Source organism: Lathamus discolor, unplaced genomic scaffold, assembly GCF_037157495.1.
Source record: "Lathamus discolor isolate bLatDis1 unplaced genomic scaffold, bLatDis1.hap1 Scaffold_127, whole genome shotgun sequence".
Classification (NCBI taxonomy): Eukaryota; Metazoa; Chordata; class Aves; order Psittaciformes; family Psittacidae; genus Lathamus; species Lathamus discolor.
Genome location: NW_027069156.1, coordinates 9183 through 79386, shown reverse-complemented (window position 1 = coordinate 79386; position 70204 = coordinate 9183). Strand labels below are relative to the sequence as shown.

Here is a 70204-nt window from a genome sequence, read left to right as displayed (position 1 = left end):
GGGTGCAGCGGAGTCTTCAGAGCTGCTGGTCTGCCTCTTGCGAGTGCAGCGGGGCCCGCGCTTGGAGCGGGCCCTGCCCCGGCGGGGAGCAGAGGGCCCGGGCACAGCCTGCCCTGGCTCCTGCTGCGCATCTTCCTGCTCCGCTGGGGTGGGAGCGGGGCCGCAGGCAGGACCCCCCTGCACGGCAGCGCTCGAGGTGCTCGGGAGCGCGTCTGCGTCCGCAGCGTCCGCGCTGCTGGAGGGGGCTGCTCTGGGCACGGGGGTCCCCAGCGTGCAGGCAGCGGGGCTGGGGCTGGGCTCGGGGCTCAGCTCCCAGCCCCCGGGGCGGTCAGAGCAGGTCACTCTGGTCGTGACGATCCACTCGCCTCTGTGCTGGCTGCCAGAGGAGGTGGCTCTCACCACCAGCTTGCCCTTGCATCGCTCCTGGCAGGCCTTCCAGCTGGTGCTGGCCACAGGGCTGCCCTCCCGCCACCAGCTGAACTCAGCCCAGCACTCTCTGGCTCCGTGGCTCTTCCCCAAGCCGCCGGCAGCACGGGAGTCCTCTCGGATCAGGAGTTTCAGCGCTTGGGCCGCGCACTCCTTCTCTGTGGCCTCGAGGAGCCTTCGCACGAACTCCGACGTGTGGTCCCGCAGGTCGGGGCGCAGCACCTCAACCAGGATGCTTTCATCCAGGCCGTAGACGGGCAGCGCGTCCAGGATCATGTGTGTCAGCATGTACGCCTTCAGGCCCTTCACCCCAAAGAGCCGCTGCATCTCCCGACACACCCAGGGCTTCAGCAAGAGCAGCAGCCGAGGGTACTTCTGGAAAAGGGACGCCCAGGCAGAGTCCGCGAAGCCCCCCACAGACCGTGGATCCATAGCGCAGGGTTGGTGCACCGCGGGTGCTGCTGGCACTGGCAGTCCAGAAAGACCTTCCTCTCGGGCACTGAGTGATGCTGCTGCGCGTGCTCCTCCGGGAACTCCTCAGAGTCGTCTCCCACAGCAAGTGCCCTCTGGAAGTCACTGGGTGCAATATAAGCAGTGCGAGCAGCGACGTCACAGTGCGTGGCTGGTGGACGTCACAGGGTGCGGCTGGGGGCTGTCGCCATGGGCTCTCCACCGTATTTGCCGCTGCTTCATCCTCAGCTGGAAACTTGGACAACAACGCCAGACGCTTTCTGGGACGTTCAAGTGTTTAATAAGAGATAGAGGAAGCTTTCTGGGTGATGAATGGAGCCTCCTGGTCCCGCAGGGTCAGCGAGTGGCCCTGCTGCTGGCCCAGCTCCTTTGGCCAGCGCTGGTTCCGGCTTTGAGCATTCCTGGTGGTGCGATTTCTTTGCGGGTGCAGAGGAGTTCTTGGGGCTGACGGTCTTCCTCTTGTGAGGGCACTGGGTTTGGTATATTCCACCCAGGATAGCATTCGACTTCTTGGTAGCAAGGGCATATTGCCATCTTCCTTTCAATTTTGTGGCCACCAGGACCCTCACATCCTATTCTGCAAAGCTGCTTTCCAAACAGTTACTACCCAACATTTCCTGGTTCGTGGAGCTTTCGATTCCCAGGTAGAGCTCCTTGCACTTGCTCTTGTTGAACCTTTGCAGTTCTTGTCAGCCTATTTCTCCAGCCTGTCGAGAAGGAGATGTAAGAGAAGGGCAGCAGGAGTATTGACAAAGAAGCAGGAGTTACCCGTTTCTTTGGCCTCCACTTCGCTCTTTAGGGTTGGGGAAGAAACTATCTTTGGCGGAAAGACTGAGAGAGCAGCCTGCGTGCTGGTAAGTGGCGCAGAGGCTCCAGCTCTGGTGATGGATAAGGCATGCTAGTGGAGCCCGAGGGCAGGCTAAGCGCGGGTGTAAGGCTTGTCAGTGGCAAGGACAGCTTGAAGGATGGAGGAAAATGTACGGGGCTTCCAGTCGACTATTCCATCGTCACTCAGGTGAAGCACCTCTTGTCTCAGAAGGGAGTTATGAGCGGTGACGGGTGCAGGAGCCAGCCCTTGGCATGTGCGTTTAACACTATTTTGGGCATCGTATTGCGACCACTCGAGCTCACCTGCAGCTGCACACTCTGTGCCCCTTGGGTTGCTCCCAGGAGAGGAGCCGTGATTCTGAGGAGAGAGAATGCAGGGTTAACCATCCTAAATGGAGAGGGTAATGCCACACAAGGAGGTGTGAACCTCTTCTGTCAACAGCTCTCACCTCCATAGAGCATCCCAGGGTTATGTGCAGCTGCCCCGCCTGTGGCTCCAGCATCCTTCCTGGCTCTGGGGCATTAAGGAATTAAAGGCAACCGTGCCATTGCCATTGCCATTCCGCTCCCATGCTTCCTGCCACCGCATCCCCACAGCTCATGAATCCCCATGCACAGGGGAGAGTCAGGAACGGGGCTTTTTTGTCACGGCAGCTTAGGTATTTGCTTTTCCTGTGGAGAAAAACATAACAATACTCCTTGAAATAACATTTTGAGGCTCTTCTAAACGTTACACGCCGGGCGACCTTTCAGAGCCAGGCTTAGGGGTTTACTGTTCATGCCTAGGCCGGGACCCTCAGCAGCTGCAGGCCAGTCTTGCTCCCCAAAGGCTGGAGCCAAAAAGCACTGAAACATCCATCTTCAGCTCTGCAACAGTCAGGGATGGAGCTCCAGGATTTCCACCCTTGCTGGAATGATACGCCCTCGGCTGTGTATCCTGTACACGCTGCCCTGTGCACCATGAGGTGGTGTGAGGAGCGTGGCTGCCACCAGGATTTGGCTTCTCAGAGCACAAACGCAGCCAGCGAAGGTGTCAGGGAAGCACCAGCCATGCCATACCTCCCACTGGGATGCAGGGGATGACGTGGATTTGCACAGAGTCACAGCAGTCCTGGCTCTGCAGAGTCCAGCTGGTGCCACGGATGCAGACACCCTGGGCATTCCTGACGGGCACAGGATTCTGAGGAAGGCAGGGGTTATGGCGAGGGGATACAAAGAGCAATGGTCCGTGCAGACAAGGCTTTTCTGTTGGGTGGCGATGGAGGCACAGGGCACTTGCCCTGTTTTCCAGCTCTGCTCCCACTACAGATGGCTACGAGGAATAGGATTCCCAGTGTCAGGCAATATTTCCAGGGGCAGCTATAAAGCCTGTGTGTTGAGATTGCCTTTCCTTCCACGGCTCTGTCTATAATTAAGCTGGGAATGGGGGTTCCTAAATGCAGTGCCTCAACTGGGCCATTTCTGGAGTGATTGCCGGCTGGATTTGAGCAAGAATTCCATGACATTTCCCCACTCCCTGGCATCCTTCCCCCAGCCAGCAGCAGCAGCACACTTAGGAGCCTCTCTTGATGAATCCAGACCTCCACTGGGCAATTATTAAATCTGTTAAAGCTGTATTCCAATCCCTTTCAAAGGCAGGACGATACATGAATATCCATTGAAGGGGGAACACCGTGACACCCACTCTGACACTCCAGTGGGTTTTTCCCTGATACAAAATACCTCCTGGAAAAATGATGCCTTTCTGGCGTGTCATTCGTGGGGTTTTTACTGGAGTTCGGGAGACCCTGAAAGCAAGTAACACAACCGGAGGCTCCAAGGCGGTGCTGAGCAAGCTGCGAGGCCTGCACATAGCCGGGGCTGGGCCGATGTTTGAGGTGGTTACTTCAGCCCTCTCACTATGGGCAAAAATTTCACTCCACATTTCCCTCCACAAACCGAAACCGCAAAAACGTCTGGTTTCAAGTAGGCAGAATGTGCGATTCCAGCTCTCCATAGAGATGCACCGTTCACCACGGGAAGGCTGGACCAGCTGCACTGGGGTGTTGCCTCTTTCCTTCACACCTGCTTCGCCTTTTCTTCCTCCTACCAAGCAGGACTCACACAGTATCACAGTGCCAGGAACTGGTCCCCTCCAGCCAATTCACCAAAGCTGGGTTTTTACAGTGCGATTTCTTTTTAAGGCTGATTCCTAGGTCTGGAGGGTGGGAAGTGGGGAAAACCGGGGGTCTGTGACTGCACCGAGTCCTTCCCATAGTTTCCTAGGAGACTGGCGGCCCGCGCTGAGTGATGACGAATGCAGGACTGGATCTGGTCCCCCGCCCTGCACCATCTCCCCCTGCAAGCCACCAAGGCCATGCTGCTGAGCCCTGGCCCTTGTCTCAGACAGCAGCTGAGCTTTGTAGAGAAAAATAAATGAGAAAAGAAACGAAATGAGAATTTCAAATGAAGAATGAGAATGAAAAGCTTTGTGGGCGCCAGGCGCCAGGCACCGGCCAGCGAGACGCCCTCCTCACAGTGAAGGAAGGAACTGGGACATGCCATCTTCAGCTCTTCAGCTGTACGAATCCCACCATGGCCATCACACCCCGAGGAGAGGGCTGTGGACATGGTTCACTAGAAAGGCAAATGAAACCCCTTGTGCAGCCCGCAGCTGCGCTTTGCAGGGCAGTGAGCATCCCGTCTTGCTCCGGACTCTGCTGCCTCCAAAGCATCAGAAACGGTGCCAAGGGAAGGCCCTGTGTTGAAGCACCCTCAGGAAGGATGAAGTGTGTGAGAAGGGGGGCTGTAGGGTAGGATGGTGCTTCATCCTCAGCTGGAAACTTGGACAACAACGCCGGACGCTTTCTGGGACGTTCAAGCGTTTAATAAGAGACAGAGGAAGGTTTCTGGGTGAAAGATGGAGCCTCCTGGTCCGGCAGGGTCAGCGAGTGGCCCTGCTGCTGGCCCGGCTCCTTTGGCCAGTGCTGGTGTCGCCTTGGAGCCTCACTGACGGGGCAGCTTCTTGGCGGGTGCAGCGGAGTCTTCAGAGCTGCTGGTCTGCCTCTTGCGAGTGCAGCGGGGCCCGCGCTTGGAGCGGGCCCTGCCCCGGCGGGGAGCAGAGGGCCCGGGCACAGCCTGCCCTGGCTCCTGCTGCGCATCTTCCTGCTCCGCTGGGGTGGGAGCGGGGCCGCAGGCAGGACCCCCCTGCACGGCAGCGCTCGAGGTGCTCGGGAGCGCGTCTGCGTCCGCCGTGTCCGCGCTGCTGGAGGGGGCTGCTCTGGGCACGGGGGTCCCCAGCGTGCAGGCAGCGGGGCTGGGGCTGGGCTCGGGGCTCAGCTCCCAGCCCCCGGGGCGGTCAGAGCAGGTCACTCTGGTCGTGACGATCCACTCGCCTCTGTGCTGGCTGCCAGAGGAGGTGGCTCTCACCACCAGCTTGCCCTTGCATCGCTCCTGGCAGGCCTTCCAGCTGGTGCTGGCCACAGGGCTGCCCTCCCGCCACCAGCTGAACTCAGCCCAGCACTCTCTGGCTCCGTGGCTCTTCCCCAAGCCGCCGGCAGCACGGGAGTCCTCTCGGATCAGGAGTTTCAGCGCTTGGGCCGCGCACTCCTTCTCTGTGGCCTCGAGGAGCCTTCGCACGAACTCCGACGTGTGGTCCCGCAGGTCGGGGCGCAGCACCTCAACCAGGATGCTTTCATCCAGGCCGTAGACGGGCAGCGCGTCCAGGATCATGTGTGTCAGCATGTACGCCTTCAGGCCCTTCACCCCAAAGAGCCGCTGCATCTCCCGACACACCCAGGGCTTCAGCAAGAGCAGCAGCCGAGGGTACTTCTGGAAAAGGGACGCCCAGGCAGAGTCCGCGAAGCCCCCCACAGACCGTGGATCCATAGCGCAGGGTTGGTGCACCGCGGGTGCTGCTGGCACTGGCAGTCCAGAAAGACCTTCCTCTCGGGCACTGAGTGATGCTGCTGCGCGTGCTCCTCCGGGAACTCCTCAGAGTCGTCTCCCACAGCAAGTGCCCTCTGGAAGTCACTGGGTGCAATATAAGCAGTGCGAGCAGCGACGTCACAGTGCGTGGCTGGTGGACGTCACAGGGTGCGGCTGGGGGCTGTCGCCATGGGCTCTCCACCGTATTTGCCGCTGCTTCATCCTCAGCTGGAAACTTGGACAACAACGCCAGACGCTTTCTGGGACGTTCAAGTGTTTAATAAGAGATAGAGGAAGCTTTCTGGGTGATGAATGGAGCCTCCTGGTCCCGCAGGGTCAGCGAGTGGCCCTGCTGCTGGCCCAGCTCCTTTGGCCAGCGCTGGTTCCGGCTTTGAGCATTCCTGGTGGTGCGATTTCTTTGCGGGTGCAGAGGAGTTCTTGGGGCTGACGGTCTTCCTCTTGTGAGGGCACTGGGTTTGGTATATTCCACCCAGGATAGCATTTGACTTCTTGGTAGCAAGGGCATATTGCCATCTTCCTTTCAATTTTGTGGCCACCAGGACCCTCACATCCTATTCTGCAAAGCTGCTTTCCAAACAGTTACTACCCAACATTTCCTGGTTCGTGGAGCTTTCGATTCCCAGGTAGAGCTCCTTGCACTTGCTCTTGTTGAACCTTTGCAGTTCTTGTCAGCCTATTTCTCCAGCCTGTCGAGAAGGAGATGTAAGAGAAGGGCAGCAGGAGTATTGACAAAGAAGCAGGAGTTACCCGTTTCTTTGGCCTCCACTTCGCTCTTTAGGGTTGGGGAAGAAACTATCTTTGGCGGAAAGACTGAGAGAGCAGCCTGCGTGCTGGTAAGTGGCGCAGAGGCTCCAGCTCTGGTGATGGATAAGGCATGCTAGTGGAGCCCGAGGGCAGGCTAAGCGCGGGTGTAAGGCTTGTCAGTGGCAAGGACAGCTTGAAGGATGGAGGAAAATGTACGGGGCTTCCAGTCGACTATTCCATCGTCACTCAGGTGAAGCACCTCTTGTCTCAGAAGGGAGTTATGAGCGGTGACGGGTGCAGGAGCCAGCCCTTGGCATGTGCGTTTAACACTATTTTGGGCATCGTATTGCGACCACTCGAGCTCACCTGCAGCTGCACACTCTGTGCCCCTTGGGTTGCTCCCAGGAGAGGAGCCGTGATTCTGAGGAGAGAGAATGCAGGGTTAACCATCCTAAATGGAGAGGGTAATGCCACACAAGGAGGTGTGAACCTCTTCTGTCAACAGCTCTCACCTCCATAGAGCATCCCAGGGTTATGTGCAGCTGCCCCGCCTGTGGCTCCAGCATCCTTCCTGGCTCTGGGGCATTAAGGAATTAAAGGCAACCGTGCCATTGCCATTGCCATTCCGCTCCCATGCTTCCTGCCACCGCATCCCCACAGCTCATGAATCCCCATGCACAGGGGAGAGTCAGGAACGGGGCTTTTTTGTCACGGCAGCTTAGGTATTTGCTTTTCCTGTGGAGAAAAACATAACAATACTCCTTGAAATAACATTTTGAGGCTCTTCTAAACGTTACACGCCGGGCGACCTTTCAGAGCCAGGCTTAGGGGTTTACTGTTCATGCCTAGGCCGGGACCCTCAGCAGCTGCAGGCCAGTCTTGCTCCCCAAAGGCTGGAGCCAAAAAGCACTGAAACATCCATCTTCAGCTCTGCAACAGTCAGGGATGGAGCTCCAGGATTTCCACCCTTGCTGGAATGATACGCCCTCGGCTGTGTATCCTGTACACGCTGCCCTGTGCACCATGAGGTGGTGTGAGGAGCGTGGCTGCCACCAGGATTTGGCTTCTCAGAGCACAAACGCAGCCAGCGAAGGTGTCAGGGAAGCACCAGCCATGCCATACCTCCCACTGGGATGCAGGGGATGACGTGGATTTGCACAGAGTCACAGCAGTCCTGGCTCTGCAGAGTCCAGCTGGTGCCACGGATGCAGACACCCTGGGCATTCCTGACGGGCACAGGATTCTGAGGAAGGCAGGGGTTATGGCGAGGGGATACAAAGAGCAATGGTCCGTGCAGACAAGGCTTTTCTGTTGGGTGGCGATGGAGGCACAGGGCACTTGCCCTGTTTTCCAGCTCTGCTCCCACTACAGATGGCTACGAGGAATAGGATTCCCAGTGTCAGGCAATATTTCCAGGGGCAGCTATAAAGCCTGTGTGTTGAGATTGCCTTTCCTTCCACGGCTCTGTCTATAATTAAGCTGGGAATGGGGGTTCCTAAATGCAGTGCCTCAACTGGGCCATTTCTGGAGTGATTGCCGGCTGGATTTGAGCAAGAATTCCATGACATTTCACCCCTCCCTGGCATCCTTCCCCCAGCCAGCAGCAGCAGCACACTTAGGAGCCTCTCTTGATGAATCCAGACCTCCACTGGGCAATTATTAAATCTGTTAAAGCTGTATTCCAATCCCTTTCAAAGGCAGGACGATACATGAATATCCATTGAAGGGGGAACACCGTGACACCCACTCTGACACTCCAGTGGGTTTTTCCCTGATACAAAATACCTCCTGGAAAAATGATGCCTTTCTGGCGTGTCATTCGTGGGGTTTTTACTGGAGTTCGGGAGACCCTGAAAGCAAGTAACACAACCGGAGGCTCCAAGGCGGTGCTGAGCAAGCTGCGAGGCCTGCACATAGCCGGGGCTGGGCCGATGTTTGAGGTGGTTACTTCAGCCCTCTCACTATGGGCAAAAATTTCACTCCACATTTCCCTCCACAAACCGAAACCGCAAAAACGTCTGGTTTCAAGTAGGCAGAATGTGCGATTCCAGCTCTCCATAGAGATGCACCGTTCACCACGGGAAGGCTGGACCAGCTGCACTGGGGTGTTGCCTCTTTCCTTCACACCTGCTTCGCCTTTTCTTCCTCCTACCAAGCAGGACTCATACAGTATCACAGTGCCAGGAACTGGTCCCCTCCAGCCAATTCACCAAAGCTGGGTTTTTACAGTGCGATTTCTTTTTAAGGCTGATTCCTAGGTCTGGAGGGTGGGAAGTGGGGAAAACCGGGGGTCTGTGACTGCACCGAGTCCTTCCCATAGTTTCCTAGGAGACTGGCGGCCCGCGCTGAGTGATGACGAATGCAGGACTGGATCTGGTCCCCCGCCCTGCACCATCTCCCCCTGCAAGCCACCAAGGCCATGCTGCTGAGCCCTGGCCCTTGTCTCAGACAGCAGCTGAGCTTTGTAGAGAAAAATAAATGAGAAAAGAAACGAAATGAGAATTTCAAATGAAGAATGAGAATGAAAAGCTTTGTGGGCGCCAGGCGCCAGGCACCGGCCAGCGAGACGCCCTCCTCACAGTGAAGGAAGGAACTGGGACATGCCGTCTTCAGCTCTTCAGCTGTACGAATCCCACCATGGCCATCACACCCCGAGGAGAGGGCTGTGGACATGGTTCACTAGAAAGGCAAATGAAACCCCTTGTGCAGCCCGCAGCTGCGCTTTGCAGGGCAGTGAGCATCCCGTATTGCTCCGGACTCTGCTGCCTCCAAAGCATCAGAAACGGTGCCAAGGGAAGGCCCTGTGTTGAAGCACCCTCAGGAAGGATGAAGTGTGTGAGAAGGGGGGCTGTAGGGTAGGATGGTGCTTCATCCTCAGCTGGAAACTTGGACAACAACGCCGGACGCTTTCTGGGACGTTCAAGCGTTTAATAAGAGACAGAGGAAGGTTTCTGGGTGAAAGATGGAGCCTCCTGGTCCGGCAGGGTCAGCGAGTGGCCCTGCTGCTGGCCCGGCTCCTTTGGCCAGTGCTGGTGTCGCCTTGGAGCCTCACTGACGGGGCAGCTTCTTGGCGGGTGCAGCGGAGTCTTCAGAGCTGCTGGTCTGCCTCTTGCGAGTGCAGCGGTGCCCGCGCTTGGAGCGGGCCCTGCCCCGGCGGGGAGCAGAGGGCCCGGGCACAGCCTGCCCTGGCTCCTGCTGCGCATCTTCCTGCTCCGCTGGGGTGGGAGCGGGGCCGCAGGCAGGACCCCCCTGCACGGCAGCGCTCGAGGTGCTCGGGAGCGCGTCTGCGTCCGCCGTGTCCGCGCTGCTGGAGGGGGCTGCTCTGGGCACGGGGGTCCCCAGCGTGCAGGCAGCGGGGCTGGGGCTGGGCTCGGGGCTCAGCTCCCAGCCCCCGGGGCGGTCAGAGCAGGTCACTCTGGTCGTGACGATCCACTCGCCTCTGTGCTGGCTGCCAGAGGAGGTGGCTCTCACCACCAGCTTGCCCTTGCATCGCTCCTGGCAGGCCTTCCAGCTGGTGCTGGCCACAGGGCTGCCCTCCCGCCACCAGCTGAACTCAGCCCAGCACTCTCTGGCTCCGTGGCTCTTCCCCAAGCCGCCGGCAGCACGGGAGTCCTCTCGGATCAGGAGTTTCAGCGCTTGGGCCGCGCACTCCTTCTCTGTGGCCTCGAGGAGCCTTCGCACGAACTCCGACGTGTGGTCCCGCAGGTCGGGGCGCAGCACCTCAACCAGGATGCTTTCATCCAGGCCGTAGACGGGCAGCGCGTCCAGGATCATGTGTGTCAGCATGTACGCCTTCAGGCCCTTCACCCCAAAGAGCCGCTGCATCTCCCGACACACCCAGGGCTTCAGCAAGAGCAGCAGCCGAGGGTACTTCTGGAAAAGGGACGCCCAGGCAGAGTCCGCGAAGCCCCCCACAGACCGTGGATCCATAGCGCAGGGTTGGTGCACCGCGGGTGCTGCTGGCACTGGCAGTCCAGAAAGACCTTCCTCTCGGGCACTGAGTGATGCTGCTGCGCGTGCTCCTCCGGGAACTCCTCAGAGTCGTCTCCCACAGCAAGTGCCCTCTGGAAGTCACTGGGTGCAATATAAGCAGTGCGAGCAGCGACGTCACAGTGCGTGGCTGGTGGACGTCACAGGGTGCGGCTGGGGGCTGTCGCCATGGGCTCTCCACCGTATTTGCCGCTGCTTCATCCTCAGCTGGAAACTTGGACAACAACGCCAGACGCTTTCTGGGACGTTCAAGTGTTTAATAAGAGATAGAGGAAGCTTTCTGGGTGATGAATGGAGCCTCCTGGTCCCGCAGGGTCAGCGAGTGGCCCTGCTGCTGGCCCAGCTCCTTTGGCCAGCGCTGGTTCCGGCTTTGAGCATTCCTGGTGGTGCGATTTCTTTGCGGGTGCAGAGGAGTTCTTGGGGCTGACGGTCTTCCTCTTGTGAGGGCACTGGGTTTGGTATATTCCACCCAGGATAGCATTTGACTTCTTGGTAGCAAGGGCATATTGCCATCTTCCTTTCAATTTTGTGGCCACCAGGACCCTCACATCCTATTCTGCAAAGCTGCTTTCCAAACAGTTACTACCCAACATTTCCTGGTTCGTGGAGCTTTCGATTCCCAGGTAGAGCTCCTTGCACTTGCTCTTGTTGAACCTTTGCAGTTCTTGTCAGCCTATTTCTCCAGCCTGTCGAGAAGGAGATGTAAGAGAAGGGCAGCAGGAGTATTGACAAAGAAGCAGGAGTTACCCGTTTCTTTGGCCTCCACTTCGCTCTTTAGGGTTGGGGAAGAAACTATCTTTGGCGGAAAGACTGAGAGAGCAGCCTGCGTGCTGGTAAGTGGCGCAGAGGCTCCAGCTCTGGTGATGGATAAGGCATGCTAGTGGAGCCCGAGGGCAGGCTAACCCAGGCAGGGCCAGGCACCGGCCAGCAGGACGCCCTCCTCACAGTGAAGGAAGGAACTGGGACATGACTCTGAGGAGTTCCCGGAGGAGCACGCGCAGCAGCATCACTCAGTGCCCAAGAGGAAGGTCTTTCTGGACTGCCAGTGCCAGCAGCACCCGCGGTGCACCAACCCTGCACTATGGATCCACGGTCTGTGGGGGGCTTCGCGGACTCTGCCTGGGCGTCCCTTTTCCAGAAGTACCCTCGGCTGCTGCTCTTGCTGAAGCCCTGGGTGTGTCGGGAGATGCAGCGGCTCTTTGGGGTGAAGGGCCTGAAGGCGTACATGCTGACACACATGATCCTGGACGCGCTGCCCGTCTACGGCCTGGATGAAAGCATCCTGGTTGAGGTGCTGCGCCCCGACCTGCGGGACCACACGTCGGAGTTCGTGCGAAGGCTCCTCGAGGCCACAGAGAAGGAGTGCGCGGCCCAAGCGCTGAAACTCCTGATCCGAGAGGACTCCCGTGATGCCGGCAGCTTGGGGAAGAGCCACAGAGCCAGAGAGTGCTGGGCTGAGTTCAGCTGGTGGCGGGAGGGCAGCCCTGTGGCCAGCACCAGCTGGAAGGCCTGCCAGGAGCGATGCAAGGGCAAGCTGGTGGTGAGAGCCACCTCCTCTGGCAGCCAGCACAGAGGCGAATGGATCGTCACGACCAGAGTGACCTGCTCTGACCGCCCCGGGGGCTGGGAGCTGAGCCCCGAGCCCAGCCCCAGCCCCGCTGCCTGCACGCTGGGGACCCCCGTGCCCAGAGCAGCCCCCTCCAGCAGCGCGGACGCGGCGGACGCAGACGCGCTCCCGAGCACCTCGAGCACTGCCGTGCAGGGGGGTCCTGCCTGCGGCCCCGCTCCCACCCCAGCGGAGCAGGAAGATGCGCAGCAGGAGCCAGGGCAGGCTGTGCCCGGGCCCTCTGCTCCCCGCCGGGGCAGGGCCCGCTCCAAGCGCGGGCCCCGCTGCACTCGCAAGAGGCAGACCAGCAGCTCTGAAGACTCCGCTGCACCCGCCAAGAAGCTGCCCCGTCAGTGATGCTCCAAGGCGACACCAGCACTGGCCAAAGGAGCCGGGCCAGCAGCAGGGCCACTTGCTGACCCTGCCGGACCAGGAGGCTCCATCTTTCACCCAGAAACCTTCCTCTGTCTCTTATTAAATGCTTGAGCGTCACAGAAAGCGTCCGGCGTTGTTGTCCAAGTTTCCAGCTGAGGATGAAGCATCATCCTACCCTACAGCCCCCGCTTCTCACACACCTCATCCTTCCTGAGGGTGCTTTAACACAGGGCCTTCTCTTGGATGGTGCCTCTGTTGGTGCCTCAGTTCGAGACATAGCAGCTGGAAGGACTTCTGTGTCCTTTAAGAGAGGAAATAAGAAAGAAAATAAAATGAAGCTGCTCCTTTCACAGGGGAGAGGAAGCTGTGACTTGTGCAGTTGCAATCTTGCCCCAGGAAGTTTTTTCCTCTCTCTGTGACTTTTCCCACCTGGAGTTGATTTAATCAGTTCTGCTTGTCCCAAGGACTTGCAGCAGTGGTGTTATGCTGTTTGCATTTTGCAGAAGGGGAGAGCTCTGTCTGGACACTGTCTTCAAGGAAGCCATGCCGTTAGAGTATCTTCTATGTAGCCCAATTCAGAGACCCACAAGATCAGGGCTTTTCAGGAACAAATGGCACACAGAGTATTAACAGACCGCCCCTATGTCATGTGGTGCTGTTCAGCCTCCCTCAGTGTGGGAAGCATCACTGCCAGCAGCTCACAGAGCCTGGGCAGGTTGTGGGTGCCCAAGAGCCAGCAGTTCCTGGCTTCCTTCCCTCCTCCTTCACAGCCTCCTCTCAGGCCCCCAGGGGCAGGCATTATGTCCCCTCCCGTGTCTGGAGAGGACTTTCAGAAGTGTCCCTGTGTCCCCTCAGCTCCCCCCTGCCATTCTGACCAGCAAGTGTTGAACAAAAAGCTCAGGAACCTGAGCAGAGCTTTGGCAGAACCAAGCTACCCAACCGAAAAGCTGCCTCCCATAGCTTCCCTCTGCCCAGGCACGCTTCCTGCCTAGGGTTTCATTGTCCCTGCTCGGTGCACCTCTGACACAGCTGGCCTCCAGGTACAGGGCCCTGGCTCTTCAAGCCTCTGGGTGCTGCCCTGGCAGCTGTGTTGCCCAGCGTGCCCAGCACTGTGCTTCCTTCTCCTCTTCCCTCCTCTCCTCTCCACCCTCCACAACAGAGCTGTGCAGCCATGGCAGGGCACACTGCCAGAGACCAGAAGGGGCAGGGACCATCAAGAGCAGGGCTGCTGCCGAGCTGCTATAGCAAAGTCTTGGGACAGGGCTGCCCTTCAGTAGGACTGAAGCTCCTCTGTCCTGCAGTGGCCCTGCCCTGCCCCACCAAAGCTCACCCACCGCTGAGTGCGTATTTCACAGCCACCAAGGAAAGACCCACAGTGTCAGACACAGTGCTTTGCATAGAGGTCTTTACTGATCAGAAGGAAGCATTGCTGGTAACAGCCTGGCTGGATGGCGCTGCTGCTTGTGATCCTGGAGGAGGCTTTTCTGGACATCAATCTTGGGAGCCTCTGTGCCTCAGAGGCTTTCCTGGATCCCACCGTTGTGCACCGGATCTGCTCCCCAGAGCTGAGGAACTAAATAGAAAGCTCTGTAGCCTTGCGTGCAGAGAGAGGTTAGGGTGCAGAGCAACACTACAGTTCTAGTCAGGACACATGCGGTGAGATCTGCTTCTGGCTGGAGACATCAGAGCCATGGTGCCTGGGATGCGATCCCAGCCTGCAGTGCTCCACACCATGAGAGCTGTCAGGAGAAGCCCCCCTTGGCCCAGGAGTTGCAAGAAGTCGAAGGAAGAAAGGGCAATGCTAGGCAAGGGATATGTTTGGAGATCTTTACATGAGGGACTCCTCCTCACCACCACAGAAACTGGCTGTTCCACTACTTTCCTGAGGAGGCGGGTTGCTGTTCCTTGCAAAGCCCACTGGGTCCCTGGGGAAAGTCTCCTACCAAAATGAGGAGCAAGTCCCACATCTTGACCGAGACCATCCTCTGGATGGCAACCCTTCCCTCTAGCGTATCAACTGGATCACACAGCTTGGTGTCATTGGCAAACTTGCTGAGGGCGCACTCAATCTCACTGCCCATGTCAGTGATGAAGATGTTAAACAAGACCGGTCCCAACACCGATCCCTGAGGGACACCACTCGTTACTGGTCTCCAGCCGGACACTGAGCCATTGACCACAACTCTTTGTGTGTGGCCATCTAGCCAGTCCTTTATCCACCGAGTGGTCCATCCATCAAATTGATATCTCTCCAATTTAGAGAGAAGGATGTTGTGTAGGACAGTGTCAAACGCTTTGCACAAGTCCAGGTAGATGACATCAGCTGCTTTACCCTTGTCCATCAGTTCTGTAGCCCCATCATAGAAGGCCACCAAATTGGTCAGTCAGGATTTCCCCCTAGTGAAGCCATGCTGGCTGTCAACAAGCACCTTGTTGTTTTTCATGTGCCTTAGCATGCCTTGCAGGAGAATGTGCTCGAAGATTTTGCCAGGCACACAGGTGAGACTGTCTGGTCTGTGATTCCCCGGGTCTTCCATTTTCCCCTTCTTGAAAATGGGGGTTATATTTCCCTTTTTCCAGTTGTCGGGAACTTCACCTGACTGCCATGATTTTTCAAATATGATGGCCAGTGGCTTAGCAACTTCATTCGTCAGCTCCTTCAGGACCCGTAGATGGATTTCATGAGGTCCCACGGACTTGTGCGCGTTCAGATTTTTAAGATGGTCTCGAACCAGATCCTCTCCTACAGTGGGCCCAAGGTCTTCATTCTCACAGTCCCTGAGTCTACCTTCTAAGACCTGGGTGGTGCAGTCAGAGCCTTTGCCAGTGAAGACCGAGGCAAAGAAGTCATTCAGAACCTAAGCCATCTCCAAATCCTGTGCAGCCAGTTCTCCCGAGAGCTTCCTCAGGGGGGGCTGTGTTGTCGCTAGTCTGGTTTTTGTTTGCTATGTACCTGTAGAATCCCTTCCTGTTATCCTTAACATCCCTAGCCAAGTTTAATTCTAGGTGCATGCAGGCACCTTGGTAAAGCTACTCAGCATTTGCAGGAGAAAGTGTCCCACGATTACACAGAGCCTCCCGGCTCTGCTAATGTGAATTTGGCAGAAAATGGTCTACCACTGTCCTCTCAGAAGGCAGAAAATCTCATTATTCAAATGAAGCAGTCTCTCTTGTCTGTTTGTCTCAGCAGGTAGCGTGTCACCTTCTGCCAAATCAGTAAATAGAAGTACTTGCTTCCATCAGAGCACAGTATCAGTAAGACAGACACGGAAGACATCTTCATGAAGCACTTGGCAAATAATGTGATGTTGGGACCACGAGTGCTTCATTAATTACTACAAAGCTTGTTAAATGGTAGACTCTGTTCAGAGCTGACAGCAGCAGCCATGATCCCATGGGCCTTCAGGTCACTGCTCAGCTGTGACTGAAAACTTTCATCAGAGATCATGAAAATGTTTGGAGTGTTGTAGCTCAAATGCACCCAAGAGGGAGGTTAAAAACTACTGATCCCACTTTGGCAGAAGAGTACATGCTTTTCACCTTTTCTTATCCTGCACTCCAGGTTCTGCTGGAGATAGATCTTTGGCTTGAGCTGTTGCAGCTGGTCTTAAAATTATAGAATGGTTTGGGCTGGAAGGGACCTTAAAGCTCAGCCAGCTCCAACCCCCTGCCATCGGCAGGGACACTTTTCACTAAAACACCAGGTTGCTACAAGCCCCATCCAAACTGTCTTCTGGAGTTAGAACAAAGATCAGACTGCAAGAGAAGCTCACAAATGAAAAAGGCAATTTACAAGCTCAGTCTCCTGCTGTCAGAAACATTTGCACTAGTTATCGCCCGTGTCCCCAACACACAGCTCTTCTTCCGCTGCACGTGCAAGAGGTTCTGTATTATATCCTCTTCCTTTTCAGAAGTAATCCCACTCTAAGAGATACAGAAAAATTGAACTGTAGAAAAAGAGATGAGAAAGAGCATGGGGAGATGACGGTTAAAATCAAATGGAAGTCGAGTGGGCTTTTTCATTGTCAGCACAGAGCTGATCAATGAGCGATAAAACGCAATTAAAACACAAGTCTGCACTCAAATGTTTTACTAGGGAGGTATTTTGTCCAACTCTTACCTAATCTCATCTGGGAACTGTGCATTTGTAACCAGGAAAGTAGAGATGCTGTGCTGGTGCAGGAGCCTCTCAAACCGGTTGATCTTCAGGTATCTGATGGGCTCTCCCATCAGTGACAGTGCTCAGTGCTTTGCAGTCATTGCTTCGTCAAAGCGAGCTGCTTGTACTTCTGAGAAGCCTGCAAATACAGGGAAAACCAGGCTTAAATCAAGAACAAAGGGAAAACACCAGGAGCTCAACTGCAGCATCCGTGTGAAAATGCTGTCTGCAGGTTTAACCGACCTGAGCCACATGTGTTGCACCCATCAGAGGGCAGGGGAGAGGCAACTACTCCTCCTGGAGTCCTCAGTACAGGAAAGACATGAACCTGTTGGAGAGGGTCCAGAAGAGAGCCACAAAAATTATCGGAGGGCTGAAGCAGCTCTGCTCCGGAGACAGGATGAGAGAGTTGGGCTTGTTCAACCTGGAGAAGGCTCCAGGGAGACCTTATTGCAGCCTTTCAGTTCTTAAAAGGGGCCTGTAAGTAAGATGGGCAGAGACTTTTTAGCAGGGCCTGCTGCCACAGGATGAGGGGTGATGGGTTCAAGCTAAATGAGGGAGATTCAGGCTGGATGAGAGGAGGAAATTTTGTACAATGAGGGTGTGAAAACCCTGGCACAGGTTGCCCAGAGAGGTGCCGGACGCACCCATCAGAATGGTGGCATTCAAGGCTAGGTGGGATGTGGTTCTGCCAAGCCAATCTAGTTGAAGATGTTCCTGCTCATTGCAGGGCGATTGGACAAGATGTGTTTTGAAGGTCACTTCAAACCCAAACCATTTTGTGATTCTATACCAGGCCACATGTTCAGATACGAAATCAGCTGACTACAGGAAAGCTTTTGTTCCAAATATGTCCCTGCGCATTTCTTTGACATGCCTCGATGTACTCACATAATATCAGGGGGCTTAGATTGGGGATTGGTCTGTTTTAAAGAAACCAAAGCCTTGATTTTGAAGACAGGTCCTCAGCTCACCTTGTATTGCCTAGAAGCTGGAGCTCAGGCAGTACAGAAAATTACAGGCTATGCTGCAAAGCCGAGATAAAAAGAGGTGTTGGCAGATATTGCTTCAGCCTCACGTAGAAGAGCTGCTTTATGATCAGAGCAGAGCTCGGTGCACGATAACGCAGCCAGACTCAGCCCTGAAGAAGTGACAGGACTAATGCTTAATGCTGCAGAAACCTGACAGTACTAAATGAGAACTTCATTTGGAAAGAAAGCAGCATCTCAACCACACACCGAGATTAAAGGATAACTTTCCTTTTCCTGAAGCTACTCCGAGCTGGCTTTGAATTTAATTAATTTCTCTCCCTTAGCATCTTGCCACTGGACGATGACAATCACCATGTGCCAGCTTTCGAAGCAGACAGAAAGTAATTCCAACAGCATGTAGAGTTTGAGGGTCACTTTCTCAAAGCAGTTGACTTCAAATGTAGCATACGGGACATACACACACTGCAGAGAGGGCAGAGGTTTTGTAGGAGTCATTTGACTACACAAATCGGAAGATGGACAGATAAGCTCAGATCTCAGAGCATGCAGCCAAGCCTCCTTTGATCAGCACAGCTCCTCTGCAGAGCTGATTCCACCTGCTCTCCTACTTCTGTGTTTTCATTTGGGGAAAAGAAAGCAGCATCTGGCACATCTGCCTAGAGAGGCTGGTGGGTGACTTTGGGTACCAGCCATCACAAGTGCCTGGATGACTGGGGAGACAAGAAACTGGTTTTACCCTCTCTTACAGCAACAACACACAGGTAGCCTTAGGATTTCCTAGGTCAGGTCACGCATTTTTGTTTGGGGTTTCGCTTTTCCCAAGTGGAACCAGGGCTGTATTATCACACACTGCCCATCTCATAACTTTGAATTATGTTTCCACTCTGTGTGTGCCCTTCACGAGGGCACAGAGATTCACCAGCCACTACCTACAAAATGCATCCATCAAATAAGCTACTTCCCACCCTTCCACCCTAGCACCCTATCAGCACCATTTCTGATGCTTTGGAGGCAGCAGAGTCCGGAGCAAGGCGGGATGCTCACTGCCCTGCAAAGCGCAGCTGCGGGCTGCACAAGGGGTTTCATTTGCCATTCTAGTGAACCATGTCCACAGCCCTCTCCTTGGGGTGTGATGGCCATGGTGGGATTCGTGCAGCTGAAGAGTTGAAGAGCATGAAGAAGCATGTCCCAGTTCCTTCCTTCACTGTGAGGAGGGCGTCTCGCTGGCCGGTGCCTGGCGCCTGGCGCCCACAAAGCTTTTCATTCTCATTCTTCATTTGAAATTCTCATTTCGTTTCTTTTCTCATTTATTTTTCTCTACAAAGCTCAGCTGCTGTCTGAGACAAGGGCCAGGGCTCAGCAGCATGGCCTTGGTGGCTTGCAGGGGGAGATGGTGCAGGGCGGGGGACCAGATCCAGTCCTGCATTCGTCATCACTCAGCGCGGGCCGCCAGTCTCCTAGGAAACTATGGGAAGGACTCGGTGCAGTCACAGACTCCATGTTTTCCCCATTTTCCACTCTCCAGACCTGGGGCTGTTGGGGGTGGGGTGTCAGGGTTCCTCTGAAGATGATAAAATGACAATCTGTGAACTTCTGCAGGGAATTTTCAGTGATGATTACAATGAGATAAATTCAGACATAGCCTAGGTGTGTAGCTGTTTCTCTACCTGCTCTCCTGGAAGGATGCAATCAGGATTTAGTGTTTCTGAAGACACAAATACAGCCTGAAACTCAGGTGAGATAATAACATGTATATTCAACTTCTGGGTGGGGTTTTGTTGGTGGTTTGTTTGTTTGTTTTTGTTTTAAACAAAATGACTTGTTTTAATAGATTGTTCTCTTTCACAGGCTAATTGACAGTGCTGAAAGGGCAGCTTTAAGACTTGACCAAAGAGTCTGGTTCACCCTAAAGTAGAGGCATAGCTTATAAACTGGTACCATGCAAATGGGTGGTGAATACAGAGCATGAGGGTGAACTGAAGAGCTTCACTCAAGAGAACTGTGGGGACAAAACCTGTCATCTGAAAGGGTTCCCACAGCATCTCTCTGCTATCCCAATGAATGAGATAGGCTAGTGAAAGGCACAGACCAAAGAGCGAACTGAGATCAAATAAGAGGTGCTTGCAAATGATAAGTCTGTGTGCTGCTGATACCTTGAAATCAAGTGATGATAGCCTTTTAAGTAATGTAAGGAAAAAAAACACTTGCATTATGAAGAGGTGGCTGCTAATGCCATGAGGCCTGGAACAGGCACTGGCACAGTGATACTGGGATGCCCTACCCATCTATCTGTGTGTACCCTTAATGGAGAGGGACACCACCTACCCTGTGCTCATCCCAGACCCATGGACTGCAGTCATTAGTTCAGTCCTTGCTTCAGGGTCAGATGAGAGGGTTTTGTTCCTTATCCTGCTCCAGCTGCCCTGAGCAAAAACAGAGCTTCTGGTAGGCACCCCCATACACTGTCCTCACAGCATTTCCATACCTTAGCATTCTTTTCCCCTTTCTTAGCCTTCTTTTTTCCACCATCTTTGTATCAACCTTTCTCCCCCCAATTTCCCCCCATGTAAACAACTCAAACCATAACTTTTTTCCCACCTGCTCCTAGTTTTGCTTCATCCATTCCCAAATATGTGATTTCTGATCCTCTTACCTAAGCAATTTTGCCATTATATGGTATTACAGATGGTTACCTGGGTGTTGTTCGCCTTACAATATTCTACTCCCCCAAAGGTTCACAATACTCCCCTCCAATTATCTGTGGAGTCTGATGTTTTCTCAAACACCTCCCGCTTAACCACCTGTGAGATTCAACCACCCCTCACAACTATAATTTTTGCTGGCTTCCCACACAGCTACTTGTTATGTTCAGAAGTTTCTGGTGTCTTGTTCAGCAGATTTCCACCTCCTGCTCAACCACTTACCCTGAGCCAGGGCCTCCTCAGCAGCCATAACAATATGCCCACAGCAACTGATGTGAGCTGTTCTGGTCTAGTCCATTTCCCACTGCTTGAAGAAGGCTCACAGTTCGGATGAGCTGTGATGGTGGCTGGCTGAAATCCTGAAGAACTTTTCTTCTATTCAGCTCTCAGGTTAAGCATGTATCCTTGCAAGTTGGCTGATAATGGGAAAGCCATCTCATCGCCTCCTTAGTTTACAGAAGTAATTGTAAGACATATTTTGATATCAGTGATCTTGTTAGTCGTTGACTTGTCTGGTGGTTGGTTGTGATGGGTTTGTAACCTTCAGTTCTCTGGAGAGATGGACCATTTGTTTCCTTGTGGTTGAGGTTTTGAATTTCTTCTATTCTCTGCAGGCATACATAGACCGCAATGTCTTCCACATATTTATGATGAGCCTTTGTAACATCACAAACCATCCTATCTGGCTGCACAGCAAACAAAACAACATGCACTTGTGAAATACACTTGGTTTAGTTCTATCCCTAATTTACAGCAATAACGAAAAAAGGCAAAACACATGTATTTATGACTGATATCATAGCAGTTACCAGAAGAGGGTATATTTTTCTGAATTTATAAATCCCCGAACACTGCCCACTCATTGCTTCTGCTTGCACAGTCCTCCTGTGGATTATAGTTAAACAACACTTCTCACTCAGGCTGATATCCATGGTGAATGCCTTTCAGTAACACGTTCTTGAAACAAACTTTTCCCTAACAATCTAGAAAACAGAGGTAGCCAAGTGAACAGTACATTCTGATTAACAGTGAGAAAAAGCCAACACAGAGAAATCAAACTTATGAGGTGATAAATGCTATGCTTAATTGTGAAAGAGATTCTCTCAGATCTTTGGTATGGCCTCCTGCTGCTGTGCAGCAGGTAAATGGCATGGACATCCACTCTGATTTCCCTTTACTAATATAGCTCTGTTTCTGATATATTGTCATAATTTTCTTTCTTCCTCAGTAGTTTTACTTTTTAAGGAAGGACAGCTAAACAAGCATTGCTGCATCCCTTATTCTCAGGCTTTTCTATTTCTAGCTTCGCTCACTGCACTCCTTTGTGCCTTAGATAAATATTCCAGCCTCTCGTGTGTCCTAGTTAGACATAATAAAAGCACCAAGTAAAGATATCTTCAAATCTGGCACTAAGATGACTCATTCAAGAAGCGTATCGCTAAGTCAAATCATGCAATCTGGTGTTGTGTTAAAGGGGCTCATGATAATCGTGTGAGGAAAAATCCACCATCTATGCTAAAATTATCTAACCCAAAGACACATTTTTACACACACACAAAAAAAGTGTCAGCTATCTGTCGCATTTGCCTCTCAAGTGCACTCCACAAATGACACGAGACACGGAACTCCTTCCCTTTCATTGCTGGTAGAACACTCCACACCCAACCCTCCCAGAGGGCTCATCGGCTCTATTGTTTGACCTAATTCCAAGTTTTCTTTTTCCCAGATTTTCTTGATGTATTGACATACAGTTCCTTGTCGGCAGTCAGACAAATCTACACTTTGAAACTCTGCATCCTTCTTAGTCTTCCAAGTATATAGGAAAAGTGGCATAACAGAACTAGAGTGTTCCCCATGCTCACTGAACACAGGACAAGAATCACAGAATCATAGAATCACAGAATAGTTAGGGTTGGAAAGGACCTCAAGATCATCTAGTTGCAACCCCCTTGCCATGGGGGACATGAGGGATACCTCACACTAAACCATCCCACTCAAGGCTTCATCCAACCTGGCCTTGAACACTGCCAGGGATGGAGCACTCACAACCTCCCTGGGCAACCGATTCCAGTGTCTCACCACCCTAACAGGAAAGAATTTCCTCCTTATATCCAATCTAAACTTCCCCTGTTTAAGTTTTAACCCACTACCCCTCGTCCTGTCACTACAATCCCTGACGAAGAGACCCTCCCCCGCATCCCTATAGGCCCCCTTCAGATACTGGAAGGCTGCTATGAGGTTTCAACGCAGCCTTCTCTTCTCCAGGCTGAACAGCCCCAACTTCCTCAGCCTATCTTCATACGGGAGGTGCTCCAGTCCCCTGATCATCCTCGTAGCCCTCCTCTGGACTTGTTCCAGCAGTTCCATGTCCTTTTTATGTTGAGGACACCAACAGAAGAAGCAACAGTCTTATTTGCTTTGCAGCAAACGGTATTTAGAAGTCTGACAGGTTCATGGCAGAAGATTAAAATCAGACATCTAATTTCCATTTACCTTAATATAGTGGACGGAATGCTGTGGTAAGACAGAGGTTGATCACTTGTGGTATCACGCATCCCTGCATTAACAGACAGAGGAAGAGACAAACAATTCAGCATTTTAACAGCTTCACCTATTTGATTTTGTCTGCTGAGGCAAATCTATCAACAGCCCTTAGTTTAACAATTAAGGTGAGATGTAGCAGTAAATACAGCCAAACTTTGGGATAATTTGCCAAAGATATTAGCAGAAAATATATCTTAAAACCTCTTTAAGAACCAGGTTAGGTGAATATTAGTCAGGAGTCTTTGATCCCATATATAAGACACGCAAGGGAAGACAGGGTTTGTCTTTCCAGTAAACTCACGGTCCCACTTTCCCCTTCTACTTCCTGTGACCTTCTGAACAAATTATTTCATCTTGAAAAATTATCATATAATATCTGAGCTACCAAAGAGGTCTACAACAAGCAATGAACAGAAGAAACAAACCAATATGTCCCGAATGTTTAATTAAGGGCTAAGACTCTTTCCCTAACTCTGGCATTGTTTCTTTAGACCAGCTTCAAGACATGAGGACCTCTGTTTTACCTTTTGAATGTAAGGGGTACCTTGAGGGTACTCCTCGATGAAGAAAGTCCAATATTAAGAACTGAACATGAATATTCAATCCAGGTTTTCCATTCTTATACATTGTTCCTGACCAAAACAAAATAAAGGAGGACTTGTTTGAAAAATCATGGCAGTCAAGTGAAGTTCCCGACAACTGGGAAAAGGGTAATATAACCCCCATTTTCAAGAATGGGAAAATGGATGACCCAGGAGGGCATTACAGACCAGTCAGTCTCCCCTCTGTGCCTGGCAAAATCTTGGAGCAGATTCTCCTGGAAAGCACGCTAAGGCACATGAAAAACAACAGGGTGCTTGATGACAAGCCAGCATAGCTTCACTAAGCAAGAGTACTTACTCCACAATAAGAGTACTCCCTCAGCCACAGCAAGAACGGCTTTGAGCATTTGCAAGTGAGCACAAAGATGAATACTGGAACCTTCAACTGAGTAATCTGTGAACAAGCAAACACCCCAACAGCAAGAAAACCTCATTAGAAGTAGCTTCTAGAGTCAACAGAAACACAAGCTCCATACCCACTCCAGTTAAGCACAAAAGCCTGAAGCAAAAAGCAGACAACGGTTGAAGCACGACAGCTGAGAGATGGGGATCTTGGCAATCCATTACACCTCAGGACTGCCAGAGGAAGTGTCCTGATCAAGAGCAAATCTCATGGCATGTATTTTCAGGAAGTGGCCCCAAAATGGGGAAGGCCCCGGAGAAGTTCTCTCAGAAGTGAGACTTTTATTCCTGGAACAGAAACCTTTGTGACTATGCCATAACCAGATGGAAGGAAGTCTCCATCCACACGTATCTCCCTGCACGGCAGAGTAACAGAAGGTCCCTCACATTATGCTGAGGCAGCAGGTACTAGCTGCCAGCCAAAGGAAGGATGCTATTCAAGCAGACCTGCAGCTCAGCCTCCACAGGGCGAATCTTGCACTGTCTTTCCTTTGAAAAGTCAATGCAGAGGGATTTGGACATACATAACAGCATCTGAAAACCCAAATGCATGCAGACACGTAATAAGGGAAGACTTCTGCTGCTATCCAGCCACCTCAGTCTGCGAGGGTACTGCACATCTGTGAAATACAAGTGGCTAAATGATCCTACCAACATCCCATTTTCCTGTAGTTCAGCATCAGCCAGAATCCTCATGGATAAAACAATTCCCAGATCACAACTCTAAAAATACATCTGCAGGGCTCCAGAGGGCTTGAAGGTTGCTTCCCTGAGCTATAACATCCCTGCTGTGCTGGAGGGAAAGCTTTACAGCAGCTCATTAAACCACAACTCCATCTGCTGCACAGTTCTGCCAACGTTTGTTTGATTTGGGAAACTTCCTTTAATTCACCATAAAGATTGATTCCCAAAGGAAACAAAAGAAAACTAACAATGTGCCTGTCTCCAGCCAAAAGTCACCCCCTTAGAGTTGAAAATTGGGCCATACAGTCACACTTTTACTCCTTTCTTCTGTGCTACAGTAACCAGAACTAAAATTCAGGTAAATGTGATTTAAGCAGCAAACCAAAGCCCCACTTGCCAAAATCACAGGCCAGAAAGTCTGAAGTAATTCCTACCTTGTGGCCCCAAAATGGGGACCTTTTGTCCTACCTTGACTCCATCACTAGGCATATCAAGGATGAGGGGGTCATTAAGAACAGCCAACATGGTTTTATGAGGGGGAAGTCATGTATGACCAACCTTATAGCCTTCTATGAGGAAGTGACTAGGTGGAGGGATGATGGTAGAGCGGTAGATGTAGTTTTTCTTGATTTCAGTAAGGCATTTGATACTGTCTCCCACAGCATCCTCATAGATAAGCTAAAGAAGTGTGGGCTTGACGATCAAGTAGTGAGGTGGATCGAGAACTGGTTGAAAGGAAGAAGGCAGAGAGTTGTGGTCAATGGCGCAGAATCTAGCTGGAGGTCTGTGACTAGTGGAGTTCCTCAGGGGTCGGTGCTGGGACCGGTGCTGTTTAATATTTTCATCAATGACCTGGATGAGGGAACTGAGTGCACCCTCAGCAAGTTTGCTGATGACACAAAACTGGGAGGAGTGGCTGACACACCAGAAGGCTGTGCTGCCATTCAGCGAGACCTGGACAGGCTGGAGAGTTGGGCGGGGAGAAACTTGATGAAATTTAACAAGGGCAAGTGTAGAGTCTTGCATCTGGGGAAGAAGAACCCCATGTACCAGTACAGGTTGGGGGTTGACCTGCTGGAAAGTAGCGAAGGGGAAAGGGACCTGGGGGTCCTGGTGGATAGGAGGATGACCATGAGCCAGCAATGTGCTCTTGCGGCCAAGAAGGCAAATGGCATCTTAGGGTGCATTAGAAAGGGTGTGGTTAGTAGGTCAAGAGAGGTTCTCCTCCCCCTCTACTCAGCCTTGGTGAGGCCGCATCTGGAATATTGCGTCCAGTTCTGGGCCCCTCTGTTCAAGAAGGACAGGGAATTGCTTGAAGGAGTCCAGCGCAGAGCCACAAAGATGATTAAGGGAGTGGAACATCTCCCTTATGAGAAGAGGCTGAGGGAGCTGGGTCTCTTTAGCTTGGAGAAGAGGAGACTGAGGGGTGACCTCATCAATGTTTACAAATATGTAAAGGGTAGGTGTCAGGATGATGGAGCTAGGCTTTTTTCAGTGATATCCAGCGACAGGACAAGGGGCAATGGGTGTAAACTGGAGCATAGGAAGTTCCACGTTAACATCAGGAAGAACTTCTTTACTGTAAGAGTGACAGAGCACTGGAACAGGTTGCCCAGGGGGGTTGTGGAGTCTCCTACACTGGAGATATTCAAGGCCCGCCTGGACAAGTTCCTGTGTGATGTACTGTAGGTTACCCTGCTCTTGCGGGGGGGTTGGACTAGATGATCTTTTGAGGTCCCTTCCAACCCTTGGGATTCTGTGATTCTGTGATTCTGTGGGGGACACAGCCCAGTTCCATGCACACAGCCACACCAGCTGCTTTGCCAGCAAAGCCTTGTGCTTCACACCTAGGCTTCTCCTGCATGTTTGTTCACAGCAGACGATACATAACACTTCTCTTCCTTTAAAACCTACCAACCCATCCTTGTTTGGGCACTGCTGATGGGTCACTGGGACCAGCCCAACTGAGCTGGGTCAGACTGACCCCTACACAGGGAGCACAGATCCAGCCCCAGGCTGCCACCAGACACTGGCAAAGGCTCTGCCAGTGGCAAAGAGGAACATCATTTCCTTGTGCAAAAGCTTCACTGCATTATTACAAGAAAATGTTTCTCACAATTACATTGAAAAAAACCCAGATGGTTTGGAACACATGTTAGTACTCCATGCAACACAGAAACAGTTCAATGCCGTGTTATAGTATCCACCTCCTTCTGTAGAGCTGAGAGAATGCTACTTCTATTCTCTTAGTGCCACTCTCTTCTGTTGAGAAAGCTTTTTGGAAAGATTGCATCATCTCATCTGCACATCCACAGCACCTACCAAAATGCAATTCCCATCTCATGCCAAGCCTCTGCAACCCAACAGCAAGAGAGGGATGTCAGAAGAGCACCTCTGACACACGAACAAGGACAGGGGAATACTGTGCCTGCTTTGGCAACGCAAGTATCAGCAAAGGAAGCAAAATTGTGGCTCACCTTGTAACAGGAAAGAAACAGCAGCTCCCACTGTCCAAAGCTGCTCTTCACACAGAGCAGGGGGACACTGGACAAGGTGAGGATGTGTTGGCACTTGAGAGCCACCTACAAACTGCACTGACCACTGCAAGCAAGAACCTGGAGAGCTGCTGCAGCTGCAGGCCCAGCCTATGGGGCTTGTCCCACAGAACACGAGTGCAGCCAAACACAAGGTCCAGCCTGAGCTTACCTTTAAAGTAACTTTTCCTTTTTCCACCCTTATTTATCAGGGATTCCCAAGTCCTACCCAGATAAGGCAAGTCTCAAGAGCTCTTGTAATATTATTTATGAATTATAATCCTTTTCAATAGAAAAGATTTAGAGAAGAAAGATTTGAAGGAAAGGGTGAAGTGTCCCTGCGACAAATCCAGATTTTAATGCTAGAACTAGTTGCCAAGCAATTAAAGGATATTTATCAAAGCTTGTTTTAAAATGTAGGCTCACACTGAATTCTGAGCCACAGCAGCAGAGGTCAAAGCCCAGCCCAGCCAAATGATCTGCTGCAGATGAAAGCAGTGCTTCTATAGGAATCTTTCACACATTAAAAGTTCCAGGAAGTTTTTGGAGAGCTCTAAACCTCTATATCAGTTTTAGTTGATTTTAAATCTGACAGTTAAGTACTCCAGCCTCATGCAGGTAGCTTAAAATACAGCTAACAATTCTTGGAGACTCCAAGAAGTTTCTGCCTGCAACTCAAAGTTGCAGACAACCCTTTTTCTGTAAGCCTTATACCTTAAGCACCTTATATCTTAACACTCACTGCCTCATTTCAAATAGAAATTCACCAGAAGTTTCGTCATCCAGTGTCAGCAAGGTTTGATCTTCCACAGCCCTCACATGCTCACAAAGGGGGTGATGGACACTCCCAGTGCTGGTGAACAGTTTCCCATTCAATGGCTTTTCAGGCAAGAGAGCCAAAGGGGATCAGGAAACATCCCCCGTGGCAAATGCACACAAAAGGAAACAAACCACTTGACCATATATTGTTTCCTGTAAACCCCATCTCATTCTTGCTCTCTCTCACACACAGACACACACACCCCCCCTTTTTTATTTACATTGCAAATGTGACTCTCAGCATCACTAAACTTTTTGTTTGGGAAACCAAGAACATTAATCTCAAAACTGTGTCAAGAGAATATGCCCATTTGATTGCTTCCCAGCCCATCAACAGAAAATTAAGGTATTATCATCACTATTACTCATGCCTGCAGTTTAGAAATACAAAGGTTAATAAAGCCATTTCATTCCCTGGGAACAAGTCTAGATTGATCTGTCTTTCCAGTCCATCAGTCTCCCAGCTGTGGGAGATAATCCACTTGAAGAAACGGTATCCCTGTGATTAACAGCAGTCCTGCAGGCCACAGACACACCCATTAGATTTCATATTTGGTCTGATAAATACATTTCAGGGGAGTAACTTTGGAGGACAGGGAAAACGTGCCACAATTGTAGAAGTCCACTTAGTTACTAAATTCACTAAGAACCACCACTGCCTTCTCCTGGTGCATAAAAGCCATTTGGAGAATAGGTTCTAGGCCTAGAAATAAGCAGCTGGAAGACAGGGAAAACGTGCCACAACTGTAGAAGTCCACTTAGTTACTAAATTCACTAAGAACCACCACTGCCTTCTCCTGGTGCATAAAAGCCATTTGGAGATGTCATGGTTTAAACCAATCCACACAGGTCGTCCACTCACCCCCCCCCCCCCCGGACCCTCCCCCCTCCCGGAGGGATGGGGAGGAGAATCAGGAGAATGTAACTCCCACGGGTTGAGATAAGAACAGCCCGGTAACTAAGGTATAACACAAATCACTACTGCTACCACCAATGATAATATTGATAAGAAAAAATAACAAGAGAATACGATACCACCGCCGAATGAGTTCGACCCCCCCGAAGAGAGAGAGCCTGCCCTTCCGGGTAACTCCCAGTTACCTCTCCGGGCATGACGTGCTGTGGTATGGAATACCTCTTTGGCTAGTTTGGGTCAGGTGTCCTGCCACTGCTTCCTCCCGGCCTCCCTCGTCCCCAGCAGAGCATGAGACTCACAGAGTCCTTGGCCAGAATAAACATTACTTAGCAACAATTAAAAACAATCGGTGTTATCAGCTCTCTGCCCAGGCTGGAAGTCAAAACACAGAGCTTGCACCAGTTACTAAGAAGGAGCAAAATGGCTCCTGGTAAACCCAGGACAGGAGAATAGGTTCTAGGCCTAGAAATAAGCAGCTGGAAGGGTGGTAAATGCAGAGAAAGCCCAGACCTTCACCTACCTACTTCTGCATCATCCATCTCTGCCTGGCACCACAGCCTTGGGTCACCAGGCATCCAACAGAAGCAGCTTCAGACCTCCCCAGGCCTCCTTCAGGCCACAGTCCTATTACCCACTGGTGAACTTCCACCCCCAGCTATTCCCCCTCATGAAACCACAGGCATTATCTGCACTCACATCAAAGTCTGGGTCCAGCTCAGAACCCTGACCAGCATCATCTGCAACTATATCCCCTGCAGCAAGTTCCAAAAGTTGAATTAGTTGGCAAACAAAGGGCTGGCTTTTAGCAGCTCTGAAGCAGTCCCCACCACACAGTACGTGATTTGGTAAACCGAGGGTGGGATTTACTTTTGTATCAGCCACCATTTTATATATTTGAATGATTTCCTGTTGCCACCCAACCTCCTGCCAATTTTTGTGCTCACTCAGTGTGCAAAAGGCACCAGCACCTTCAACTGTGCACCTACACCTTCAGAAGCTCTTTGAAACTCCACCTCTTTCCTAAGACAGAGTAGCTCCCTGAGAGTAGTTCCTAAGTAGAATAGTGATGACTGACAGGAAAAGAGCTTCTGGCATTCACCTTGAACTACTGAAGTCATCTGCCTGACCCAAATGACTGCAAGAACCCAGCATCTGTCTCAAGCCCTTTGACCAACCTTATAGCCTTCTATGAGGAAGTGACTAGGTGGAGGGATGATGGTAGAGCGGTAGATGTAGTTTTTCTTGATTTCAGTAAGGCATTTGATACTGTCTCCCACAGCATCCTCATAGATAAGCTAAAGAAGTGTAGGCTTGACGATCAAGTAGTGAGGTGGATCGAGAACTGGTTGAAAGGAAGAAGGCAGAGAGTTGTGGTCAATGGCGCAGAATCTAGCTGGAGGTCTGTGACTAGTGGAGTTCCTCAGGGGTCGGTGCTGGGACCGGTGCTGTTTAATATTTTCATCAATGACCTGGATGAGGGAACTGAGTGCACCCTCAGCAAGTTTGCTGATGACACAAAACTGGGAGGAGTGGCTGACACACCAGAGGACTGTGCTGCCATTCAGCGAGACCTGGACAGGCTGGAGAGTTGGGCGGGGAGAAACTTGATGAAATTTAACAAAGGCAAGTGTAGAGTCTTGCATCTGGGGAAGAAGAACCCCATGTACCAGTACAGGTTGGGGGTTAACCTGCTGGAAAGTAGCGAAGGGGAAAGGGACCTGGGGGTCCTGGTGGATAGGAGGATGACCATGAGCCAGCAATGTGCTCTTGTGGCCAAGAAGGCAAATGGCATCTTAGGGTGCATTAGAAAGGGTGTGGTTAGTAGGTCAAGAGAGGTTCTCCTCCCCCTCTACTCAGCCTTGGTGAGGCCGCATCTGGAATATTGCGTCCAGTTCTGGGCCCCTCTGTTCAAGAAGGACAGGGAATTGCTTGAAGGAGTCCAGCGCAGAGCCACAAAGACGATTAAGGGCGTGGAACATCTCCCTTATGAGGAGAGGCTGAGGGAGCTGGGTCTCTTTAGCTTGGAGAAGAGGAGACTGAGGGGTGACCTCATCAATGTTTACAAATATGTAAAGGGTAGGTGTCAGGATGATGGAGCTAGGCTTTTTTCAGTGATATCCAGCGACAGGACAAGGGGCAATGGGTGTAAACTGGAGCATAGGAAGTTCCACGTTAACATCAGGAAGAACTTCTTTACTGTAAGAGTGACAGAGCACTGGAACAGGTTGCCCAGGGGGGTTGTGGAGTCTCCTACACTGGAGATATTCAAGGCCCGCCTGGACAAGTTCCTGTGTGATGTACTGTAGGTTACCCTGCTCTTGCGGGGGGGTTGGACTAGATGATCTTTTGAGGTCCCTTCCAACCCTTGGGATTCTGTGATTCTGTGATGATAACTTTGTGAAGTGCAGGAAAGCATAAGGAAAAAAGCAGTAGAACAGAATTCAGCCTTGATTTCCATCAGGTCAGGCAACAGGAGATGGATGCAAAATTAAATTAAGATCACCTGCAGAGATGTGAGGAAACATTTATTAAATAAAACTCCACAGCTTCACTCTGACAGCCCATAAAAAGCAGAACAACAAGGAATTCTGACCATCTGTGACTGTACATCTCTCTCATCCACAAGTGATTCTCACTAGAGGCACTACTTGTCCGCAGAAGAGATCAAAGCTGCACCCTAAGTTGCTGCAAATTAACCATATTGCACAGGCAGAACACCTGCTATTCCATCTCCTATATGCAGAGGAGTTAACAAACAACACTGACATCCACAAAATCTGTGCTCAAAACTGTTTAGGAACATTTCAAACCCAAGTAACTTTGTGTATGAAGAAGCACCTGATAGAACCCTGAAGTGCACCAGTTCTCTTTAAACTTGTTAGCTTGTGTGTGGGTAGTTCAGCTACAAAAACCCAAAGCATTGCCTGTGCTGGGAGGGATTACTGCAAGACAACAGATGATGTCAGTGTAAAACAAGCATCAGACTCATTTTACATAGTTCAGCATTCTGCAAGAGGAAAAATGGCTCAAGGGACTAGGCAGCTCACGTGGAAAAGAAAACTTCTTGTTGCACAAACTCGCCACTAAAGTGAGGATGTGACTTAAACTGAGATTTAAACAACTAAACCTCCCTGCCTGGGAGCAGGAGAGGCTGATCATGATAAATTACTTTCGTAGATGCAGATCATCCTGCTCTTTCATATCAAGTCTTCAGCATTTATTTTAATTAGAGTAAATAACTGCCCCTATGGGACTGTTTTACAGTTCGAGTGTTTGCATAAACCTGCTGCGGGTCAACGGGCACATTCCCTGGGAGATTCAACACCCAGACACAGTCATTCCTCCTCCAGCTAATGAAGGACAGCCAGCAGTTCGGGCTCCTCAGGATGTATGTACAGACCTATCTTTTGCCATTACCCCACTCAAGAGAGCTGAGGACTTACATGAAGTCACCCCTGGAAGCCCTTTCACCTCTACCTGCTCTGCTTACAGAAACATGAAACCAGCAATGTAGATTACAGCTAGACTCATCAGCCATGCAGAACAGGAATAGAAAGGCCAGGAACAAGAACGATATAATTTAAAGCTTCTCAGGATTTCACCATTTGCAGAGACAAGAGGGCAGCATCCAGCTGCCATGGCAGAATAACCGCTTGTCATCAGATCAGAAACCACAGCTCATTGCTGCAGACGAATGTCTTTGTGTGGCAGCACTTCTCACTGACCACTGGTGGCAAGTACACACAGGCAGGAGAGGAGAAAGGACCACAGCACAGCCACACAGGGAGAAATTGAGCCCTTCTCCCTCCAATCGGTTCGTCTTCTCGTGCAAGCTGTAGTGAACCAGATCCATACAAGCTCAGGCGCAGGAGCTCTCACACAGCAGCCTGCCTTGCCCCACATCACTGGAGCTACTCTCCTCACAGAGCTTATTACAAGCAGTGGGGAGGATTTTACCTCCTTTCCCCTTCCTAAGGTCAGGAACAGAGATCCCATGCTCTCTTCCAGAGCACGCAGCCTCCTGTGATCCAAGGCCTAGAGTTTCAGGAAAAAGCTGTGAGAAGTCCACAGTGTAGAGCCATGCAAGAGGACAAGGAAGGTGCAGTTACAGACAGAGGTAGGTTTGTTGAGGAAGGGGTGGAGAGCAGCTCAAGGATGCACAGGGAAAGACCCAACCACAGAAAGATTGCTAAGGGGGAAATAGTCAGCAGCCTGCAACACAGTCATCCCAGGTCTCTCCTGGGCACACCCTTCCCCTCCCAACTGCCAGCTGCTCAGCCAGCAAAAAGTGTGGGGAACACAGGAAGGTTTAGCCTAGTACCTATGTGTATTCTCACTCCTTCCTCTGTGCTAACCAGATAAAGGAGTCCAATGTATTCTGTTGGCAGACTGCACACAGAAAATGAAACATGAACAGACCCACACAGGAAGGGAGACAGCAACACCCTGGCATAACACAGGATTATGGTTGTCTGTGCCAGGCTCAGCATAGGTCACATCAAGCTCCCACGGGCAGATCCAGTAACAAGATTTCTGTTTAGACACTGGACTGTGAATCACAGCAACAGAGATGGATATTCAGATCTGAACAGTGGAAGTCATTTTCCCTCTGACTCACAGTAAAAGGTTACCACTGCAGTATTTGCTCAGTGAACAAGTCCCAGTTAGCAAGGAAGTAAATCCAACACACATCCAAGTATAGTCTTGCCTGGGGACAGGTTCTCCAATACCTCCTATTTTACTCTCCCTTTAACTAGATCCAACCAATTCAAATCCAGCAAGTGTATTTTAATCAATTCAGCTGATCACTGACAAAGACCTGATAGTTCCACACTCACTGTAACAGCGGTACCTTTGCTTCCTTCATATGCCTTGTGATATTGCCAAGATCTTCAACATCAACGACACAATTTGCCCCTCCAGCTTCCTCAGCATCAGCCTCCTCCTCACTACTGCTTTCAAACAACTCCTCTGCCTGTGTAAGAGATCGGAGAAAAACCCAAGTGAGAAATGTATCTGAATGTTAAACATTAGATCTTCATCTATGCTAACCAGTGAAATCAGCTCTCACACTCAGCAAAGATACTGAAAAACAAGGAACAGTCTACCAATAACCTGTATAATGTGTACTAGATGCATTTAAACCTGGGGCTTTCTTCAGTGTGCATTTAAAAGTCCAGTAGCACAGACTGCCCGAACCTCAGCCCAGCTTTCTTGCCTCTAGATGACTCCCGTTCCCTCGTGCGCCCATTTGATCCAACGACAGGCAATCAGAGAAGTCAGACTCCCGCTGTGTACTGTGATCATCTGGAAGCCTAAAGTCCTTCAATTCTTCCAAGTGCCCATTGGTGTCTGATGAACAGGGAGTAAGAGATCTGCTTTCCAAGTCAAACTCTTCACAGAGCAGAAACATCATCTCCCTTTCTGTACACAGGCAAGGTACAGCAGAAGAGCACTTGCGGAACAGCACTGTCGTGAAAGGAAGACTTGGACGACTCAATATGAGTTAACGGCAAGCTTCATTTATTGGGCTTCTACCTTTGGTTAATATAACAGTAAATATGCAAGTACTAGGCACTTGATTGGTTCTGGCACAAATAAGGCATTGCGTAAGCTCTACATTTTTGCAGCTACACCGTGCACCCCTCCACCATCCTCTTTCTCATGCACTTATCGCTTAGCGTCCTTGGCTGTGATTGGTCATGGTATGTTGCTGTTTGCCGGTGTCCTTCAGTTCATTATCTGGCATGAGAAGTCTGCACCATGTTCCACACAGATGTCTTGTTTCAGCTCGTTGATGGGAACATGACCTTTTTCGACAAGCCAATCCCCCACAATTCCCCCGTTTTTATTTATGAAGGAATAAGGATTGAGTCAGGAGTCGTTGTAAACAAGTAGAATAACATTGCAAAGCATAACAAAGCAACAAACCCTCTATAATTATGAGACCTATAATGGTGAAGCAGCTTGTAAAGCAAACGTATATGCAGCTCTATGAAGCGAACCTCGATTTTCAAATAACTCGAGTAATTCAAAATCTGTACTTCTAAAATCAGCTAAATATTTCCGAAGTGCTATAAGCGGGTTACATAAAAGTTATTTCGACAGACTATACAAAAGTCTTTGTTTCAGCTAACTCTGGCGAAGATATCTTATAGACTGACAACCACCACAATACAATTCTACTGTAGGGTCACACTGATGACAAAACTACAGAGTTATCGAAGCACTTGTTGTATCACCAATCTCAGTTGTACCACTATATGCCTGTGGCCATGGACCGGAGGGCGACCGTGCTCAACGAAAGCTCTGTGTTGATTAAGGAGTTAAGTTCTTCTATTAGTGGCTGTAGCGCTCGGCGCAAGCAACGCTCCTCCTGGGCCTGCAAGTCAGGGTCCATACACGAGCTCGGAGACTCCGTCACTGGAGCTTCTGCAGCAGCTGGTCTTAGCCACTTGGATGGTACCCACAAGGGTCCTGCGGGAGCAGAAACACAGGCGTAACCACGGCCCAGATATATTACCTCTGCCGGTCCCTGCCACAAACCTGTATTAGGATCTTCTCGATAGTACGCCTTAAAAGAAGGCTTTATCTTCTGTTTGTACAAAGTGCTTAATAACCGCTGGAGTTTGTTCATCACCAAAGATGCATAAATAATTTAACGTAATTTCACCCATATAATCAGCATCGATGACACCTGGAATAGTCCTTTCAACGCAGATGATGATCTCCCCAGTAGCAAGGCTAGTCTCATAGATTCTTTTAACAATTCTGGACCTAGCTAGACTTGAGCCTCCTTAGTGGAGAATTGTCCAGTTCCCATCAGGTGTTGTAACTGCACCCCAATCAGGGGGTCTCCCTGGCCTCGCTGAACTGCAACTGCCTCTTGACAGGCTTTCTGCCAATACATGTTCCATAACAACAACTGCGAAGGGGTGAGGATTAATTTCACAATACTTTTAATATAACAGCAAATCTGTTCCCCAAATATATGACAACATCTGCCTAGTGGGTTCAAACTGAATGCCTGTAGAAATAACAGTTTGCCTTAACTGAGATAGCAATTTCCAATTTAAGGGAGACATTTCAGCATTTACTGCCTGACCTTGAGCGTTAATCTGGTACTTAACAGGAAAGGCGAGAATCTTTTCCTGCAACAATCAAAATCATTGTTTGACAGAGCCTCTCTCTGAATAGATTTCTAATCTATCACCTGGATTCGCATTTGTCTACCTGTGCTCTGCAACTTTACCTTCTGTTCTTCTCTCCCCCCACTCTTTTTTTTTTTTTTTTTTTTTAAGTTGTTCACCCTGCTTTGCACGGCTACAAACAGCAGCCTGCTCGGCAGCAGCTACAGCTGCCTGCCTGCTTCAGCAGCAGCCATAAATACCTGTCAGCAACCACACTTTTGCGTTAACCCTTTCTTGCCTGAAATGTTAAACCACTACCTGTTCAAAACTTTCACATGAACACGTTAACAAAAAAAATACATAGAACACCATCTGCTCTCATCACACACACACACACACACATACGTATGCATATGGGATCCCACAAGCATATTTCACACAACTACAATATTTGAAACACAAAATCCAGACAATCATTACTCGCACTACACAGTCGCACGTACAGAACGTGGCACAAGGACTCTGTGAGGACTATCAGGAAACCAGCTCCAACAAGCATCATTGCAGTGTGAAGTTGCAGGCTCAGCCCTAGCGAGCGTCCCCGCAGAGGCTCTGCCTCCCTCACATCGCATGAGGCTTGGGCTTTTATACTGATCAAAATGCACACTCATTCTGACACAGGTGGCCAGTCTATGTCAGAAGAAGTGGCCAGCAATATCTATAAAGGTTTCCAAGCATCAATAGAATCATAGACATATTTGCTAACTTCTAATACATGAGTATCACGGAGAGACTGCATCAAATGAGTTGTATATGGGACCCCAAGTCCACGGTCCACCACAGCCCGCCACAGTCCTCCCAATACCCCTGATAAGGGCATACGAGAGACCTTCCCACCGTGGGTTTTGATCCAGCACATACATCACAGGGAAAGCACACAATACATCTGCATCCCACACCCATCTCGCTTCTCCCTTTACAGCTGTCCATTTATCATGAGGATCTGGGGGATATAAATTAGGCTTCTTTTCTGGCTCCATGTCAAAAGGATCATCCAGGTCAGCATCAGAATTAACAGGCGTCAGAACTTCAGGAGAAGCAACAGCAGCCTGATGAGCATGCACAGGCTCTTTCTTGGGGTCAATAGGGTCCGGGTCAAAAAGAGTGTCTTCATCTCTGTCTTCAGACTTTGCAGCCGCGGTGGCAACTGGCAGAGGCTCAAGGGTGGCCAGGGGTGGGGGGGGGACACTGGGTTCCACGATCTCACTTTTTGACTTTAACATCTCTAAAATAGTTCTCCAAATGACCAACAAATGTTTCACAGTGTCACTGCCCTCCGTGGCTGCGTTCTTCGGAGCTTTCCCGATCCCTGCTGTCTTCCCAGCCTTTTGTTTTAACAGGGTATTATATATAGCTTGCCAAATCTTATCTCCAAATTTTCGCTATTCTGCTAATTCATGGACAGTGTGAGGGTTAACAAAACATCCCTTAGACTGTCCATAAGCTAACAGTCCCTGCAGCTCTTTCTGCAGGTCGATCCCTTTAACCTGCCGCTTTTGTAAGAAGGCAGTAAATAAATCATACGCCGCTTGCCTTTCCATACCTTAGCGCGCTTGTTGCAGCCCCTTCAGGTTTCAGCGGCGCGTATCGGCCGGGCTCGTCTATACGGTCACCCAGGGTCCGGCGCTTAAAATCTTGAGATCTTGGCGCTTTGACCGTCCTGTGGCTGCGATCAGGACCCGAGCACAACTTACGTCGTCCCACCGTGGTGTTCGAGGGATCGCGTCGGGGTCACCATTTGTGGGAATCGCCGGGAGACGAGCTCATCAGATGATGACCAACAAGTCTCATTTATTGCTAAGCAGATGGATACTTATATACCTTGCTTGCATGTTTATAGTTTGGTTACAGAGAGATCATTGGCTTATAGCTTTTACATGTTACAAGATCATTGGTTTATAGCTTCTACATTTTTGCAGCTACACCATGCACCCCCCCACCATCCTCCTTCTCATGCACTTATCACTTAGTGGCCTTGGCTGTGATTGGTCATAGTATGTTGCTGTTTGCCGGTGTCCTTCAGTTCCTCATTATCTGGCGTGAGAGGTTTGCACCATGTTCTACACAGATGTCTTGTTTCAGCTCGTTGATGGGAACGTGACCTTTTGACCTTTTTCGACAAGCCAATCCTCCACAATTTTTTCCCAAGTCCCAAATTCAAAGGCTTCGCCAACCCCCTGGATTAAGTCCTTCTCCTTAATACCGCGCTTTTCTAAAAAGCAATTTAATAAATTTAGGGCAGCTTGCCTCTCCATACCCCCTTTTAAGGTGCTCGCGCTCTGTTGCCCTACGAGGTTTCAGCTGCTCCTCCTCCTTGGTGCAACGCTGTCGATACAGCCACTGCAAGTCCGGCGGCGCCCATATCCCGTCTATACGGTCGTCCTTTTGCGCAATGCGCTGCTTTGACCCTCCGGGGCAAAATCGGAGCCAAGTGCCAGTTTTCACGGCCGTGGTGTTGTTACCATCCAAGCGAAGACAAGTATCACGTCGGGGTCACCATTTGTCGTGAAAGGAAGACTTGGACGACTCAATATGAGTTAACAGCAAGCTTCGTTTACTGGGCTTCTACCTTCAGTTAATATAACAGTAAATATGCAAATACTAGGCACTTGATTGGTTCTGGCACAAATAAGGCATTGCGTAAGCTCTACATTTTTGCAGCTACACCGTGCACCCCTCCACCATCCTCTTTCTCATGCACTTATCACTTAGTGTCCTTGGCTGTGATTGGTCATAGTATGTTGCTGTTTGCCGGTGTCCTTCAGTTCCTCATTATCTGGTGTGAGAAGTCTGCACCATGTTCTACACAGATGTCTTGTTTCAGCTCGTTGATGGGAAGGTGACCTTTTTCGACAAGCCAATCCCCCACATATTTAAATGTTCTTTAATGGAATAACACTTTGGTTTTATAGCTGAGCTGTTACAGCAGCTCCTTGCTTCTAAACTGTGATGTACGTGGATGTGACTAAACCTGTCCTGTTTGGTTTTTGTTCTTCCCCAAGGAGGAGGACCGCTCCGACGCCAAGTGGCGTTTTGGGCCATCAGCAGCAAAACGTCCACGGCTGTGAAGATGCGTTGAAGATTTTATTGTTCTATGTTTGTTCTTCACCTGTTCTAATGTTCTTTTGTTGTTAAACTGTAGTTGTTTTGTTGTTAAACTGTAGTGATTCTGTTTTTAAATGGTAGTTGTTTTGTTGCTTTATCGTAGGGTTTTTTTGTTATACTTTTGTTCTACCCTTGTTGTTGTAACAATTAGACTAACATTTTTACCATAGTTTTGCTATCATTTTACTGTTTTTTAACTGTCAATATGTAATTCCCACCCCTCACCGCACCCCCCATCCCCTTTTTATGTCCCCACTTCAAATAAACAGTCTGTGTTCACGGCTGCCTTCCCCGTGTTTGGTTCCTGGGCCAGGGCACAGGGTGCCGCTTTCCCGCACCCTCTGCTTGTGGGTACTGGCTTCTCCTGGTCAAACACAGCTGTGTGGTCGAACAACAGTTATTATCATTATTATTATTATTATTGCTCCTTATTATTTCACTGCTGTTCCTCCACTTTGCTTCTGTTTGGAGCAGTGGCAATTTCAGTGCAGGACTGCAAAAAACATGCTGGAAAGGACAGTGGTGAGACAGAAACTCTGCTCTGGGTCATCCTTACAGTAATACTAAAAGCATGGTACCTCTGGAGCTCTTTGGATTCTGCTCTGTCTATGGCCAAGTAGCTGCTTCTTACGCACAACCACCAAACGCTTTGGTCACGGAAGCGAATTTCATGATCACAATTGTACTATATTAGAACTGCTTTACAGAAGTGCCTTGCTGGAAATCACTTAACTCACATGGTTCTTCCTGCTTACCCATTCCTCATCTTGTGATGTGAGAAATGAAAGAGAGCTTGTAGATCCCACTGCCAGGGCTGGGTTAGTTCAGTGAGACCAACCTGTAAGTGGGTGTGATGCACTGCTTGGTGTTTTCACCAGCGCTGCCCTGCTTACTAGGTGTCAAGAAGCTTATTTTCAGAACAAAAGCTCTAGGAGGAGCAATGACTCATCTGATAACCAAGCTGAGCTGATGGAATTTGAGAGCTGATTCATGGCACAGGCAGCCAGTCTCCAAGGAAACTATGGGAAGGACTGGGTGCAGTTACAAACCCCCAGTTTTCCCCATTTCCCACCCTCCAGACCTGGGAATCAGCCTTAAAAAGAAATTGCACTGTAAAAACCCAGCTTTGGTGAATTGGCTGGAGGGGACCCGTATCTGGCACTGTGATATTGCGTGAGTCCTGCTTGGTAGGAGAAAGAAAAGGTGAAGTAGGTGTGAAGGAAACAAGCAAAACCCTAGTGCTGCTGGTTCAGCCCCTACCCTTCCCGTGGTGAACGGTGCCTATCTCTGGAGAGCTGGAATTGCACATTCTGCCTAGTTGAAACCAGACATTTTTCCAGTTTTGGTTTGTGGAGGGAAATGTGGAGTGAAATTTTGCCCATAGTGAGAGGGCTGAAGTAACCACCTCAAACATCAGCCCAGCCCCAGCTATGTGCAGGCCTCGCAGCTTGCTCAGCACTGCCTTGGAGCCTCCGGTTGTGTTACTTGCTTTCACTGTCTCCCAAGCTCCAGTAAAAACCCCACGAATGACACGCCACAAAGGCAGGATTTTTTCCAGGAGGCATTTTGTATCGGGGAAAAACCCATTGGAGTGTCAGAGTGGGTGTCACGGTGTTCCCCCTTCAATGGATATTCATGTATTGTCCTGACTTTGAAAGGGATTGGAATACAGCTTTAACAAAATTAATAATTGCCCAGTGGAGGTCTGGATTCATCAAGAGAGGCTCCTAAGTGTGCTGCTGCTGGCTGGGGGAAGGATGCCAGGGAGTGGGGAAATGTCATGGAATTCTTGCTCAAATTCAGCCGGCAATCACTCCAGAAATTGCCTAGTTGAGGCACTGCATTTAGGAACCCCCATTCCCAGCTTAATTATAGACAGAGCCGTGGAAGGAAAGGCAATCTCAACACACAGGCTTTATAGCTGCCCCTGGAAATATTGCCTGACACTGGGAATCCTATTCCTCGTAGCCATCTGCAGTGGGAGCAGAGCTGGAAAACAGGGCAAGTGCCCTGTGCCTCCATCGCCTCCCAGCAGAAAAGCCTTGTCTGTACGGACCATTGCTCTTTGTATCCCCTCGCCATAACCCCTGCCTTCCTCAGAATCCTGTGCTGGTCAGGAATGTCCAGGATGTCTGCATCCGTGGCACCAGCTGGACTCTGCAGAGCCAGGACTGCTGTGGCTCTGTGCAAATCCACATTATCCCCTGCATCCCAGTGGGATGTATGGCATGGCTGGTGCTTCCTCGACACCTTCAGTGGCTGCATTTATGCTCTGAGCCCCCCATTCACACACACTTCATCCTTCCTGAGGGTGCTTCAGCACAGGGCCTTTCCTTGGAAGGTGCCTCTGTTGGTGCCTCAGTTCGAGACATAGCAGCTGGAAGGACTTCTGTGTCCTTTAAGAGAGGAGAAAGGAAAGAAAATGAAATGTAGCTGCTCCTCTCACAGGGGAGAGGAAGCTGTGACTTGTGCAGTTGCAATCCTGCCCCAGGAAGGTTTTTCCTCCCTCTGTGACTTTCCCCACCTGGAGTTGATTTAATCAGTTCTGCCTGTCCCAAGGACTTGCAGCAGTGGTGTGATGCTGTTTCTCTGCATTTTGCAGAAGGGAGGGGAGAGCTCTGTCTGGACACTGTCCTCAAGGAAGCCGTGCCGTTAGAGTATCTTCTATGTAGCCCAAGTCAGAGACCCACAAGATCAGGGCTTTTCGGGAACAAATGGCGCACAGAGGATTAACAGACTGCACCTTTGTCATGTGTTCAACCTGCCTGGGCTCGGGAAGCATCACTGCCAGCAGCTCACAGAGCCTGGGCAGGCTGTGGGTGCCCAAGAGCCAGCAATTTCAGGCTTCCTTCCCTCCTCCTGCACAGCCCGCTCTCAGGCCCCCAGGGGCAGGCATTATGTCCCCTCCCATGTCTGGAGAGGACTTTCAGAAGTGTCCCTATGGCCCCTCAGCTCCCCCCTGCCATTCTAACCAGCAAGTGTTGAACAAAAAGCTCAGGAACCTGAGCAGAGCTTTGGCAGAACCAAGCTACCCAACTGAAAAGCTGCCTCCCATAGCTTCCCTCTGCCCAGGCACGCTTCCTGCCTAGGGTTTCATTGTCCCTGCTCGGGACACCTCTGACACAGCTGGCCTCCAGGTACAGGGCCCTGGCACTACAAGCCTGCGGGTGCTGCCCTGGCAGCTGTGTTGCCCTGGGTGCCCAGCACTGTGCTTCCTTCTCCTCTTCCCTCCTCCCCTCTCCACCCTCCACAGCAGAGCTGTGCAGCCATGGCAGGGCACACTGCCAGAGACCAGAAGGGGCAGGGACCACCAAGAGCAGGGCTGCAGCCGAGCTGCTATAGCAAAGTCTTGGGACAGGGCTGCCCTTCAGTAGGACTGAAACTCCTCTGTCCTGCAGTGGCCTTGCCCTGCCCCACCAAAGCTCACCCACCGCTGAGTGCGTATGTCACAGCCACCAAGGAAAGACCCACAGTGTCAGACACAGTGCTTTGCATAGAGGTCTTTACTGATCAGATGGAAGCACTGCTGGTAACAGCCTGGCTGGCCGGCGCTGCTGCTTGTGATCCTGGAGGAGGCTTTTGCTGGACATCAATCTTGGGAGCCTCTGTGCCTCAGAGGCTTTCCTGGATCCCACCGTTGTGCATTGGATCTGCTCCCCAGAGCTGAGGAACTGAATAGAAAGCTCTGCAGGCTTGCGTGCAGAGAGAGGTGCAGAGCAACACTACAGTTCTAGTCAAGACACATGTGGTGAGATCTGCTTCTGGCTGGAGAGATCAGAGCCATGGTGCCTGGGATGCGATCCCAGCCTGCAGGGCTCCACACCATGAGAGCTGTCAGGAGAAGACCCCCTTGGCCCAGGGTTTGCAGGAAGTCGAAGGAAGAAAGGGCAGTGCTAGGCAAGGGATATGTTTGGAGATCTGATACAAATCCATAAATCATCAGCTTCTCCCCCTTATCAATAGACCCAGACATTCGCTTTTCCTTGTCAATAGTTGCTTATCAGTAGAACCAGGCCTCTGTCTCCTCCCCTTATCAGTAGTCTGTGCCTTGTTCTGCTTAGTAAGCATGATAGGTGTTTACAACAGACAATACTTTTGTTTAAGCAAGGGGTTCTTCTAACTGTTATAAATTGAGACCACAACGGATCATAATCCAATTAAAATTTTATTAATTATAGCAAGTAGAATATGAGCAAAAACAGCGCTGGACGACAGGGGTGTCTGCGCTCCGCCAGCGTGCCTGTATTGTTCCCTTGTACATTTGTTAACCCTGTATCAATGTGAGGAGGTTGGAACCAGATTTGGGTGCGTACCCCTGGTTTCCCAGCGCTGCAATAAAGCACCTCATATAACCATGCCGGTGGTTACGTGTTTGTTCCGACGCTAACACCCCGTTCCCCCTGCATTCCCCCCTCGCCAGGCCGTGCTTCCCTCTGGGCTCCCTCCTGCTCGCCGCCCTTTTGGCTCTTGGACCCTGCCACCGCTGCTCTCTCCCCCTCCGCCTCCTCAGCGCGCCCCACACCGCTGCTGCTCCGCAGCCGCTCCGGCTCGCTCCCGCCCTTCTCCCCCCCGGGCTCACTTCCCCCGACCTTTCCCACGCGCTCTTCCCGCCCCCTCTGGCCTATGCCCAGGGGACGGTGGCCCAGCAGGGCCTGGCAGCAGGAGGAGCGCCCCGGGGCATGCCGGGAGCTGTAGTGCTAGGGCAGCGGCTGCCGGCGGCCATGCTGGTGTTGGGTGTTGCAGCTTCTGCTGGGGCTGCGGCCCAGCTCGGGGGAGGGCCGGGGCCAGCGCTGAGGCGAGCGAGCCCCTGGGGAGATGGAGACAGCCCCGCTGTGGGCACAGGCACCGGGCACCGCGACTGCCAGAGCCCCCCGAGCTGCCCCAGCCCGGCCTGCGCCCTGCAGCTGGCCCTGGGCCTGCCCAGGAGGAAAGGGGAGAGCGCAGAGAGGCAGAGAAAGAAGGGCCTGGGCTGAAGAGTTTCCCTGGCAGGACGGAGAGCGGGAGCTGTGGTGAGTGCCCGGCCTCTCCCAGTGCTGGTGGTAGGTTTGTTACTTTTTAGTCCTTTTCTCCAGAGTTCAAGCAACTATGGATGTGTGACACTGGGGAAGTCCGTTGGTTGATGGCAATAAACATAAATGGTCATTGGCTGCTTTGGCTGAAGTCTGTGATTCTTGAAGCTGCACTCAAAACACCTCGTTATGTCCCCTCCCTTTGCTGGCTCTGTGGCACGGGCAGCTGAGCACCGCAGAGGGGCTGCGTCCGCCGCAGGGTGTTTCACCCTGGCTGGATGTTGCCGGGAGGGTCACTGTAGTGACAGCCTGGGGATGACAGGATGGTCACTGTGTGAGGTCAGGCTGGGGTGACAGCAAGGACACGGGCAGCTCAGGGCGGTGACAGGCCCAGGTGTGACAGGTCCCCCTCCCCTTGGGGGTGCTTGGAGCTGCACGTGGCACGAGGCTTTTGTCACAATGCGCTGGGTTGCCTGGGTGCGCTGTGTTGTCGCACCTGGCGAAGGCTGGGGCAGAGGTGCTTGAGTCGCCGTAGAGGCTGGTCAGGCCTCAGCGTGCTGCACGCGGGAGAGGACACTGAGGCCAAGCTAGGGCTCTGGGGAACTCTCCTCCCCTGGGCTTTGAGGAGGACTGGGGCAGGTGCCGACATAACGGCACGGCTCACTTGCTCACTTGCTGAGGGCCGTAGCCTGGAGCTGTTAAGGTGGCAAAGCCAGGGCCTCGCTACGCCACGATGGAGGCCTGAGGCTCTGTCAGCCAAGGCTGCCTGATGTGTCAGGGCCTGGCTGTGGCGGAGTGCTGCAACCTCCGAACGCCATTGGCCAGCACAAACTCGGCCCGTGCTGCTCACCCCAGCCCCCTCGGTGGGCTTTGCCGCGAGCCCTCACCTTCGTAGAGGCTGCAAGGCCTCTCTCTGTCATTTGCCGAGCTAGACACAGTAGTGGAGCAGGCACTGCCTGGCCCCGACCATGTCTTGCATCCACTACAAGTTCTTCTCCAAGCTGAACTATGACACGGTCACCTTCGGTGGCCTCGACATCTCCCTTTGCGACCTCAAGTGCAAGATCATGCGCAAGGAGAAGCTGAAGGCAGCCAACTGTGATCTGCAGATCAGCAATGCCCAGACCAAAGAAGGTACGTGTGCGCAGCATGTGCAGGGCTTTGGGGATGTCCTGGCTGGCGACGTTGCAGACCACCCCATGACGGCCGCAGCCAGCGGCAGCCGCATTCTGCCTTTTATGGCTCATCCCCACATAGCATGAGTGAGCCTGGGGCCCATCCCGCCAGGTGGCAGGAGCACCAAGAGGCTAAGCGGTGCCGGGGATTAAGTGGGGTGGTGTCATGAAATCTGATTTAGCGTCCTGCCGGCTACACCAGTTTGTCAAATGTGCACACTGAGTCACAATGTCCAGAACAGAGCCCCCAGCTTTCTAAACCCCTGAGGGGAGCCTAGGTGAAGCTAGGTCTAGCCTTAGTCTCAGGCTTGGTCAATGGTTTATGTCCAATGGAATGTTGAAAAAGAAAATCAAGGTAGAATCAAGCTAAAATGATTTGCATAGAAACCAAAGATGAAAAAAAAGGAGACCCTCCCACTGAGACACAAAGTTCAGAGTGGACCCCCTGGCTTTCTAAACTCCTGGTGGAGCCTAGGTGTGGCTGGATCTAGTCTTAGTGTCGGACTTGATCAAGCAAATGTAAAGCACTGAGCAGATGAGAAGTGTGGCTTTGGACGGATTAAGCTCCAAGAAATAGACAAAGGTGGCAGGCTCTCTTCTGCATTCTTTCACTCTGGAGCACCAGCAGCAGAAGTGACTCAGTTAACAGTGGCGAAAGCAGTGGATCTGAGTTTTCATGCCTTCACTAATGCCTGGCTTGTTTCAGAGCAAGCTAGTCAGACTTTAGAACCTGGTTTATGCAGGTGAGACTGTGGTGGTTTGTTTTTCTCCAGAGATCTATGGGTTTTGTAGCCGAAGAGAAGCAAAAGCAACTTCAGTTAGTTCAGGAAAGCACCCCCTGTATTAGCAGCTGTCCTGTAGTGACCTCCGAGACCATTTTGCTGTTGGCGTTCAAACTGTTTTTAAAAAAGGAAAAAGATTTAGCTGCTGGTGTTTGGTTCTCAAACCTGAAAATGTCTTGAAAGGTACTGTTGGTGTGTTCAGACAGCGAAAGCACGATGTTACATCTAAAACTTGGCTTCTGTATCTGTAAAGGCCTTCTCTGAAGTGCCGTGTAGTTAATTATGTATTAATACATGTCCCTTTGAATGTCTTTTTCTGTATTTCTGTTGGTTTCAGAATACACAGAAGATGCCCTGATTCCTAAAAACTCTTTGGTAATTGTTAAAAGAATCCCTGCTGGAGGAGTTAAAGCTACGCGCAAAACAGATGTTACGTAAGTGTCCACACAGCCTTGCATTCTCTGCTGTTGGTTTCAGTGTGTGAACTGTTTCAATGCATGTGAGGCATTCGGATTGTATCTAGTTAAAGCTTCCGTTAATTTTTGTTGTCGCTAGGTAGATTTTCATGTATCGGTCCCGAAACAGACTTATGTTTTCAGGCCTGCTGGGGTATGGGGTTCAAACTCCAACAATGGAAACTTTTAAAATGATTCTATAGGGTTTGTTCTTGGGGTTAATTTTTCTGAGAGCCAAGTCGTAGATCCTGTTTTGTCTGCGTGGAGAGATTCCTTGTTATATGTGTTTGCTTTTATGGCTTTTCTAGCAAAGACAGTTCAGCAGTGTGGTGTAAACTTAAAATTTGCTCCTGTCTCAGAAGAGTCTGGTTCTTAGTGTTTGACCTTTTCTTGCATTTGGGGGAGAGGGACAGGATACGTCAGGTATTCTTATGCCCCAAATGCGTGGGGTTTGCATACTAGCCATGCAGGAAAGACCGATGCTTGCCAGCTGGCAAACCATGCAAACAAGAAGTTCCATTCAAAAGCGATTCCTATTAGTTTCCCAAAGCCAGTATCTGTTTTGGGCAAGAGAAAAAGAACAGTATCATAAAGTGTATTGCCTCTTGGGCAAGTCCAATGAAGGAATAGTTAATCCTTTCCAAACCTGGAACTCAGTAAGCAGCTTAGCACATTACCAGAAGTTGGTAGCTATCCTCCTAAGGCTGTTTTTACCCTGAGCTGATAGGCGTGTGGATGGCACCCTTTCCTTGTATTGTAATGCTGCCATAAAATGAGAGGATAGATGCTGCTAGCACCAAAGATCAAATACGTACCTGTATGTGGGGATAAGGAAAGAATGGCACTGCTCTTCTAGCATTGAAAATGTATCGGGCAGATCAGCTTTCTGTTCCTTCAGCTGGAAACAGTGCAGAGACAGCTGACAGACTGCTTAATGTTGGGGCAGGTTGAATGTATGATGGAATGGTGGAGAGGCTGCATTACTTGCCTTGTAGTCTGTTCTTCAAGGTAAATGGATGAAACAACCATTGTGTTGTAATCTAAAGTACTTACTTACCTTCAGGAAGTAGGTGGATGTAAGCAGCAGCCTCACTGTTTGTACCTAAATTCCAGAGCAGCCTCTGCTCCTGGGACACTTTGGATGATGTGTGAATTGTTTGTTAACTGTACCAGGGTTGCATCTCTGACTCATGATAGACAGATGCAGGTCAGTGAGTAGGTGGAATCGCAGCAAGCTTTCAGATGGAATAAGTATTTCTTAAAATACTGCAGCATTATCGTAAAGCAAATTCTGGCAATTAAGACTTCTTTTGTTTTTTTTTTGTCACAGGGCTCCTCAGTCACGCAAAATCCCAGGAGCAGCTTCTTTCAGGTGATATTTCTACTACTATTTTTAGTCAATAAAGCGTATGTAACATGTCTAGTACTTTGGCACTTTGACGGCTAAGTCCGGTAGACACCTGAACACAGTGCTTGGGCTTCCACAAAGAAACCCTGTTCTAAAGGATAAGCTGCTGACAGTTTTGTTATTTCTTTGTCAGATGACTGATTTTTTTTCACTGAAGTAAACTTGCCCTTTGAAGTGTTGGGACTATCACTGTTCCGCCATAGAAACTAAAGCACTGTATGTGACACCCGTTTGTAATACTAGGGATGTACAGATTGCCTGAAGTTACATTCATAGTTTGAGGGTTGATTATTTAAGAACACAAAACTGTAGTACCGACTTGATATATTTGATACTTTTGTGGCAGAGAAAATATCTGAGGACTTTCTCTTGCACTGTTGTGTTCTGTAGGTCTGACTTCATGACAAAGTAGAAATGGGATTTTGGAGGTTTTTTTAGTTGCACTGAGTGACCAAGAGATAACAGTTTGTGTATACAAATAAATTTCCACATTCACTAGACTCTCAGAACATAATGTTTTGATGTTTGGGTTTTATAAATGATTTTTGGTGCTTTCTGTTGGGTACAAGTGCTTTAAGTTCTGATCGCCTTTCTGTCTCCTCCTAGAAGTCAAACTGAGCCAGCGAGCAGAACATCAGAAGCAGTATGTAAAAACCCACCCTCACCCTTTTTTCTACACACTGCACTGAATTCTAAACAATGTAGCTTTGTGTTAATTTTCCAAACATTAAGTTCATCTGTCCTCCAGTAAAACATAGTACAGATTGTAATTCAAATGTACTGATTCATCACAGTGAAAACTGAGTCACGCCATCAATTTGCACAGTTCTGATGTGAATGTTGGGATTTATGCCTAGTAATGCATGGTATTTCCTATTGCATATGCTAGAATATGTCCTGTGTGCCTTTGTGTTGTGCAGATAGTGCCTGATCATCTTTAGTTCCTGCAGGTTCCAGGTGTGCACAACTGAACTTGGTGCCACATTCGAGATCTGTCTGCCTATAGTTAGTAATGTTGTGAGTTTGTACAGCCTTTTCTGTGCTTTTTGTAAAAACTGCACTTAAGTAGTAGTTCTCTGCACACACTGTGGCCCACTCCTAACTAGTGGCCTGAGGACTTCACTGTGGCAAGCTACAAGCTGTGTAGGCAGCTGGGAGGGAGGAGTATGTTTGCAGTGGAGGAAAAAATGCCGTGACTGTGCTTTAAATCCATGCTTTCATCATCATGAAAGATTGGGTTTGGTCTGATAGAAAGAAGAATAATAAGAATTCTCACACTTCCCAAACTAATTTGGATAGTATGTCCTGTGGTCTATTAAAATACAAGAAATATTTTTTATCCATTTTTATGGGCTACTCTGTCATAGTAAACACCTTTTTTTTTTTTTTTTCCCAATAATGTGAGCAGTTTCTTTTTTTCTAGACAAGTTGGCAGGTTACTTTTATGGCTGATGGTTCAGATTGGTGTTTGGGTTTGGTGGGGTATGGTGAGTTTGGCATCTTTGCAGTTATTGAGAAGAAGGGCAGAGTTCATGTTTCAGGGCTGCTTTTTATCTTGACAGGCAGCTACTATGTTCATCAAGGCATAACTGTATAAATGCATGTTTAAATGATGAGACATTAACTGATTAATTTACAAACTACACTGCAAGTAAGTATCCTGTAGTGATGCTTCCTTCTCAGATAAACTTTAGCATTTTTCACAAGGGCCCCGCTCTGAGATATTCTGGAGCAGTAAGTCCCTCTCAAGCGAATTGGTTAGTTTAGTTTTGTCTCATTAACCACATAGGCACTTTTCAGCTGTCATAGGTTTGGACTTTATTCTGAACAAATACAAATTACAGTAGGTTGGAAATGCCTCCTTCAGTGACACGCAGAGGATATAGTGCAGATTTTCAGACTCTAGTAGAGGTTAACTCTTGCTATGTTTCGATTATAGAACTTGAATATGCGTTTATTTTTTGCTGAACAAATGAATGACGAGTCTTCTGCATCTGTTTCTCTGGCCCAGCTTTCAAAGGTGTGTGTGTATATATATAGCTATATATAGTTGTAAAATACTTAAAAATAAGTGTTTCCTTCATACTTTTAAGCCTTACTTGCAGTCTATAGATGGATAACTGTTGTAATGTGAACAAACCTTTAATTTTTAATAAAGTATTTGTTTTAACTTTAAAAAGTATGTATAATTTGGTACTGTGCTGTAAGGAGTACTTGCCAGTTTGGGAAGACAGAAGGGGAGTACCTTCTCAGCCTCAACATAATGTTGCAGCGTTACTCATCTTCAGGACGTAAAGCAGCAGTACCTCAGAAACTGTTTACTGTTTTTCCTAGGTTTCATTAATTTTGTGTTGGAATCTAACACCATTTTTACAAAAGAATTTAATTGGCTGTATGTTATGGACATTAGGGCAGTTTGCAACAGCTGAAGTAGAAGTGTTTCTGGAACTTGGACAATGGCACGGCTAGTTTTGAATTTCTAGTCATTAGAGGCATAGAAGCATTCTTTGATACTGCACAGTTTCATAAATTCCAGCCTATAGACAGTGGAGAACACAATCAAATTTGTTTGAATGCAGGCTGTGTCAACTGTGTAAATTGTGTACTTGATTGTTTAGAGGAACGTATCAATGTGTATCTACGGCGTATTAGCAGATGTGGCCACCTGAAAATGTTGCAATGGCCTGTTTTGGGATGGAGCTGCTTGCTCTTTTGGCTCAACACTGTGTAACTTTGGCAAGACACTAATGACTGCGCTTTGTGAAAAAGCGTAGTGCTAGCCAATTGAATGAAAAAGATGGGAGCTAGTTCTTTCTCCTAAGAAGAGGGACAGGAGTTCATTTCTAAGAACGAGAGGTCTCCGCACCGTCAGCGTCTTCCCTCTCTCACTGAAGAAATTAAACTTTGTGCCTTTGGCTGTCAGTGCATGTGTCCTTGGTTCTGTAAACCCATGTGAAGTTTTACTCTCAAATGTGAAAAACTGTCCAAGTGGTGTGGACATTTAATCTTTTGAGAAATGCATGAACAAATTGTAAAGCAGCTCAAAACTCTTGCTTAAACACATTATTCAGACTGGCTTAGCACAGGGGCAGTGTGCTGTGAAATATTTTTTGGTTTTTTTTTTTTTTTTATTACAGTGCATTAAATGCCATAGTTGAATTTTGATCTATTCCTAGTAATGTTTTGTGGGGTTTGGATATGTTTTGTAAACTGTTTGGGTTCGAACAAATTAGTCAAATGTCTGCAAAATTTCCTGTAAACATTAATGGAAATGATTTCATAGATGTCCATCTGGATCTTATAACTGATAAGAAAAAACTGTGTATGTGAAGAAAACATTTAATAAAATGCAGAAACTGGTTGATTGCTCTTGTGAACGAATGGACGTAGAAGTGAAGACATACGTGGCTGATCTGAAAGCTGGGAGGTTGAAGGTCCATATCTTTTACAGTCACTCCCTTCGACCTTTCTTGTATATGGACTAGTGTGTAATAAAAACATCAGAAAAATCAGCTGGCTTCAAGATCTAGTTCTGCACATGGGTGGTATTACAATATGTACATTAAAAGGACACAGTTCCCTGGAAAAGCATGCAGGTTGTGCTCACTGTAGTTAAATCCCTTAGTAGGAAGAAGTTAGTGGGGGGGGGGAATGCAGTTTGGATTGCCTACAGGACACGATGGTCACATTTCTGCTGAAAAGAACCTTGTGTCTTGCTGAGGGACCAGAAAGATTCCCTTCGGTGCTTCTGTGTCTGATGCTGAATTTCAGCAAGCAAAAACTACAGCCCTGCCGCTAACATTGTGTGTTCTTTTTAATCCTGCAAAATGTAAATAATATAACTTGCAGAAATCTTTCTCAATTAAATGCACAGTAGCTATCTTCTCCTTCAAATGGGCTGGAGCTTCAAAACCAGTAGAAAACTACTGCTAATGTCATTTCTTTCACTCGTCACTTCAGTCCACTTGGAAGAAAAGTGGATCGGTTACACAAGTCTATGTCAAGCCTCATGTTTTGAGTGCTCAAGAATGCTCTTTTCAAGTAGGCTAGCAGGCACATAAGCATCGTGAACAAGCACAGAGTCTCCCCAGCGCACTCTCAGGACAACTGTGTTTCATAGAAGCAGCTGTTTTCAGGCAACATCAGCTAGCACGGTGGTGCTCTTTACAGGATTGAGCACGTGGTGTTGTCTTTGACTGGGTGAGCTTGCGTGTTTCTAATGTGTGTGTCAAATAATTCCGTGTCAAACAGACTGCCAACCTGGCTGAAGCCAATGCTTCTGAAGAAGATAAAATAAAAGCCATGATGATACAGTCTTCCCGTGAATACGGCCCAGTCAAGTAAGTGTTGATAATGTCAAATCAGTTCTTCGATGATTATGGAAAAACTGTGTAGATGTTTGTTTTAACAAAAGAGACACATGCATACCTTCACATGCATACTTTTTTCTTCCTCAAACCGTTCTAGTCACATGAAGAAGCCCTTGGGTACACCTCCGCCATCATATGTTTGCTTTCGCTGCGGAAAACCTGGCCACTATAGAAAGGACTGCCCAAGAAATGGGGTAAGATTTGGGGGACTCCCGGTGTTACTTTCTGACCTTGTTTAATTTCTGACCTTGGCAGTCAAATAACAAATACAGGAATAATCGTATTAAGAACTGTTGCTCTTGAGGTGAAATACAGAGGTTGCATGGCAATGCTGAAAAGCCCTTCAAAGTTCAAGGGAAAGCCAGGGTTATGAATGTAATTTTTTCCTTTTTCTAAGCCGCAGACACAAAATAGGTCCATAGATGTTTTCATCTGTGAATTTACATGCATATTTTTATGTATTTCAGTATTACTGGAGATGTTTCTGTTTTAACACTTTTTAATGACAGTTCATGTTTTCAGTATTTTGTATGAAACCAAGATGTTTCTGTTGACCCCATCTATTGAATATTTGTGTGGTTTACTGACACAAGTCTCTGGCTGAGTATTCATGCCCTTTAACACTAGTCACTGAATGTATACGCATGAGGCGTGAATTCAACCTTCATCTATAGCTGGTGAACAGATGTTTCTCCATTGGCTGATCCAGAGCCCTTATTTAAGCTTTCCCTCTGAACTGTGCTTTGGGAGAGGAGCAGGTTTGTGTCTCTTCTCCCAGTGGATCATGAGGTAAGGGATATTTCACCCTTAAGAAACCTGCTGTTAAGCCAAAGAATGTCGACTCAGATCAAAACTCTGTTTAAGCCTTTCACAGAATCATAGAGCCAGCTAGGCTGGAGGGGGTGCATCAAGTCCAACCGATACTTCAGGACTGCCAAATCCATCACGAACCGTGTCACTAAGGGCCTCATCTACGTGTTCTTTTGAACACTTCAGGGACAGTGATTCCACCACTTCCCTGAGAAGCTGACTTAGGAACAATAGCTGACTTAGGAACATCCTGGCCATGTTCATTTAGGAAAAGAAGTATTTTGCTTGAACAACCTTCACGCTGGGTAAAAGGAGAGGATTTAAAGGCTTTTGCTTCTTACAGTCATCACTGAGCTGTCATTTTAAGCGCAGGTCTTAAGATGAGGTATGCCTGCATATTTTTCTTAACAGGACAAAAATGTTGAGGCTGTGCCCAGACTGAAAAGGAGCACAGGAATTCCAAGGAGTTTCATGATAGAGGTGAAAGATCCCAACACAAAGGGTGCAATGCTGACAAACACTGGAAAATATGCAATACCGATTATTAATGCGTAAGTATGGAATGAACTGACCTGACCAGAAAGCGAACGAGAGAAAGCATGCATAAACATCTGAGCGGACATGCTACCAAGTTGGACTGCCTCTATAATTACGGGAGAGGAAGCGCAGTCGTTGCATTTTAACCTTAAAATCTGTGATACTTGCTCATGTGAAAAGAGGGTGGTCATTCATACTTGTCATGCGCCTGGAAGTTGGTCCGAGTTGTGATGCACCAAGGATCTGTATTTCTGCAAAACATTTCAGTAGTGTTGACAGGGGAGACATTCTCTTTGATAGCTCATTTTGCTTCTGGTTTATGTTTCAAACGCTTCTTACAAAAATTTAACCAATAGCTGTCGGATTGAGATTTCCTCCCCCTCCGAGTGTTTGTTTTTCAGTGTTATGGCTCTAGCAAAGTAGTTTCAGCTCAATGCCTACAGTTCAGAAGGCTAATGTGGAATGAGAAGAATTCTATCTAGTATCTTCTTCTGATAAAATGCAAAGCTTGGGAAAGTATTCCTTTACCCATCTTTAAATTTGTTCTTTTTCCTTCCCCACACGCCCTCCAGGGAAGCGTATGCTAGAGGAAAGAGGGAAAGGCCTCCATTTTCACCAGAGGAGCCATCCTCCTCCTCTTCTGATGGTCCTATTCCGGATGAGCTGTTATGTCTCATTTGTAAAGATATAATGACTGACGCAGCTATTCTTCCCTGCTGTGGAAGCAGTTATTGTGACGAATGTAAGTGTTATTCCCATGTTGTTAATTCAAAACATCACATCTGATCTTCAGAAAGCACAACCAACAGATAACAAAATTACTTTGTTACCTGTTCTAATTAAAACCTAAGTATACCCTGACTAGGAAAGGACTCGGCTCGTATAAAGGAAAAAAAAAAAAAAAAAAAGGCAGAAAACTTGTTTCTCCTTCTACAGATCCAGTTACATCCTCTTTACATGCAGAGGAGTGCCTAACTGTGCAGGTGATTACAGTATTAGATATCAAATGTTTGTCCACAGCCCTTTCTATCGTGCAAAATTATACAGCCAGATACTTAGGCATTTAATCCACATTCTTCTCCATGGGAGAGCTGGTTCAAACTGTCAGAACTCAGACCTACCAATGCTTTTTTTTGAGATGTGCTTTGCTCATTAACTTTGGGGTCAATGACTTCTTTCTGTAGTGGACAGTGGAAAAAGGATGAGTTGAATCATGAAGACACAGCCTACACTCCATCTTCAAATATTACAGCAGTGAAGTGGTAATACTGTGTAACTATTTGCTGCATACTTGAAATTTTTTACACTCTTGAACATTTGTAGCTTCATGCTGTACACTCAAGACCATATTCGCCCATGAATCATATATGTGTTTTGATTAGAACCCAACAACTTTCCCTAGTTTGGCTAAAAACTATTGTATTGTGATTATACTAATTATGCACAGGTATTAGAACGGCATTGCTGGAGTCGGAGGAATGCATATGCCCAGCGTGTCATCAGACAGGTGTTTCTCCTGATGCTTTAGTTGCCAACCAGAGCCTACGCCAGGTAGCGTGATGACTTTTACATCAATTGTACAAAGAGCTTGTAAGGAGCTGAGAGAGAAGACAGTAATACTGTAATATTAATTTAGCCTTAAGGAAAGATAAATTGAATAAGGCTAAATTTACTTTTCAAACACATTATCTCTGACAGCTCTTTAGAGACAATCTGGCAAATTCAGGTCACGCTTCTGTTTAACACAATCACCTCACTTTCAAATTTGGTGTTAACACTGAAGTATTTTAAATACGGATACCCTGAGTTAACAGTCATTGGCATCAGTGTTTAATGTGGTGTGTATATATAGCTGTGGTTGAATGCTGTTAGGATTGATAGCATTTCCAGGAATACACAAGTAATTTTACTCTGCGGAGGCTTTTGTTGGTGTATCTGCTGAAGCTTCAGATTGCCTTTACAAAATGTTCCTCTGCCTCTAGGCTGTGAACAACTTCAAAAATGGAGCTGGCTACACAAAAAGGCTCCGTAAGCAGATTCGGCGGCAGCAGCCGCCACCGCCTCCACCACCGCTCACGACCCTTATCCCTCCTGCTGCTTTGGTGACTGCCGCTGAACTGCCTCAGTCTTCCTCTCTGTCAATCAGCAGCCTGTTGGAAGAGAAGGTAAGTTTGATTTCCACATATGCAGTGACTCCAGTATTTCAGTAGAGCTTATTTTCCAGCTGTTTGCATTTATTCACAAGGGCTGTCGAGTTTCTGTACGAAAACAACTAGCGCTACCAAGTCTTCTGGGCTCCCAAGGACAATCAGTACCCACAACTGGTAAGTAATGATAGCTTTAGAATTTCTGTTAAAAAATTACCTTCAGATAAGCTGAATGGGCTTTTTTTCTTTTTCTTCTCCCCTCTCCAAAAGATCCTCCGAGGACAGACAGTACCATCCACTCACCAGGTGCCAGAACAAGCTGTGAACTGTAAGTATGCTATAGAAATTCAATATATAGCTGCTTGTAACCTAGGCTGTAACGTATGACTTACACAACAGCTGATCGATAATCAAGTAAGTGTGCACAGAGAGTTGCGGGGAATACAACTGGTAACTGATTTTTAAACGGCTTAATTTGAACTGGCTATAAGAAAGGGGATGTGTGCTTGCAGTAAGATTATTTCAACTAAAACGCTGGCAAATGATTAAAAAGAAGACTGAAAAAAGGATGTTTTTCGAGAAAACCGTAAGTACGTATAAAAATCAAATACAATTAAAGAATCGGATGGAAAGCTCTGGATTACTGGCTGAGTAGGGCTGAAGAAATGGTTTTTGTCAGTAGAAATCAGCATCCAACAGTCTTGTTTTAACAACATAGTTGATACTGATTGAGGCAGTTATTGGAAAAATCAGTGCTGTCATTTTATGACAATTCTGAATTTTTTCCATTTAGCCATCTCAAACAGCCAAGCCGCTTTCTCTCAGCTGGAGAGAGAAGAGCCTGTTTCTGTGTCATGTTAGTCCTTCATTTTGGTATAGATTTGTTATAGCTAGCTTTCTATATAGAAGCTTCTGTATAGACAACTTGCACTCTACAAGAATTTATAACAGAATAAGTAGCTTCTGTTTCTACAAGAAATTTTACTTTATCAGTCCCCAAGCTAACTGTAACCAGGGGCTCTGCTGGGGAGGGTTTCGAATCTTCCCCCGCCCCTCCTCAATCTTCATCCAAAGTATGTCAGGGCAGGCCCTGACATTCCACTAAATCTCCAGTGTTTATTTTGACTCTGAGGGCATTCTCTCTTACAGTGCTCCCTCTGTTTACAGATTGCACTCGGTTCATTCTTCAAGTGCGACCCATGCATTCTGTTCACAAGCCTTTCCATGTAATCCTTCTTTCTGACCCGTTCCTCCCAGGCCGCTCCCTGGAAGCAGAAGGAGGAGTCGTGACTATTCTTCCAGGACAAGGTCACATGGTCATCACCGTTCAAGGTCAAGGTCACCCGCACAAAGAAGACACCATTGATGGTCAAGGACCTGCCCCAGCCCTCCCCCGCATCCCTGTTTCTTGTTTCATTCATTAAAAGGTCTGGGTGCTTGCTTCACAGCACCTCTCTCTGCCTGCAGTCATTTGCACAGCGGGAAGTGAGTAGGGGGTTAATGCAGCCCCTGCTCACCCTGCAGGTGACGGGGCTGGGCTGGGGATGGCCACCGAGAGGATGGGTAGTTGGGGCATTGCTCCAGGTGGTGTGAAGCCATGGGAAAAACCACATTGATTAGTATCAATGCCAGGAGGATAGAGACCTCCATCACTGCCCCAGTACCAGCATCACTGCAGCAAGCTGGATCCAGCCCTGGGAAGGAACCGTGGCTGCCCCAGGTGCCAGGCAGAGACTGGCTGAGCAAGGGAAACTCAGCTCACACCTGGCTGGTGAGTGGGAATTGCTGGCTGGGGCTCACACGCCGATTTTCCAGAGCTGGCGCTGCAGTGGCTGCCCAGTTTGCTCCATCCTTTTATGGCCTCATCCAACGCTACCTTGGCGTCGCCCGGCAAAAGCCCCAGCCCACAGGCGATCCCCAAGCCTGTGTCACAAATAAGTCAAACTGACCCAGGAAGACCAAGGCAAGAGGCCAGGACGCAAAGTATAGAATTACAAGAACAACTAGTTTTTCATGCGCATGTCATGCCCCAGCCCAACTGGAGCACACAGATGTGCCTCTACACAGGGTCCTTATGCCCTTCAATCGTTCAGGTACAAGACAACTTGCCTAATCACCAGCACCCACACTACAAATTACTAATCCCTGTAAAATTTGCAAAACAGCTCCAGGTATTCAGCGTTCTCACTGCTTGCCTACTGATCCCTGGAGTCAGTCTTTCTTGAGTTATCGATCTGTGATGCCAAAAAATGCTGGGAGGGGTTCCAAGATGTGTCTCAGGGGCTAGGATCAGACTTGTTCGTAAGGCAATCTTACACTGGTGAAGATCTTTGAGAAGAGGAAAGGTGCTAAGGAGCGTATGCAGAATAATGTGAAATAGCAAGTAACTCTATTCCAGCCAATACCAGGATATCCAGTTCCAACCCCCTGCCACGGGTAGGGACACCTTCTACTAGACCACGTACAGGGGAAGCTCCAGAAGTCAGACATGGAACCCCATAATGACAAAACATGGCTCTTCATGTCAGTTTTCTACACGTTCACGTTATTTCTTTCAGTCAGACACAGAAATCAAAGCATCTCTTCTTCTGCGGTAGAAGTAATCAATCTTTTAAGGAGCTATTGTCAATGCAGGAACACCAAAAAGAAGTTAAAGCAGGTCCTTTTATCCTTGTAAGATGCTTACCAGAGAAGTGTTTCTCATATTAAATGCTCTTCTCTACCCTAAAGGGTCCCCATTTCCTCTGTTCCCAAAGCTATTCATGGGGTTTCAGAGAAAGGATCACGTAGCACAAAGTCCGAGGGCTTTGAATGGAGAACATTTACAAAACACTATAAAGGCAAATCAATCAAACCTTAAAGGGAAAACCTGGGAGCCAAAGGACTACCACCACCCCAGTAAAACTGTCCTGAGCACATCAAGGACCACGAGCCTGAAGGCTGATGATGGCTCTTGGATGGGATTCCCTCCCACAGATGAAAACACCTCTTAGTTCTCTGTGCTCAGTCCACGGAGGGAGAAGGCCACAGCCCTCCCCCCTTGGCATCCGTAGGCATGCCACTAGAAGAGATCATTTCTTGCTGCTTTAGAGACACTGCCTGGCCAGTTACAACACCTACAACATACTGACTTCCTGCACCCCTACCCACACAAAGCTGTGACATGCTGAAGAAATGCAGAGGCTCAGGTGATCTTTCACACACACACACACACACACACTGCTACCACTGCAGCTACTGACGTTTAGCTGTCACCTTGAAGCTGCCCCAAGGGTCAGGGCGTAAGGTTGTTGTTCTACGCAGGTACTAAGGAAGACATTTCTGGTGACAGATTATTTCAAATAGGTAAAGCACCAGCAGAACATGCTGTTTACAACCTGATGAGAATCATCCCCCAGGCATATCCGGAACAAGGACAAAGGTGGTAGATTTAAGTTGCATTTGAGTTACGCCACCATTAAAATACACCACCAGCAGACACATCTCTAAACTGAAGGCTGACAGCAGCGTACAAGGACAGTCCTTTTCTGGACACCTCACTCCTGGGCAGAAATCCTAGAGACTTCATTTAATGACAGAAATCCAAAGAGCTACGATATGCTTTTTAACGTCAGCACAGCAAGCAAAAACTGACATGTAAACCCCAGAAGCAATAACGAGCAGCACAAGGTCTCCCGCTGAGTCCACTAACCCTCACAAACCAGACACGTCCTACAAAGAGATTCCTGCAACAGAAGATAATCCCGGGAAGTCCAGCACAAGCAACCAGTGCAGAAACGGCACTGCTGACCCTCCTCCTGCTCCTCCCACGAGCTCTTTACCAGCCACACGAAGAGGCAAAATCAAGGATGAACAAATTGATGCGCGCGTAGACTCCACAACTCGTTAAAGTTGTAAAGCAGGTATACTTTGTTCAGCGCTGAGGCGCATGGGGGATCGCTCCTCCAAAGGCATGCGCGCCTCAGCATTGTTCCCCTTCATATTTATCCTCTAAACTATTCCATATTCATGAGGTTACACAACATACCTATACATATTCATGACCTATCCCCGCTTCATGGTATAAGCTGATTTCAGTCGGTTTGGGGGTCCAGAGACCAGGAGTTACTGTTCCTTCCTCCTATCAATAGCCTTGGTCCTCCCACACTTGTCCTTCCGGGTGGCTGGTGTCTTAACCATGGCTCTTGCACCAGGTGATACGTGGATTGACTCCACAACTCGTTGAAGTTGTAAAGTAGGTATGCTTTATTCAGTGCTGAGGTGCATGGGCATCGTTCCTCCAAAGTATGCACCCCCAGGGTCCTTTTTCCTTTACATTCATTCTCTTAAGGTATACATATGCATTAGATTACTGTTACACCTATACATATTTAGTATCTGTCCCCGCTTCATGCAAATCTTATCGCCTTCACTCCCCACATCTCCCCCTTCTTTGTTTTGTATATCCACTATTAACACCTGCTTAAGGGCTTGATTAGTAAGAAATTGCATAAGCTAATAAAAACTAACAAAACAAACACTCCTAATACAATTTTTTTCACTCATGCTCCTAGCCTAGCAAATAAACAGCTAAAGAAGAGTTAACATTCTGCACTAATTTCAAACTATATAATGAAAATACAGATACATATCCATTTTTATAGATCTTCACAAATCAATCTCTTGTGGCTGTAAAAAGCTACTGGTTGTTATACCTCCCAGCCATCCCACGTGCCCACAGGATTGGAGGCTGCCATTGTTTGGGCTGCTGAGGGGATGACAGCCACCGTCCGGTTGTCCAACACCAGTCTGAAAGGACTTGTAGGTGTGGCAACCAACAGGCACAGGGTGTCTTGTCCTGTTGCATTGGCTAATAATAGCTATTCAAGTTGTTACTTTTCAGTTGCCCCCAAGTGATGTTTTGCAACCACTTGTTTTTCTCTTCCTCTATCTCATTCTGCTTGGGGTATTCATGGTCAGCTCCTGTAGCTGAGGCATTGGGTTCTTCCATTCGTCTTTCCAGCTCATGGTAAAGCTTGACAAACTTTGCAGGCAGCCACCATGGACCTGTAGGTAGGAGGACACAAATATACCCCCTCTCCCGAGTTATCAGTTCTTGGAAAGTAGACAGGTTAAGGTGTTTCCTTAAAGCAAGAGGCATTCTGATGAAAAAGGAATGCGAAGCAGCTGCAGAAATAAACTGCACAGTGTTAACAGTCAAGGAGTTTGCTGTGTCATTACCCTCAGCTAAAGGGCCAGGCAGGTTGGAAAAACAGGAGCTGTGCTGGCTCCTTCCTTTTTCACGTCTGCCTTGTCTCTATTTTTTTCTTCTTCTGCCACGCTGATGCTGCCTGAGCCAAAGCGGAGGGCAGCTTCTTTTGAACATGGTTATCAAAAACTAAAGGGGCCTCACTGCCTTTTTACACCCGTTAAAAACTTTTACTTGAACCCAACAATAAAAAATACACAGAACACTATCTGCCCTTAACACACACACACACACACACATACAAGGGATCCCACAAGCACACTTCACACAACTACAGCATTTGAAACACAAAATCCAGACAATTATTACCCCCACGTACAGAACATGGTGCAAGGACCCTGTGAAGATTATCAGGAAACCAGAAAGGTCCCGAGGGGTCGATAGAAACATGGACATATTTGTATTTGCCAACTTCTGGTACATGAGTATGACAGAGTGACTATATCAAATGAGTTGTATATGGGGCCCCAAGTCTATGGTCCATCACCGTTCGCCTATCTTTGATAAGAGCATGTGAGAGACCTTCCCATTGCTGGTCTTGATCTGGCACATAAGCCACCGGGAAAGCACACAATACATCTGCATCCCCCAACCGTCTCGCTTCTCTCTTTACAGCTGCCCCTTTATCATGAGGATCTGGGGGATATAAATCAGGCTCCTTTTCCAGATCCATAGGCCCTGGGTCAAAAGGACCATCCAGGTCAGCATCAGAATTATCAGGCGGCAGAATCACAGGAGCAGCAACAACAGACTGACTTCTCGATCTCACAGCAGAGTCTGACAAAGAGGGTGGTGGTAAGGGAGCCGAAAGTGCTGCTTCTTCTTCCTGTGCTTGTGAGCCGACATGAACTTTTAAAGTTTCAGAAATAGTTCGCCAAGGGCTCAATAAGGTGGCAGCAACTTAATCATTTTTTGTAGCACAGTCCCACAAATTAACACCAATTTTGTCCCAAATCTCTGTGGTATAAATATTAGTAGTATTAAAAGATGGATTGGCTTTTGATGCCCAGAGAAGGATATGCTTCAATTCTTCTCCATCAACTTTTTTTCCCATACTGCTTCAGAATTATGTCAAAAACTTCTACAACATTTCTTTACTCTTTTGTTAAAGCAGTCCTCATAATTCTCAGCCGTTTATCCCTGTCTTGTGAGAGGCAAACCGCGCGGTTTGAATTCGCTTCCTTTCAGAGTACACCTTTGCTTCCTTTCAGCATGTAGTCTGGTTGAGCCATGCCACCGGATTGACAACTAGTCGCTTTTTGTGTCTCACACGATGGGCACCATTTGTGGCGTGTAACGACACAGACTCAAGTTGATGAGGAGACTCGAATCCAACTTTATTATAATCAAGCCCTTTTTATCCCCTTGTTTGATACTTTACCAACCCGCACAAACATGCCACGCTCAATCTCATTGGCCCCTGTAAAAATCTCCAGGTAAATGGTCCAATCACGATGCTGAGCACACGTTGTCCAGACACTGACAGTTTCACCCCACATCTCAGACCCTCTTGCAACCACCACATTATCTGGCTCCGACTGAGACTCCCCATCACAACAACATCCTGGCCCATCCCCCCAAGGCTTGTTTTTTGACCTTTCCTGTCCTTCAAGGTTCCAACTTATCACGCTGGGGCTTGTTAAACATCAAGGCCTCAAAGCTCATCCCCAGACTGTTTTTCATGCAAATCTTACAGCCTTCACTCCCGGAAAGCCGATGCCCCCCTTTTTGTTCCAATAGCTCAGATACGGTATGTGACAGTCATCTTTTATCCCATAGTAAATTTTCGGGCTTCCTGGATATTTAGGACTACGGCTGCTGCTGCCCAAATGCTTCCAGGCCATCCTTTGCTTACTTCATCTAGTTACTTTGAGAAGTATCTAGAGCCATTTTATAGGGTCCTATATTTAGAGCTAGGGCCCTGAGGGCTATGCCTTGTCTCCCATGTTAAAATAACCAAAAAGATTTGGTGACATGTGGCAGTCTGAGGGCTGTGTCCCTCATTATTTCTTTCTTTAATTCATTAAATGCCTGTTTTCCTTCCCCAGTTGTCCTGGGTTCAGCAGTAGCAATCATTTTTCTCCTTCTTAGTAGCTGGTGCAGCGCTGTGTTTTGACTTTTGGCCTGGGAACAGAGCTGATAACACAAATGTTTTAGTCTGACCAAGGACTTTCTGAGCCTCATGCTCTGCCAGGGAGGAGGGAAAGCTGGGAGGAAGCAGAGACAGGACACCTGACCCAAACTGACCAAAGAGGTATTCCATACCACAGCACGTCATGCCCAGGATGTAACAGAGTTACCCGGAAGGGCTAGGGCACTGCGGGGTTGGGCGAGTTATCAGTCGGCTGGTGGTGAGGTGGTGTATTTTTCTTCCCTTGTTATTTCCTTTATCATTATTATTATTGGTGATAACAGTAGTGATTTGTGTTGTACCTTAGTTACTAAATTGTTCTTATCTCAACCTGTGGGAGTTGCATTCTTTTCGATTCTCCTCTCCCTCCCTCCGGGAGTAGGGGGAGGGCAAGAAGGGGGTGAGTTAGAGAGCGACTGCGTGATTTATGGCTGACTTTGTTTAAACCACGACACCAGTCCACTGTAATTCCTTCGTTTCTGTTTGCAGCAGTTGGTATAGGGGTTTTACTAGTATACCATAATTACAGATCCAGAGTCGACACCAATGTTTCATCCTGAGAAATGTCCAAAGTTCCTTAGGTGTCTTGGGCTGAGGCGTTTGGCAGATTGTTTCTTTGCATTCTTGTCCTAATTTCCGCTGCCCCCCTGAGACCTCATACCCCAGGTAGGTGACTTCTTGCTTCATTATTTGTGCCTTCTGCTGAGATACCTTATATTCTTTAAGTCTCAGAAAATTTAACAGGCTTACTGTCCATTCCTTGTAGCTGTTTCAGGTATCGGTGCCTATTAACAGGTAGTCCACATATTGGAGCAAAACTCCTTCCCCAGCGGGTGCCGTCCAGTCCTCAAGGTCTTTTTCAAGTTGGTTTCCAAATAATATTGGGCTATTTTTGAAGACTTGGGGTAACACAGTCCAGGTGAGTTGGGATTTTCAACCTGACTCTGGATTTTCACATTCAAAAGCAAATAATTTTTGGCTCTCTGCCTCCAAGGGCAGGCACAAGAAGGCATCTTTTAAGTCTAAACCAGTAAACCAAACAAAATCCTGTCTTAGTTTTGTTAACAAAGTATAAGGGTATGCCACTACAGGATAAAGGTAATCTATTATTTTATTGATAGCTCTTAGGTCTTATAGTAATGGATAACTTTTCCCATCTGGTTTCCGGCCTGGCAAAATGGGGGTGCTATATTCAGATTCACAATCTACTAAAAGGCCAAATTTGGGAAAGGAATCTATTACAGGTTTTGTTTCTTTCCTGTCTTCTAGTTTGAGGGGGTATTGTTTGATTCTTACCAGATGTGCCCTGGGCTTCAGCCTTACTTGAATCAGTTTGGCATGCTTTGCCTTATCCGGTATTCCGTCTGCCCACACTCCTGGATGGTCTTGATCCAGGATGTCCAAGGGGACCTGCTTTGTTACTTGTGGCTGGATTAGAGCTAAACTTGATATTTTGATTAATTGATCGTCTCTAGCTTTAATTTGTATTTCACCATTTTTAAACTTGATCACTGCTTCCAGTTTTTCTGATAGATGCCTTCCTAATAATGATTTTGAGGCATTTGGCATATATAAAAATTTATGCATTCCTACTATTTTACCCATTTTATATTGGAGAGGTTGCATCTGTGGTACCTTCTGTGGCTGGCCTATCACCCCAATCACATTTGAAGATTCATTATCAATCAAAGCTAATTGTTGATTTAACACAGAAAACATTGCTCCGGTGTCTACTAGAAATGCTACATTTGTGTCTTCTTTCCCCAGCTTCTTTATAACCAAGAGGTCGGCTGCGGTTTGACCGTCTGTGAGTACACTCATGTCATAGATGTTGGGGATGGTGTCCTCATTGTCTGCCAGGCCTGCCACCGCTGCTGGCTGCTTTGGGGCAGCCACCCTCCACGATGTTCTCAGACAGGTCAGGAAGCACATTGAGCAAAGCACTCATATCATAGATGTTGGGGACAGTGTCCTCATTGATCCCCACTACCACCGCTGGCTCCCTGGGACAGTCACCCTCCACCACAGACTTGGACAGGTCAGGGAGAGCATAGAGCAAGGCAGACAAATCATAGACACCAGTGATGGTACCCTCATTGCCTGCCTGCCCTGCCACTGCTGCTGGCTCCTTGGGGAGCTGCTGGACCTGGGCAGGCTCGGTGGAGACCGGCAGCCCCAGGACAGAGGGCAGCGCACAGGCATGCACAGGAGGAGGCATGGCCAGAGGGGTGAAGCTCACACTGGGTACCTCTGATGCCATGGGCAGCTGGAGAGGGAGCCTCTCTGTTGGGAGAAGCAGAGACGTGCTGGGGTGAGAGCTTGGCAGGCAGAGGAGGCTGGGGTTTACCTGGAGGGCAGGAGGAGCAGGAGGAGCAGGAGCTGCTGCTGTACCTGCCATGGCAGTTGGTCAGTGTTGGTTGGGTGGGGGCCAACTGCCTCCTCCCTCGGGTTCCACCCCAGTTCCACCAGTCCTGGCTGCTTCAGCAGCCTCACAGGCTTTGGCTTGTCAGACACAGCAGCTGCCCCTCGCAATGCTTTCCTGCCCTGTTGGTGATCTCCTGTCCTAAACGAGGGTTTCCCATGCCCATGAGGGTTTCCCATCCCAGCTGTGGTTTTTGGGGAGGTGAATTTCATGTCCAAGGGGAAGGCATGGGGCCTGCACCACTGGCCCTGCGATGCTAATGTGTGTGTTTCCCAATCTTCCCCAGTGGTGAAAGTGGCAAGGGGGCTTGTGGCACTTTTGGGTTGTTTTTTCCTCCCCCCTCTCAGGAGACTGATCCCCCTGGGATGGCATCTTTGCTGCCTCTTGTCACCCTGTCACCAGCGTTTGGGACCCTGGCTGTTGGGACCCACAGGGTATGTTATGAAAATTCTCTTCCACCTAACTACTAGATCAACCAGTCTTTAAAGTATTAATAGGTCTTTTATTTATATGTGTGTATATATACATTTATATGTACACTGTAATGTGATGAGGTAGTGGATTTTTCCTGGAAGCTTCAGCCCAGCCCTGAAACTAGGACTTTTCTTTAGGGTATCTTAGAGCTGTCTGTGAAGGAGAAGGGGTATTGCAGCACAGCAGAAATAATGGCAGAATCCCAGACCCTCCAGCATGTCTTTGAAACCCTCCCACTGTCCCGCACACCATTAATCAGTATCTCTTGCAGGACTGGTCCAGGGACATCTGCATCAATACACAAGAGCAGGACTGCAGCAGAAGTAGCATGAACGCCTGGCAGAGTTTGACTAGGACTAGTAATAGGTAGTGAGGGTGCTAGTGCTTGGTCCAAGTGTGTGGGACGTGACCGTTCGAAGGGTGTCAGAACCCTGTGTAAAACCACATTTGGGGTTCCCCAGTGTGTCTGGGACACCCTTGTAATTCTCTGCTTTGCATCCCAGCCTCTGGGCGCAGTGGGCACGGGCCGCTTGCGGATTGTGGTGGCAGTTTGTCAAGCCAGATGGGACACAGCCAACTGCCTGAGCCAGCGTCTCCCCAGAACCTGGGCCCCGATGATCCGCACTGCTGGCTGGGGGTAAGTTCACCTCCAGATACTGTGTTACCAGGGTAGTAGGATCCCTATGAGGTTTCATACAACCCTAAGAAAATACTGCACAAGAACTGGTGAAAAACAAACCAAACCAAACCAGAACAAAAACCAGCAAAGCAAAACAACAACCCCCCAAACACCAAAGTGTAAGACAATGAAGAAATAATCAAAGCTTTTGTGCATCCTTTATAAAAAAATCTGAACTCATTTTAAGTTGGTGGCTAAGAAGGAGAAAAAGAACTGTGAGAGCTGAACCCAGGACAACTGTGCAGCAATAATGTGCAGCAATAATTGGCAGGCTTTCCAGGGATTTATTCCCACCACACTAAGATCCAGATTCTGCTCTGAAACACATCCAGAAACACGTGTATTAGAAAAAAAACCCAAAAACTAAAGACCCCACTTCAGACCAGATGTAAGCTGGCTTTAAGAATCATGCTAGGTGTGGCTCCACCACCAGAAGCACCTGAAGCTGCCGTGCTTTTACAGCGAGGCAGACAACACTTATAAAGAGAGATGAGAGGCTTCCACCTATGGTTACCCACAGCCCAGACTGGGTACAGTCAGAGCAGACAGGAAGGGGGTGCTTTTGCTCTGCCTTTCATTTACTTTAACCAGTTCTAACTGTGTCTTCCCTCAGACTCCAGGGTTTTTCCTTTTTTTCTCAGGTTTTGTTTTGAGACATCTATGTCACCTTATGGCAAGATGCTACTTAGAAATGTAATCCAGGCATGCCAGGGAATCCACAAGGTTAAGTGAATGCTTACTTTGTTTATGAACACTGGTTTGGGTTTACACACATGCTGGTAAACAAAGAGAAGCAGAATTGTTGTCAGGAACTAAAACCCCATGGAGGCACTGATCTCTTCTCCTTGGGATCCAGGGACAGGACACCTGGGAGTCAGGGGAGGCTCACACTTCATAGAAGGAAGCATTTCTTCACAGAGAGGGCACAGGGAGTGGCACAGGCTTCCTAGAGAGGTGGTTGATGCCCGGGGCCTGTCAGTATTGAAGAGGCATTTGGACAATGCTTTGACTTTTGGTCAGCCTTGAATTAGTCAGGCAGTTGGACTAGGTGGTGGTTGTAGGTCCCTTCCCAGTGAGCTATTCTATCCTATGCTGGTCTGTGCTATGCTGTGCTTCACTATGCTATGCTCTGCTGTGCTATGCTGTGTTATGCCATGCTGTGCCATCCCATGCGATGCTATGCTGTGCTGTATTATGCTGTGCTACAGCACATGTTGGTGTCCTCAACATAAAAAGGACATGAAGCTGTTGGAGCAAGTCCAGAGGAGGGTCATGAGGATGATCAGGGACCAGAGCACCTCTTGTATGAAGACGGTCTGAAAAAGTTGGGGCTGTTCAGCCTGGAGAAGAGAAACTGCGTGGAGACCTCATAGCAGCCTTCCAGTGTCTAAAAGGGGGCCTACAATGATGCTGGGAATGGACTCTTCATTAATGACTGTAGTGATAGGACAAAGGGTGATGGGTTCAAACCTAAACAGGGGAAGTTTAGATTAGATATAAGGAAGAAGTTCTTTACTGTGAGGGTTGTGAAGCGCTGGAATGAATTGCCCAGGGAAGCTGTGAATGCTCCATCCCTGGCAGTGTTCAAGGTCAGGTTGGACAGACTCTTGAGTGACATGGTTTAGTGTGAGGTGTCCCTGCCCATGGCATGGGGGTTGAAACCTGATGATTTTAAGATCCTTTCCAATCCAAACTGTTCTATGATTCTTTGCTGGGCTGTGCCGTTCCCCACACCGGTTGTGAATTGCATGATGAGGCTGTTGTTTGCCTGAAAGGTCAAGTGTTTTTTCAGCTCCAGAAACATTTTCAAGACACACAAATGTAACAAGTGAAAACAGGATTTAATTTTATTTCATATGAGGCAGAAGCTCTTCCCTGTGAGGGTGCTGAGACACTGTCACAGGGTGCCCAGAGAAGCTGTGGCTGCCCTATCCCTGGCAGTGTTCAAGGCCAGGTTGGACAGGGCTTTGAAGAAGCAGACCTCATGGTTCTATGATATGTTTGTGAGAGAAGTGTAAGTGACAACATTGGCATCAGTGACAGTATCCCATTTGTGACAGCGATGTGCTGTCCTCCCTATTGCTCTGGGATAGGCCTGTTTGCAGGGAGCTAGGATGTGAAGTGGTAGAGAGCTTCAGCCCAGGAGTGGACACGTGGTGCAAATGGTGGCACGCTTTGTTTGCTTCTTCATTTGTAAGCTCTGCACCTGAGTTCCTCTTTAGGGATGGCAATTTCAGTCACAGCAAGAAGTGCAGAACAAGGTTCTTGTTCCGGAGGTGCAGTAAAGTCAGTGAGGGCCCCAGCTGAGGAGTGTGCCTAGCGATGTCTCCCCCTCTTTCTCAGCATGGAGTTATCCATGGAATTTGTAAAGAAAGTTCTGAGTAATTTTTCTTCAGTCTAAAATTATGAGTAATTTTTCTTCAATCTAAAATGATTTGATGTGAAAATTGTCAAAGTGCATCTTAACTCTGTATCCTGACTGTACTGCTGTGCTCTGTTCCCATTGCTTCAGGTATAGAAAGGAAGTTGCCTTTGCTTCAGAATTGTAAATGAAAGTGGAGAAAGCAGTTAACAAATGAGTACTGCATTTCAGTTTGGAGTTGAAATCTACTTACATCTGACGTAGCTGTGACTTGCTAGGTTTTAGTTAGAGCTGCATCCCTAGTTTCTCTCCCAGTGGGTTTTAGCTTTCTATTGCAACTGAAATCCAAAGAGCATTGGAGCAGCATGGCAGCAGGCCTATTTGCCACCAGCTGTTTGTGATCAATATTGCCCTAAAAAGTGTTTTTCTTGTCTCAGAACAGGATTTCTAGTGCAATTTTCAAGCCCTTGATGAGGTTGGGCACTAAGCTGTGCGGGTGCATCCTTCTGACATGTCATTTCATGGGGTTTCTGACCGTCTCTGTGAGCAGTTTTCACTATGAAGTGACCTTAGAGAGCTCTGTATTTATCCGCTGCTGGACAAAATAGCTGTGTGAATACCCTCTCCTCTTGCTTGCCTGCTTTCAGCTTGCCCACTGACTTGGGTGTCTTGTTTCTGGGCAGACCTGGCTCCTGACCTGCCAGCTCCTGACTGCTCAGAGGTTTTTGGGTGTCAGTGCCATCCTGCCTCCTCCCTGGCTCCCCATGCTGGCTGCCATGGGCTATGCTTGAGGAAAAACACTGCTATCAGTGAGCTGTCTGGAATGAGGAAGAGCACAAGAGGGAAGAGAGGCTTAAATGGCAAAGCTGATTCTGGTTGTCTTGTTTGTGGAGCAAGGGAGTACAAATACATTGCTGGAGGTCGCACGTTCCAGCTCTCCAGTGTGTTGGCAATGCTGCTGAACACATCCTTTCTCAATGTGACACAAAGAGCTGCCCCTGGTCCCAGCGTCTGCATCAGTAGGCAGCTCTGAAGGGGCCCTGCAGTGATGTGGGGGCTGCCTCTGGCTCTTTGTGTCTAAAGGATGAGAAGAGTCCAGGCAAGCAGCTACTCTTCTTAGTGCTTTCTTTCCAGAACTGTGTAGTTACAGCATTTTTGTAACAGTAACAGCAAATTACC

At 48.7% G+C, this 70204-nt stretch overlaps 1 protein-coding gene and 3 long non-coding RNA genes across 7 annotated transcripts; 3 read left to right on the top strand and 1 right to left on the bottom strand.

Moving 5' to 3' along the window:
• Positions 1–14704: 14704 nt before the first annotated feature.
• Positions 14705–38473, bottom strand: LOC136006266 (uncharacterized). 2 transcript variants are annotated; one of them, XR_010609035.1, is made up of 6 exons: positions 37455–38473; positions 33560–33696; positions 22714–22777; positions 20443–20906; positions 16488–16665; positions 14705–16314 (listed from the first exon to the last, which is right to left on the bottom strand). It is a non-coding gene; the product is annotated as an uncharacterized LOC136006266 (long non-coding RNA). The 2 variants fall into 2 exon arrangements; XR_010609034.1 differs by having other exon boundaries at positions 33574–33696.
• Positions 38474–43725: 5252 nt separating this feature from the next.
• LOC136006268 (E3 ubiquitin-protein ligase RBBP6-like) lies at positions 43726–48650 on the top strand. Of its 2 annotated transcripts, XM_065664306.1 has the most exons (3): positions 44911–45159; positions 46320–46416; positions 48452–48650. In XM_065664306.1, exons 1-3 carry the CDS (start codon positions 44994–44996, stop codon positions 48594–48596), a joined length of 408 nt encoding a protein of 135 aa, XP_065520378.1. In that variant the 5' UTR covers positions 44911–44993; the 3' UTR covers positions 48597–48650. The 2 variants fall into 2 exon arrangements, 1 of the variants encoding a protein (XP_065520378.1); XR_010609037.1 differs by lacking the exons at positions 44911–45159; positions 48452–48650 and adding an exon at positions 43726–44025 and having other exon boundaries at positions 46320–46363.
• A 3697-nt stretch (positions 48651–52347) lies between these two features.
• Positions 52348–55652, top strand: LOC136006269 (uncharacterized). 2 transcript variants are annotated; one of them, XR_010609039.1, is made up of 4 exons: positions 52348–52409; positions 53437–53576; positions 54135–54304; positions 55545–55652. It is a non-coding gene; the product is annotated as an uncharacterized LOC136006269 (long non-coding RNA). The 2 variants fall into 2 exon arrangements; XR_010609038.1 differs by lacking the exon at positions 55545–55652 and adding an exon at positions 55010–55091.
• A 176-nt stretch (positions 55653–55828) lies between these two features.
• LOC136006267 (uncharacterized) lies at positions 55829–57135 on the top strand. Its single transcript, XR_010609036.1, has 3 exons — positions 55829–55886; positions 55980–56037; positions 56967–57135. It is a non-coding gene; the product is annotated as an uncharacterized LOC136006267 (long non-coding RNA).
• The last annotated feature ends 13069 nt before the right edge of the window (positions 57136–70204 follow it).

What these genes read in the sequence shown, in the direction of transcription:
- LOC136006268 (XM_065664306.1), top strand. Translation starts at nt 44,994, where the DNA reads ATGTCTTGCATCCACTACAAGTTCTTCTCCAAGCTGAACTATGACACG. An exon ending in CAATGCCCAGACCAAAGAAG is followed by an intron (nt 45,160 to 46,319) that starts GTACGTGTGCGC and finishes TGTTGGTTTCAG; the next exon opens with AATACACAGAAGATGCCCTG. An exon ending in ACGCGCAAAACAGATGTTAC is followed by an intron (nt 46,417 to 48,451) that starts GTAAGTGTCCAC and finishes GTCTCCTCCTAG; the next exon opens with AAGTCAAACTGAGCCAGCGA.